Source organism: Zingiber officinale, chromosome 8B (genome assembly GCF_018446385.1).
Source record: "Zingiber officinale cultivar Zhangliang chromosome 8B, Zo_v1.1, whole genome shotgun sequence".
In the NCBI taxonomy this organism is placed as follows: domain Eukaryota; kingdom Viridiplantae; phylum Streptophyta; class Magnoliopsida; order Zingiberales; family Zingiberaceae; genus Zingiber; species Zingiber officinale.
In genome coordinates, this window is record NC_056001.1 from 92,374,899 (window position 1) to 92,446,987 (window position 72,089).

General features: G+C 38.3%; 2 protein-coding genes and 1 long non-coding RNA gene across 6 annotated transcripts; all 3 read left to right on the plus strand.

Annotated features, from left to right (window-relative positions):
* The first annotated feature begins 7,706 nt into the window (after positions 1–7,706).
* LOC122017749 lies at positions 7,707–28,207 on the plus strand. Of its 3 annotated transcripts, XR_006121445.1 has the most exons (5): positions 7,707–7,980; positions 8,867–9,000; positions 27,419–27,549; positions 27,693–27,801; positions 27,903–28,203. It is a non-coding gene; the product is annotated as an uncharacterized LOC122017749 (long non-coding RNA). The 3 variants fall into 3 exon arrangements; XR_006121446.1 differs by having other exon boundaries at positions 27,419–27,801; positions 27,887–28,207; XR_006121444.1 differs by having other exon boundaries at positions 27,419–27,801.
* Positions 28,208–28,958: 751 nt separating this feature from the next.
* Positions 28,959–33,898, plus strand: LOC122015401 (dihydrolipoyl dehydrogenase 1, mitochondrial-like). The gene is made up of 2 exons (XM_042572269.1): positions 28,959–29,288; positions 32,416–33,898. The coding sequence occupies exons 1-2, from the start codon at positions 29,034–29,036 to the stop codon at positions 33,664–33,666; spliced, it is 1,506 nt and encodes a 501-aa protein (XP_042428203.1). The 5' UTR covers positions 28,959–29,033; the 3' UTR covers positions 33,667–33,898.
* A 16,512-nt stretch (positions 33,899–50,410) lies between these two features.
* Positions 50,411–56,022, plus strand: LOC122016922. Of its 2 annotated transcripts, XM_042574357.1 has the most exons (8): positions 50,412–50,914; positions 53,613–53,646; positions 53,866–54,093; positions 54,329–54,418; positions 55,019–55,084; positions 55,172–55,263; positions 55,677–55,724; positions 55,796–56,022. In XM_042574357.1, the coding sequence occupies exons 1-8, from the start codon at positions 50,562–50,564 to the stop codon at positions 55,908–55,910; spliced, it is 1,026 nt and encodes a 341-aa protein (XP_042430291.1). In that variant the 5' UTR covers positions 50,412–50,561; the 3' UTR covers positions 55,911–56,022. The 2 variants fall into 2 exon arrangements, 1 of the variants encoding a protein (XP_042430291.1); XR_006121223.1 differs by lacking the exons at positions 55,677–55,724; positions 55,796–56,022 and adding an exon at positions 54,745–54,892 and having other exon boundaries at positions 50,411–50,914; positions 55,172–55,247.
* Positions 56,023–72,089: the final 16,067 nt, after the last annotated feature.

Genomic DNA, 72,089 nt, shown 5'->3' on the forward strand with positions numbered 1-72,089 from the left:
ATAGAACACTGATTTGGGATAAAAATTTATAATTTTAATGAGTTTTCTAAAATGAAAACATCTCTATCAAGACAATGATGTTTGTCTTTTTTTAATTTGACATTTTCTCTTTTTTCAATTCAATGTGTGTATTTATTCAAACAAAATATATTATTTAATGGGCTTAAAATTAGACTTATATTCTCCAAAACATACTTTGTGGTCAGACTTTCGAGAGTTGTGCCACTATGCTAATGCACGGTAAAGGATTCTAAAGGATCGAATGGGATGATATTTTTATTCATCAAGTTGCCCATCAAAATGAGGTTAAATGCTTATGCACTTCACCCACATTTAAGGTGATAGAATGATTTAGTTTACAATTTGGCATACAAGACAAAGGAAAGAAAGATTAGTGTTTACAAGACATTAGATCCCATTTTGGCCCTAATATACTACCCTACTTGGTTAAGTTGGCGTCCTTGCTATTTAATCGTCAAATGAGTTAGCAATGTCTAGAGTGTTCTCCTTCTATCACCTTGCCTCTGATGCCAAAAGCCCTGTTTATCGAACAAGGTACTCTCGTTTAGTAGCCTCCAGTTAGAAGAGAATTTTTGCTGAGAATTTTTGTTGACTTTCTAGTATATCTTTTACTCTTTAGTCTACAATTTGAGTAGTGGAGAATCACCTTCATTGTGCTTTTCTTCTTGTAAGTCAACTTAATATGGATGTTTTTTTAATCCAAGTATCTAAGTCTTTGGTCCAATTAATTTCGAAGGTGTATGACTTTTTTTCTCTGTTCGTCTACCAAATAAATCCGAAAGGGCAACGACTCTTAGTGTGACAGCCCAAAGTCCCAGTAGTTCGAGCGGAGTAAACATAATATTGCTCTACTTGGAAATCAAATCCTAGATGCATGGGCAATAATCTTGGAGGTGGGCGACTCTCTCCTGATTCGTCTACCGAGTAAATTCAAAGTATAGTGGTTTTTAACGTGGCAGCTTAACAATCCAATAGTTCAAAAACGATGGGTGTAATATTGCCCTGCTTAAAAATTGAACCCTTAATGTATAATACTTTGCCTCTTAGAATGCGTTTGGTTGGAGATTATCTTTGATAACCTTAATTATCCATTCAAGATTATCAACGAAAACCCTGTTTGATTTAGGTAATCGACGATTCCTGAGTAATGATTCATGCCCGACATGTCAGCAAAAGGGGCATACAACCCGGAATCGAAAAACCTCGGAAAAGTCAGGTTTTTCTTGATTCCGGGGTTAACGAAATTTTTTTACCAAAAATACCTCTAAAATTTTTTATAATGAAAAATTCATTTTAAAGTAAAAGAAAACCTAAAATAAAATAATAATAGTAAAAATAATAATAAAGAAAAACGTAAACTAAAAAAAAAAAATGTAAATTAAAAAATTAACAAAAAACGAACAAAAAATTAAAAAAAAAAACAAAAAACGTAAACTAAAAACAGAAAAATGAACTAAAAAGCAAAACACCGTAAACTAAAAAAAAGAAGAAAAACGTAAATTATAAAAAACAAAGAAAAACAAAAAAAAACGTATAATAAAAAAGTTCAAAAAATAATATATAGAGTTAATTTTATAACAGAGGGTAATACAGTAAAATACTAAACTAGTTATACATTAAAACCTTCAAACAAATAAGTTTTCGTTACATTACCGAAATTAAACCAAACAATTTTAGATTATGTTTTATTCCCTATAACCTTGGTTATGTGATTACCAAGTAATCACATAACCAAGGTTATACATGATGACTTGAACCAAACGCACCCTTAGTGTTGAACTGTGCGTCTGTGCCAAGGGAGAGGAAATATATAGGTTTTGAATAGCTTACATAAACGATAGGGTGGATTCGATATAAGGAACTAGAGCGCTAAACATGCTTATGCACCGCGGAAACTATCTAGTTCCTCCAGAAGATTCATACGAAGGGAAAGAAAAATATTCAAGTTATCATGTATAACATTGATTATGTGATTACCAGGTAATAACATAACCAAGGTTATGGGGAATAAAACATAACCAAATGTTGTTTGGTTCAACCTAGGTAATGCAACAAAAATTTGTTTGTTTGAAGGTTTTAATGAATACCTTAGTTTAATATTTTACCGTATTATCCTCAGTTACAAAATCAACTATACATATTATTATTATTATTATTTATTTTTTATGTTTTGTTTACTTTTCTTTTTCTTGTATATTTTTTTTACTATTTTATGTGCTTTTTTATTTTTTTTAATGTTTTTATATTATTTATATTATTTATTTATTTTTTACATTTTTTAAATTTTAAATTTTATTTATTTATTTTATTTTTAAATTTTTATAAATTTTTTAATTTTTATTTTAAAATTTTAAAAAAATTTTAAAAAAAAATTTAATTTTTAAAATTTAATTTATTTATTTTTAAAATTTATATATTTTTTAAATTTTTTATTTTTTAAAATTTTAAAATTTTTTATTTTTAAAAATTTTAAAATTTTAAAATTTTAAAATTTTTTAAACATTTTTTTATTTTTTTATTTTACATTTTTTAATATTTTTTTTACATTTTTTCTCTTTTTTCCATGCTTTTTCTTATCGGAGGGTATTTTTGGTAAAAAAAATTCGTTAACCCCTGAATCAAGAAAAACCTTAGGGTGCGTTTGGTTTGCCCCATTTTCATTTTCATTTTTTGAAAAATGCGCATTTTTTATTTTTTAGAAAATGACTTTTCCGCGTTTTTCGTTTTCTTATAAAACGCTCTCTCATTTTCTTAAAAATGAAAGTGAAAAACGCAAACCAAACGCGTTTTCCATTTTCTCAGAAAATGAAAACAGAAAACAACGTTGAAAACGCAAACCAAACGCTCCCTTAGTTTTCTGAGGTTTTCAGATTCCGGGCTACATGACCCTTTTGCTGACGTGTCGGGCATGGAACATTACTCGGGAATCATCGAATACCTAAACCAAACAAGGTTTTTGTTGATAACCTTGGATGGATAACCAAGGTTATCAAGAATAACCCCGAACCAAACACACCCTAAGTTTTCTAAAAAAACATAAAAAGTTATACCTTTGGTGCGTGTACACGGACTCCAGACAGTTTGGATCACAACACGATCACATATTCGTGCCTCTATGGCATCCACACGAACAAGCCTTGCCTTCGTTTGTCTCACAAACTCACAAGTAGGAGAAGGAAACCACTTAAGGTTGTGCTGGCAACCTAGAGAAGGGGTTTCGGCCAAAAGGAGAGGACGGGAAGGAGAGAATGAAGATCTACCCAAAATTGAAGAGAAAAATGCTTGAGTATTTTCATCCAATGAAAACACTTAATGAGTATTAATTCAATTAATGATCCTTAATGAGTATTTACACTCCATTAAGGATCACACTTGAAACTCCTCATTTTAAATTCAATTTCGAAAATTGAATGAAATGATTCATTGAATTTCGAAATTCAATGAATATCTCCATTAATCCTCACTTGAGTCTAACTCAAGTCTAATTCAATCGAGTCTTACTCAATTAATCTCATGCAATTTCAAATTCAATGAATCACATTTCATTAATTTGAATTGACTCCTTGAGTCTAGTTTGAATTGGACTTAATCCAATAATTAGATCCAATTGAGTCTAACTCAATAAGTTCAATTCGGATTAGACTTAATCCAATGATTCATAATATGAACTCATCTCCAAATCTACTTATTCTTTGTGTGTGACCTAATAAGTTCTCGTAACGTTGGCAATGTACCCAAATCAACATTTAGATACATAAGCAATGAGTGACATCTAGCAAGACATCATTGCTACCCAAGTGATAAGAAAGTCGAGATCCGACCTAACCTGTCCGTGGCTATTATCTTGTATGACTTAGTCTCTCTATCCTTGATATCTAGATTGATCAATGAGGCATAGACTGTGTCATCCTCTTATCAACCTTTGTGTTTCTTGATCTCTAAGTAGATACACTCAATTAAATAAGTTTAATATCTCATATTGACTTATTTAAGCATGACCATGCTTTCTTGTGTCTTATTAATCAAGGGGCCCACAGATATCGCTTCCATCATATGGAAGGGATAGATCTCATCTACATTACTCACATCCCTCCGCATAATTCATTGCATACTGATAACGATGTTTGTCATACTCGTAAATCAAATTAATAATGTATATTCCATGAACCCCTTAACCACACAATTATGTTGTAATAACGAGCCCAGGATCGAAGCTCGAGGAACCAACGGTAGGATGTAATTTTAAGATTGTTTCTTATTCCTATTTTTGGGGGTTTTAACATGAAAATGGGGTTTTAAACTTTGAATATAAATCTAACAAATGAAAAGCACAGAAAAATAAGAACTAACCTAATGCATAAAGAAACCTAACTATGTTCCAATAATCAAACCATAACGCATTGTCACCCTACGTTTTGATTAAATCATCACCACACTTAAACTAAATATGAAATAACGAGACACAATTGAATTCTAATCTAAAGCAGAATTTAAACCCTAATTTAAAACTTAACAACTAACTAAGCATCAAACAAGAATTAAAATAAATTGTACCAATGAAATTACAACTACCAAACATGAATTAAACTTCAACAAAACAAAGAAATGCTAAATTGCAATGATAAGAACTTAACAAACATAAAAGGAATATGTTCTAAGCTATAAAAAACAGTAACAAAGCTAAATAAACCCTAACCGATCCAACTCACAACCAATCCATACAAACAACACATTCTTGCCGTCACACAAGAGTGTCAAAGTCGAGAACACCCAACTCCGGACCTCAATGAAGAACCTCAGCTGTGTCTCAGTTCAAGGTATGCTCAACAACGCCGGCGGACCACCTCCGGCGAGCTAGAACAACCCTAAACCCACTCAAGTGCTGAAAATCTGGATTTCTTCTACCCGGAGCTCTCTAAATCTGGATGAAGGTTGTGGATTGCGGATGGTTGTCGGATGGAGCTCAGGAACACCGGAAGACCACCTCCGAATGTCGCTGATGGGAATCAGAGTCGCCGATTGGAAGACCACCTCCAAATCTAGCGAAAACAGAGGCTTGCCGAGAGAAGACTTCCGCCGGAGGAAACACCCAAAGACGGTTCCAAAGAATTGGGATGAAGCTGCCGAGAAGCCCTCCACCGAGGTTGAAGCTCGGGAGATTGATCGGAGAAGGAATCGGGGTCGGAATCCTGAAGAAAACACGCGCCTGGACGCGAAGCTGTGCGCGGAGGAATCGACGAAGCCACAAAGCTACTGTAGCTTCTGTTTTAAATCTGATCCAGATCTGAACGGATGACTGTGATTGATTTGGCTCTTGATCAACGGTGAAAAGTCGCTTAAACTCCGATCCGAAGGTGTTGATCTTGATCTAGGGTCTGGATCTACTCTCCCTTAGGTCGGATCAACCAGATCGTCATTGGATGGTTCAGATCTTCCCAATCTTTGATGAATGGTACAGATTAATTCGGGCTTGATCAATGGCTGTATGAACTCAGATCTGGATCAAAACCTCTGGATCTTCATCTATCGCTGAGATCTCCTCCTCATTAGGTTGGATGGACCAGATCTTCAATGGATGACTCAGATCTACTTGATTGTAGATGAACGGTCCAAATAACTCCAAGGTTTGATCGTCTCGTTTAAACTTCGATTCGAGCCCAATTTCGGTTTGAATAGATCCAAATCCAAGATCCTTTGATGCCTACAAAATAAGAATCAAATATTAGCATCAAATAACACCAAAAATAAGATAATTTATAATTAAGCCCAAAATAAAGACAATGCATGAAATGTGATGTAACCATGATTTAAACTTATGAAATCAACATCAAACCATGCATATATGAATCAAAATAATACAATAAAAATCATGGTTATCACATACCAGTGATCGACTTTATTGTACATCTTATTACATGTTACGTTTGCCGATACCAAAGTACACAACTCCTTATGTAGGGAACTATAGTGACTTCAGATCTAAGGACTATTCATACCAATAGTCACATGAGAATGTTTATGACACACGATCCATGAAACATTCTTATGGCGGGTCATTCAGTATATATTCTCTAATATATATTCATGTGTCAATCTGATATCTCATATCCATGACTTGTGAGATTAAGTCATCCATTGACCTACATGCTAGTCTCAACGCATTAATATTGTCCTTGTATATTAACGCTTGACTAGGAATAGTTAAGTGTAGTGTTTTATGTATATCTACAATATATCACTATCAATTCAACTAATCGATATGCTGTAGATGCAAACCTACTACCCAAGGACATTATTATACTTATTCAATCGACATTGATCTGAAATAAATATAATAACCAACTTTGTCTTTTTTATTAATAATGAAATATGATACAAAAATGATCCCTTTATAATAATCTCATAATTGGTACTAGGTAGATCCGCTACCTTAGCGGCCCCCCTAGTGCCGGCCCCACGGATATGGAGGGAGGTTCATGCAGGTACACAGGCCATAGACGCATGGCGGGGTAACTCATAATTGGTACTAGGGCTAATACTAACATTCGATGGGGTGGGTTTGAAGCCAACTTGTTAGTTGCAAGTTCACTATTTTTCTCAGATCGATAACTCTACCTCATCAACTTATTTGATAACCCCAAGCGGCTGTGAGTTTTTTCTATCAATTGCGGACCGTTCCATGTGGATGATCTATAAGGTTCATAATTACTCCTTTTGCTACACAACGTTTACTTAGCCAATATTTAGATTCGATTTTATCCAAACTTTTTTTATTCACTCTAACATTACCCACTTGTCTAGCGGTTGCTGAGAAATTTTTGAATATCAAACTGATCTTCTATGGTAATCCTAGTATGACTGATTTATCTATTAATTTTGCTACAACTGCTGCTTTAGACAAAGATGACAATTGAAGAGTTGGCGGGGAAGCTATAGACAATAAAGAAAATGGTAAAAACATGCTTAACCATAAGGATGACAATGAGACAGGGCGGGGACAGGTTTGTCATCCCCATCCCCGTCTCGTTTTTATTTTTTCGGGTTGGGGAATTCCCCGAATCCGAACCCACGGGGATCAAATCCCCATCCCCACCCCCATCCTTGCCACATCCCTACATTTAATTTATATTATTATTATTATTTTAACATTATTATTAATGATAATATTAATAATAATATTATTATTATCAATATTCTCAAAAAATTTAATATTAATACTAACACTGTTATTAATATTTTAGAAAAATCTTATTATTATTATTTATTAATATTAATAATAATAATATTCGGAGCGGGTTCAGGGATAGAGATAGTATTCTCACATCCGTCCCATCTCTGAAAAAATTGAAGATCCCTATTTCTATTTCAGATTTTTCCTGCAGGATTTCGAACCCGTGGAGAAAATTATCATTCTTACTTAAATCTTACGGGAAAAATTAACATCCCTACTTAAACAAGAATAGTGGATGCGAAGAGAATGACCAATATGAGAGAGCCATAGAGGATTTGTATGCCCAACATGTCCATTCTTCTCTTTATTAGTATGCTTATCCCAACTAATGTTAAATCGTTTAAGGATGTATATCCAAATCCGGGGCAGATGTAGGATCCGATCCGAAACAGTCGCTAAGCGAATATCCAAACTTCCCTTAAACGGGTCGGAATGATCGGCATCCATCGCCATCCCCTGGCGAATGGAAGGAGATGGACCATCGTTTTTATTTTTGGTTTCTCGAAGCGTCTTCGTATCTTGATCGCGTCGGTTCCAATCTCCGATCATCTCTCTATTGCTCATCAGGGGAAAGATGGTCCTGATCGAGCAAGAACCGGACGCCGAGGGAACCCGGGAAGAAGTCCCTGCAGACGCCTCAGATATCTGGCGACGCTCCGGTGGAAGTGGGAAATGGCGGCGACGAGGAGTCCTTTAAGGACGCCCTGACAAAAGAGAAGTTGAGAGAGGTACGGCCTTTTGATCTCTTCTTTAATGCGCTTTTGACCAGGGATTTAAGTTCTGCACTGTCGTCTTGTCTTGTGGGATTGGTCTGTTAACTCTGCAATTCTCATTTTTCTTTTTCTAATTGATATTATAACTTAATTTGCCACGATTAGAACCTTATCGTCTTATCCTCTTTCAATGTGGCTTCTATTTTTGTTCGATTTTGTGTTCTTGTTCCACATTCAGTATTTGTTCGGATTGCTAACTAAACAAAAGTGGGTTTTCGCTTTTGCAGTTGATAATATTGCTTTCTTGTTTGAGATAAAGCTTTGGATTTCTGTCAAAGGATTCGATTTTTAGTGTTAATCATTGAACTACATTCCATGTCGAACTAAGTTGATCAGGACCGTAAGGTGAATTAGGAACACGGCATGGTTAGTGTTCGATTTTTTGCTTGATTTTATTAATGGGTTTTATTCCTTTCTTTGGTTCTGTGAACTTGCGAATAAATTACCTGTGCCCTGTACAAATATCCTTAACATACTACTTTTACAAATATTTAGTGCATGAAAAGGTTAAACTATTATTCAGTATTCATCCAATCAAAACTATGCACATGAGTGCCTGGTAAAAAGAAGCTTGTTTTGAATTGGGTTCTGGAAATAAACATCATGCATAATTGCTCTATCAATTTTAAGTTTATGTCAGCTGTAACTAATGAGCTACTCTCAATTGAACATTGTGTATGGAGATGACTCATAAAAAAAGCTTGTTTCTAGTAGAGTTCCTGAATTGACTATTTGAATACATGTAATAGCATTGTTAACTTACTTTCACATAGACATGCAACAACTAAGAAGCTGCTTTTATGCTTCTATATTAAGCAATTTTCATTCGTTTATGTTGCAGAAAGCTCTTAAGCAAGCAAATGATGCAAAGGAAGAAGGGAACAAACTCTCTTTAGGATTGGTCGATATGAGGATGCACTCTTGCAGTATGAGATTCCTGAGCAAATTGCTTCTGAGCAACCTTCATTTATAGATGTATGTTCTGTCTCATGGAAACCGGGCAGCATGTTTCTTGAAATTAGTAGGCCATTCTTTATGTGAAATTTATATTGATATTATTGGTAACTTGCTCTTCTTATTTCTTAGCAACAGTGACTCTTTAAGGGTACTGTTAATCAGCAAATAGGGAATCAAATTTTGAATTGTGAGTTTATAATCAAATTTGCTAATTGTCCTATTTTATGTGTTGAATGTTTGGTAATCTTTTATTTCATAGTCTCTCCTAATAAGAAGAAAGGGTTTTAAAGTACTTAGATAATTTTTCTAATTCAATAGAATTTTATATTTCTAAATCATAGTTGATACTCCGTAATAATCTATGATTGTCAGGGATGGGTCGGCCGAGTTCGGCCGATAAAGAGGAGGTTGGGTTCGATATGTGGATTTAGAAGATGCTAAGCCCGAGAAACTTAACATGAGTGCTTTGAAATCAGATTCAGAATCCGAAGGTGCTCGAGAGTCGGAGACGGAACCATGAGGTGCTCGGGAGTCAGAGACAGGACCATGAGGTGCTTGGGATGTCTAGACCCAGAAGTGTTCAGGAGGTGAGCACAGAACCAAATAGGAAGAGGAGCGTAGGTTGGTTTGGTTTAGGGGCAATAAAAGCAATTGATAATAATCATTATGGGCGGAGGTTTCAAGTGGCCATTGAAAGGTAATAATGGTGGTTGACGACCGTCATCGAAGGAGAATATTAATGTCATAAAGGATGTAGTTACGTAATAACAACTATAAAAGAAAGGTCATAATTCAGGAGGAGGGAGGCTAATGCTCAATTCTCACACATTCATCTTTCTCATTTCTATTATAGTTTTACTATTTTATGCTCTCATCATCTGATTTAAGTATCGGCGGGCCCTTGCCGGACTAGACCTACACCCTCTGAATTCGTGTTGACTTGGAGAAGGCGAGAAGCGCTTGGTCATCGATGTTTATGAAGTACTTGGCTAGGAGCTTCCAAATTCTACCGTATCATAATTGGCGTCATTTGTCTGAACTAGAGCTAAGACGTTGAGATGGAGGGGGAAGAACTACCTCACACCTCACCAGATGAATGGGAAAATTGAAGTGGAACTTGGTCTCAAAGTTCTGCTTGAGGCCGCTCCTCTCTTTTTTCATGACAATAACCGCCACTACCTCTTCGAGATCCCCGTGATGAACTTTTACTTGGAGTCATTGATGTCAATGCACAGTGGGACGATTCTGACACTCCTGACATTGATAATCGGCATTTCACGGAACAAATATGAGAGATTGGAAGATCATTCCGAATGTTGTTGAAGATGAGAAGAAATACTGCTTTTCAAATGGTATGGTGGATGATAATGTCGGCACGCTCGAGCCCGAGTGGGTTGCGGGCATTGAACGATTGTCTGGATCAAAGGCCGAGTGGGTTGTAGACACCATATGACTGCCCAAGCCCAAGTGGGAGCAACTTAATCAAGAGGGTGTCATGGTGGCAAAGGCATGAGAAGCTCAATCAACAATCTTGTGTATTGTGGGCAGTGGTGCCCAAGATCTTGACGATGGACAAGACGTTGTTGATCGACCACATCACTGAGTTGCAGCATAGTGTTGGGGAAATAGAGGTTGCTTGTGTTTCCAAGTGCGCGAAGCACTAGGTCGACGGAGGCACGGCTGGTGAGGAGGTCATCACTCGCATAGGCTACACACTGAGAGCACACTCGACGAGGAACATCATTTATGCCTTGAAGCGGGGATGCCGAAGTGGCAGACTCTAAGGCCACCATGAGAGGCAATAAAGTGTGGTAGCTACAGAAAATGAGATGAATGCAGTAGCTACCGGGTCATATGGGATCCTGAATGTTTACGGCAATAAAATAGGTGGGACCCACTTGGAGAGCACGATGGCCCACTCCATGCATTCATTAAGTCGAGCACTCCATGCATTTAGTAAAGGTGGGATCAATTTTCTCTTTTTACATTCAATATTGCTGAGTGCCAAGTATCCTTACTACGGGACCCACTCCTTCGAGCATTACCAATGCAATGGTGTCGAGCACCATTTTACTTGGTGGGACCCACTCCCATATGCTACAATGGTGTCGAGCACCCACTTCTTCATGCGATGATGCCAAGTACCCTTACCAAAGATGGGACCCACTCCTTCATGGACCATTACCAGTGCAATGGTGTCGAGCACCATTTCACTTGGTGGGACCCACTCCCTCATGTAGTGGTGTCGAGCACCCACTTCTTTATGTGATGATGTCGAGAACCATTGCCAAAGGTGGACCCACTTTTTCTAAAAGAAATAAAAGGGGAAGCACTATCGTGCGAAGCTTAAGTTGCTGAGCACCACTACATTCATCAAGGCCGGCCATTGCCCGAACACTCATCGCCCAAGCACTCGAGCATTGATCGTTTGAGCATCCAAGTGCCTGAGTCCTTGAAAGCGGAGGTTCGAGAGTGCCCGAGTGTGCTTCTAAATACTATAGCATCTGGGGCACTATAGCTTCCCAAGTATTGTAGTTACATGCTATTCTGCCCACTTGAGTATGCCTGAGCCAGAGGCTTTAAAAGTCTGAATTTGAGCATGACGGTGACAGTTACAAGGGATGCACCCTCTGATACGGGTGCATCTTTTGGAAAAAGACAGGAGAGGAATGACAATACAATTGCATCATTTGAGAAAACACGAGATAGTTTTTCACCACTTTTCTCCCTTATATAAGGTAATAATCTCAGCATCGAGAGGTATGTGATGGTACTTCATTCGACATTATTTTATGCAATTTCACCTATTTGTTATTCTTCTCTCTTTTAAAGTCCGAGCTAAGCGTTCAAGGGCTCTCGATATCAACTTCTCGGAAGTCCTCAATTGCAAGCATCCAAATCTAGATTGATCTTTAGACACTCGATCTCTTTAGATTGATGACCAGCAAGTGTTTAAAAGGGTGGGGCAATTCAACTGAGTGGAAGGAGTTGGGTGCAACTGGTTCAGGATATGAAGGTATGATGTCTATTATGCCGAGGTGGATATGGATATATTATATTTGTGGTGTCTAGGAAAAGATGTAGAGGTATGACCTCTTTTATGCCGCGGTGGATGTAAATATATGATATCTATGGTTTTAAGGCAAAGATGTCTATTATGCAGAGGTGGATGTGGATATATAATATATGTTGTGGTGTCGGGGAAAAGACGAGGAGGTATGATATCCTTTCAGTCGAAGGGAGAAAGTGGAGGTATTTAAAAGCCTAATCTCGAGTTGGCAACCTTCCAAGTCCTTGACTCAATTGCGCATTTATAAACCCGAATTGAGATGGCAGCCTTTCGAGTCCTTGACTTGGTTGTGCATTTATAAGCACAAGCTGAGTCGGTAGCCTTCAGAGGGGTGACTAATAAATGAGTGGCCATTCGGATTCTAGACTCGGATTACAATGCATCGTCTGACTCATGCGAGGGGTGACTAATAATAAAGGGATGTCCGGTGTACGAAGCTCCAGCCAATGCGGGTCCCGGGGAAGAGTCTATTATATGTATCCTTACCCTAACTACTGATACTCCGTAATAATATGTGAATGTCAGGGTGGGCTCACCGAGTTGGGCCCATAAAGAAAGAGGAGGTTGGACTCGGTATGTGGATTTAAGAAGAAGCTAAGCCCGTGAAACTTAACATGATTAGTCCGGAGTTAGAGGGTGCTTTGAAATTAGATTCAGAATCCGAAGATGCTTGGGAGTTAGAACCATGAGGTGTTGGGGAAGTATGTCTAGACCAGAGAGTGTTCGGAAGGCAGGCACAGAGCCGAATAGTAAGAGAGGCGTAGGTTTGGTTTGGTTTAGGAGGCAATAAAAGCAATTGATAATGATCATTATGGGCAGAGGTTTATGGTGGTCATTGAAAGGTAATAATGGTGGTTGGCGGCCATTACAGAAGGGAGAATATTAATGTCATAAAGGGCGTTGTTACATAATAACAACTATAAAAGAAGGTCATAATTCAGGAGGAGAGAGTCTAATGCTCAATTATCACACATTCATCTTTCTCATTTCTACTACAGTTCTTTTTTTTTCTACACATCATCTTGTTCTCGTCATCTGACTTAAGTGTCGGAGGGCCCTTGCCGGGACTAGACCGACACCCTCTGACTCTGTGTTGACTTGGAGCAGGAATTCTTCTACTCGATACGGAGAAGGTGAGAAGCGCTTGGCCATCAACGTTCAAGAAGTACTTGGTTGGGAGCTTCCAAATTATCAATAGTATTAATTTCCTAAGTTGTCAAGTTTTTTTAGCAAGGCAATATTTCTTATCAATTTTAATTTGATTGGAGCTTTTAAAAAACCCCAACATCCCCTTCCCTTGGAATTTATCTTTTAAATCAATAATATTTTCTTTTGATAACTTTATCATTGTTAAACTTTGATGCTTTATCTTTGTCTTCCTATAGTCTAGTATTCTGCCAATTAGCACCAGAGTCGAAGCTTGATGGTTTTGTTCATTACCTCATTCTGCTTTGTTTTCCCATTTATCGTCTTCTCATCCACCCCATGTTGGTTAGTCCTAAGAAAATCGTACCGGTTCCACTGTATAAAAATTTTTTGTACAAGTGTCGAACCTTTCCTTAAATAACCTATTGTGTTCTTTAGAAGTTAAATTAGGAATCGCAGACGGAACTTAACATCATTGATTCCAAATTTAACTTATCTGTTCTTAATGGTTTAGATTTGAATCGCAAGCGGAACTTAACACTATTGATTCAAATCTACCTAAGTTATTAATTTCATAAATATTAATTTTCAAAATTGGCTTCCAGGACTGTATGGCGAGGCACATGACCTTCTTGGATATGGGAGCAACCACCATCGCCTAGGCAAAGCCTTTTAAGGAAAGCTAATATTTATTTCCTTAAATAACTCTAGGTTAACCAAAAAGAACAATCGAATCACAAATTCGAAAAAGAAGAAAACACAAACTCGAAAAAACTATTTCGAAAACTCTAGAATCATATGCCTCTTGTGTTTGGTATTTCCATAAATAACTATACAAAGAAAACTAGTATGATGCGGAAAACAATTACTAGTTATACCTTTCTTTGTAAGCAAAATAACCTCTTGATCTTCTACCGTATTCCTCTTCTTATCCCGGACGTTGTGTGGTTAACGATCTACCGAGATGAGAACCACCCAAACCCTTCTTCTCCAAGCAAGTTTCGGCCACCACATAAGCTCCAAGATATGTGAGGTTCGGCCACAACCACCAAGCTCCAAGGGATGCTAGAAACGAAACCTCCTTTCTCTCCTTCTTCTCCTAGCTTGAACCGGCCACCATCAAGAGCTCCAAGAGGGGATAAAACCGGCCACTAGAGAAGAAGAGAAGAGGAGAGGGAGAGCCTCTAAGGGCCGGCCACACCAAGGAGAAAAAGAGAGGAAGAAAAGAATAGAGTTATTCCAATGAAGGCACCTCTACCCTCTCTTTTATAATCCTTGGTCTTGGCAAATAAGGAAATTTTAATAAAAACTTGGGCTCCCTTTTTAATATGATGTGGCTGACCACCTAAGCTTGGGCTCCAAGCTATTGGCCGGCCACCTTAAGGCTCATCCTTTAGGCTTGGCCGGCCCTAAGCTTGAGCTTCAACTATTGGTTGGGTAAGAAGGTGGGTATATGGTGGGTATAAATCTCTATATACAAGAGGCTACGATAGGGACCGAGAGGAGGAATTGGTTTTGGTCTCCCGATGAAAATAAGCTTCCCGTGTTCGCCCCGAACACACAACTTAATTCCATCAATAATAATTCATTCCACTAAAGAACTATTATTGAACTACCGCACCAATCCCAAATTACATTTTTGGGCTCCTTATTATGAGTGTGTTAGTCTCCCTGTGTTTAAGATGTCGAATGTCCACTAATTAAGTGAGTTACTGACAACTCATTTAATTAATATCTTAGTCCAAGAGTAGTACCACTCAACCTTATCATAGGACACAGTTTCCTTCTATAATCAACAACACACACTATAAGTGATATCATTTCTCAACTTATCGGGCTTATTGATTTATCGAACTAAATCTCACCCATTGATAAATTAAAGAAATAAATATCAAATATATGTGCTTGTTATTATATTAGGATTAAGAGCACACACTTCCATAATAACTGAGGTCTTTGCTTCTTTATAAAGTCAGATAAAAGAAACGACCTCAAATGGTCGCTCAATACACTCTTAGTGTAATTATATAGTTAAGATAAACTAATACCTAATTACACCACGACCTTCCAATGATTTGTCCTTTCCGTCGTGAGCTACTGCTTTTAATTTATAAAGAACCGATAACACGATCTTCTGATGTCTGACACCACACACCATGTTATCTACAATATAAATTAATTGAACATCTACATTGGTATATATAAACGTAGACACTTGACCAATGCGATTCTTATAAATGTTTATACAAAAGCCAGCTTTTAGTAAACACTCCAACAATCTCCCACTTATACTAAAAGACTACGCCGTAAATGCCGCCATACATCCGATTCCCATCCATTCAACACGCCCATCAAAAGCTCTCCTTAAGGGCCTTAGTGAAAAGATCTATAGGTCATCATTTGATGCTACAGCGACAACAACTTCTCCTCGCTTATACGATTTCTCGTATTGGGTGGTACTGCGCTCTTTTGTGTTTACTTGCCTTATGACTCATGGTTTCTTCGAGTTGCTACTGCACCACCATTATTACAATAAATTGTAATAATCTTGGATAAACCATAAATCATATCTAAGTCCATCTCGAGGTTACTTGAGTCATTTAGCTTCTATGATCGCCTCGAGGTCGCCACTTACTCACCTTTCATGGTCGAGTCCAAAAAGCACTTTGCTTATCATTCTTCCATAGTTATGACTTTACCTCCTAAAGTAAACACAAAACCCCGAGGTCGACTTACTATTATCCCTATTTGATTGGAGGTCAAAATCCGTAATGGGACCAAATTATCTGCCTTGTAAGCTAGCAATCTCTAGTGGCTCTAAGGTACTTCAATATACGCTTCACATCAATGTCCTCGTCTGAGTTATTTTGATATTCTGCTAACCACGCCCAAAGAAACAGATATCCGCCTCGACACAACATCAGATACATTGACTTCCTACACCAAGCATAAGGAACGCCTTCACGTCCTTTATTTCCTTTTATGTCTTGAAGACATCTCTTTAAATAAAGCTACTCCACGCCTAAAAGGTAAGAAACCTTTCGAGTTTCGCATGCTAAACGAGATATGAAGCTTGGGATAAGCACAACATTCTTTTCTTGCGATCCTTGATCCCAAGAATATACGCGTATTCTCCTAAGTTCTTCATATCGAATTGTTTGGACAACCATACCCTTACTTCCGACAACACTTTGATATTGTTTCCAACTACAAAAATGTTATCTACGTATAGTACAAGAAATATCACCACGCTTCCATCACACTTCTTGTATACACAAGACTCATTCGATTATTAAATAAATCCATAGGTCCGGATTACTTTATTAAATCGAATGTTCCAAGACTTTAGCTTTATCAATGGACCGATTGAGCTTACATACTAGACGCCTTTGCCTTCATCGAACCTCTCGGTTGCTTTTTACGGACGATTCTTCAAGACTTCCATAAAGGAAAGTTGTCTTGTCATTTGCCAAATCTCATAATAGATAAAAGAATCTCGATAGACTTAAGCATGGAAAAGTTTCCTTTTCAACAAGCTTTGCTTTGAAAGTTTCTACCTTCCGCTCATCCCTCTTTCCTATCAGACTTATTTTCACTTAACGACTTTTACACCATTTAGTGATTCTACAAGCTCCCACTTTATTGTAATATATATATTCTAATTTCAGATTCATCGCAAAGACGCCGATCTTTATCTTGGAGTGCTTCATCATACGTCCGGGGATCGGTTCATTTACCGGATCAAGTCCAAGATTCTCCAAACTGAATCTCTCTAGTTGCCTCACAACCCTCCCACTACGATGAGACACTACCTATAATGTTGCAGTTTATTGTGATATTTCATCTTGTACAGTTGGTACTAGATTAGACATATCCTTTATTATTTTCTTAAGAACAAATTTACTTATGGGCTTATGGTTCATAGTATAGTCCTTTTCTAAAATCGGACATTGGTGCCAACAATGACCTTCCGATTTTAAGGACTACAAACCTCTTTTCGTTTTTCTAGGATAACTCACAAACAAGTGAACTCATGTCCAACTTTTCAGTGTCTCTCACGTGCTAGACCACCCAAATCCGAATATGCTTCAGACTAGGCTTACGCCCATTCTGCAATTCTGTGGGAGTAGAGAGTTCTGACTTAGAAGGTACTATGTTCACTTCCGTTTTCAGTGTATATCCTTAAAACGAATTTGGTAATTTTCTAAATAACTCATCATCATTCTAATTATTCCATAAGAGCCTTATACCTTCTTTCTACTACACCATTCTGTTGGGATGTACCAAGTGCAGTTAGTTGAGATTGAATCTCTACTTCTGATAAGTGACTCCTAAATTCTCCCCAGAGGTATTTGCTACTACGATCTCACCGTAGTGTCTCGATATTTTTACTTTGACATTTCTCCGCATCAGCCTCGTACTCTTTGAACCAATCAAAGCACTTAGACTTGCGGTGTATCAAGTAAATCTATCTGTGTCTCGAATAGTTGTCTATAAAATAGACGAAATATTCAAAACTACCTCTTGTCTGGATAGTCATTGGACCACACAAATCAGAATGAACCAATTTCAACATATCTTTGACTCTATACCCCTTAGACTCAAAAGCTTCTTGGTTATCTTTCCTTCCAAGTAAGACTCGCAGGTTGAAAAAATTTTCACCACCAATGAACCCAAAAGTTCATCGGCTACCAATGAATCCTACTCAAGTTAATATAACCTAGCCTTAGATGCCAAAGATATAATTGGTTTATTTCCGAAGGTTACTTTCTCTTTAGAAAATATGTTATTAATTTTCATTTATTGCATCGTGGGAGTTATTGGATTATAAATTGTCAACCAACATACTAGAACAGATAACTTCCCTATTTTTCTTGATAACAAGTTTGTTATCAAAATAGACAGAATATCTATTCTTTAATAGTTTAGAAACTGAAATTAGGTTCTTTCTAAACTTAGTACGTAAAGACAATTTCTAATAATCCATATTTTATTCCTGTCAAAGGATAAACATCTCCCACTGCAACAGCTGCTATTTTTACAGCAGTGCCCATGTGGACGGTGATTTATATAGTTGTCAGATTTCCTGAAACCCCTGCAATGAATTGCAGACATAATCAGTGGTTCCTGTATCTACACACCAGGTAATGGTAGATAACACCACTAAATATGTTTCAACAACTAATAAAATACACCGTTATTGTTCTCAGTTCTGAGAGGACAGTCTACCTTAATGTCCAAGTTTCCAATCATTACAATTGGGACTACTAAGTCTATTCTATAGTATAACAACTAGGGGATTGACCAACATTTGAAATCCTAAGAATCACAAAAATATTTGGTCAAGACCAATATCTCAAAATCCCCGTGAATTTTGTATGCCACGTTAGTGTGGACGTATACAAATTCTAAAAGGAGATTTCATCCATTAATTTTATTATCTCGTCAACCTATGACAAATAAAATTAATAGTTGGTCTGTCTTTGATCAAATATTTGGTCAAGACTCTAAATTTAAAATAATATTAATTCCTCTAGCAATACTATTTAAATTTACCAATACCTCAAAACACCGTGAATTTTGCATGTCACGTTAGTGTGGACGTGTACAAAATCATCATTTGTAAGAGGAGGGTTTACCCATTAACTATCTTGTCAACCTAACTGTATGACAAATAAAATTATCTCAAACACCGTTAATTTTGTATGCCACGTTAGTGTGGACGTATACAAAATCAATCATTCAGAAGAGGGTTTTAACCCATTAATTTTATTATCTCATCACCCTAGTTTTACGACAAATTAATAGTTGGTTTCCTTTCGTCACACAAGTGATAGCAGTGACTCCATCGGGGAGGATACTATTAAATGTCTAAGTGTATACCATTACTGATACTTCATTAATTATGATTGTGCCCCTTCAAATGGAGAAGATCACACACATCCTAAATAACTTCCTATAACCATCCATTACGGAAGTTTGATCTAGTGATCCGCAAACAAACTCATCCGTTGTGGAGGGAGGCACTCAGAGCCAACACGCACGCTTGTTGCATCACTTACAAACCAGTAATGGAGACCGTGAGATTAATATACTAATCCCTCTCCCACTTAGTTATTTAAAGTGAGGAATTTTGAACTATCCTAGCATACATCACATGCATACACACACATCACAGTAAATAAAAGCAATAAATATGGAAATTATTTTCCAACTATTATAGCATTTTCCATCACAACCCTAGCTGCTGCCTTCTTTAGCCACCGCCATCGGGTCAAGTCGTCGCATCCATCTTGCTTCTTATTCCGCTGCGCCTCTGGTGCTCCATAAGTACCACGCCTCGCAAGAATCCGATCCGCGACAAATATAGAATTTTACATATATCGATCCTATATTCCATAAATGGAATGTACATGTATTCTAGATCGAACAAAAAAATGTAAAATCCTAATAACTAATACAGCTCCTGCTATATTTAATTTTACAATCATGCACACACAATTAAATGCCCTTGACATGTCCAAGGGTCCAATCACACACAATAAAAATATGTCATAATAGTTGGAGCCTGCAACCACAAAGTTAGCACATCCTACTATTATTCTGCCTAAATAATGTATGACATGTGCATTACCTATTTGAAAACCAAACACACAGAGGCAAACCCTAGCTCTGATACCAATTGTTGGTTAGTCCTAAGAAAATCGTACTGATTCCACTGTACAAAATTTTTTTGTACAAGTGTCGAACCTTTCCTTAAATAACCTATTGTGTTCTTTAGAAGTTAAATTAGGAATCGCAGACGGAACTTAACATCATTGATTCCAAATTTAACTTATCTGTTCTTAATGGTTTAGATTTGAATCGCAAGCGGAACTTAACACTATTGATTCAAATCTACCTAAGTTATTAATTCCATAAATATTAATTTCCAAAATTGGCTTCCAGGACTGCATGGCGAGGCACATAGCCTTCTTGGATATGGGAGCAACCACCACCGCCTAGGCAAAGCCTTTTAAGGAAAGTTAATATTTATTTCCTTAAATAACTCTAGGTTAACCAAAAAGAACAATCGAATCACAAATTCGAAAAAGAAGAAAACACAAACTCGAAAAAACTATTTCGAAAACTCTAGAATCATATGCCTCTTGTGTTTGGTATTTCCATAAATAACTATACAAAGAAAACTAGTATGATGCGGAAAACAATTACTAGTTATACCTTTCTTTGTAAGCAAAATAACCTCTTGATCTTCTACCGTATTCCTCTTCTTATCCCGGACGTTATGTGGGCAACGATCTACCGAGATGAGAACCACCCAAACCCTTCTTCTCCAAGCAAGTTTCGGCCACCACATAAGCTCCAAGAGATGTGAGGTTCGGCTACCACCACCAAGCTCCAAGGGATGCTAGAAACGAAACCTCCTTTCTCTCCTTCTTCTCCTAGCTTGAACCGGCCACCATCAAGAGCTCCAAGAGGGGATAAAACCGGCCACTAGAGAAGAAGAGAAGAGGAGAGGGAGAGCCTCTAAGGGCCGGCCACACCAAGGAGAAAAAGAGAGGAAGAAAAGAATAGAGTTGTTCCAATGAAGGCACCTCTACCCCCTCTTTTATAATCCTTGGTCTTGGCAAATAAGGAAATTTTAATAAAAACTTCCTTAATTCTTTTGCCATGAAAAGGAAAATTTATTTTAATTAAAAAACAATTTTCTTCTCATTAAAATAATGGCCGGCCACTAATCTCCAAAACAAGGAAAGTTTTAATTAACACAAGAATTAAAATTTCCTAATTTGTCTCCGGAAATTTATAAAAATTTCTCCAATAATTTTTCCCTTCATGGTGGATTATAAAAAGGAAATTTTATAAATTAAAATCTTTCTTTTAAACATGTGGATGATTTCCAAAAAGGAAAGTTATCTTTAAAAATTAAAATCTCCTTTCAATCTACAAATAAGGAAAGATATCAAATCTTTTCTTAATCTTTTGTAGAAACTTATAAAAGAGAATATAATTTTTAAACTCTCTTTTAAATCATGAACATGGTTAAAAAAGGAAAGTTTTCTCAAAATTAAAATCTACCTTTTAATTTACAAATAAGGAAAGATTTCAAATCTTTTCTTAATCTTTTGTAGAAAGCTATAAAAGGAAAGATTTAAATTTCAAACTCTCTTTTAAAACCATGTTATCCACATAAGAAATAATTTTAATAAAAAATCCCTTTTTAATATGATGTGGCCGGCCACCTAAGCTTGGGCTCCAAGCTATTGGCCGGCCACCTTAAGGCTCATCCTTTAGGCTTGGCCGGCCCTAAGCTTGAGCTTCAAGCTTAGCTTGGCCGGCCCCTATTGGTTGGGTAAGAAGGTGGGTATATGGTGGGTATAAATCTCTATATACAAGAGGTTTTGGTCTCCCGATGAAAATAAGCTTCCCGTGTTCGCTCCGAACACACAACTTAATTCCATCAATAATAATTCATTCCACTAAAGAACTATTATTGAACTACCGCACCAATCCCAAATTACATTTTTGGGCTCCTTATTATGAGTGTGTTATTCTCCCTGTGTTTAAGATGTCGAATATCCACTAATTAAGTGAGTTACTGACAACTCATTTAATTAATATCTTAGTCCAAGAGTAGTACCACTCAACCTTATCATCATGTCGGACTAAGTCCACCTGCAGGGTTTAACATGACAATCCTTATGAGCTCCTCTTGGGGACATTATCAACCTAGATCACTAGGACACAGTTTCCTTCTATAATCAACAACACACACTATAAGTGATATCATTTCTCAACTTATCGGGCTTATTGATTTATCGAACTAAATCTCACCCGTTGATAAATTAAAGAAATAAATATCAAATATATGTGCTTGTTATTATATTAGGATTAAGAGCGCACACTTCCATAATAACTGAGGTCTTTGTTCCTTTATAAAGTCAGTATAAAAGAAACGACCTCTAAATGGTCCTGCTCAATACACTCTAAGTGTACTAGTGTAATTATATAGTTAAGATAAACTAATACCTAATTACACTGCGACCTTCCAATGGTTTGTTCCTTTCCATCTTGGTCGTGAGCTACTGTTTTTAATTTATAAAGAACCGATAACACGATCTTCTGTGTGTGACACCACACACTATGTTATCTACAATATAAATTAATTGAACATCTGCATTTGGTATATATAAATGTAGACACTTGACCAATGTGATTCTTATAAATATTTATACAAAAGCTAGACTTTTAGTATACACTCCAACACCCCAACTATTACTATGCCACCTTACTCTTCTGCACACCTTCCAATCACGGAACTACAATCCACCTCCAACCATTGTTGTGCCACCCTACTTCTCTGCCACCTTCCAACCACAAGACCACGATCAACCAACTCTTCTGTTTTTTGATGCCATCAACTCCATTTCCACCACTCTGTTCATCTTTCACCCCATCACCACTTCTTGATTTGCCTCGTCCCAGTGGCGTTTTTACCACCTTTGACTACATAACCACCTTCCACCAATGCCTCCGCTCTGCCATATACTATTAAAATTTTACCAGACGAGTCCCAATCCATATTGGTAAAATCTCCTAGGGACCACCTAAACCGTAACATACATCCCCTCTAGCCATAGTTAAAGATAATCATAAAAACAATGGTTGAGTGCTGGCCCAAAAACTTGTTAAACGATTTAGTCAAAGCACTTGTAAAATAAATATTATGAGTGACAATTAGAGCTGACGGGTCGCAGGTCGGCCATTTGGCGGGGCGGAGTGAGCCGACCCGTCATCTTGGCTAGTTGGAAAATCTCTAACTCAACTAAGGCGAGTTGCAGGTTAGGCAGGCCAACTAGTGGGTCCACCAAAAAATAAAATAAAAAAGTCCGCGGTGGCTTGGGTTGGTCTGCAAGTTGCTCATACAATTTAGAGAAAATGTTCGTGAAGCAAAATGAATTTAACACATATTACTCAGGAAAACATAAGTTAAGAAAGCTTACCATAAAGATGATTATAAATCAATCTAGTAACCCCAATTGCATCTTTGCACTACAAATAGAGCAGCAAGTGTGCTTTTAGCTTTGATGAACAAGAGAGAAGCGCCAAGGGATCATAATGACGGTTCAACGTGAATGAGCTACTGCTTTAGCATTTCCTCAACCCACGGGCCAACCCAAGCCAGCAGCGGGCCAACCCGTGCAAGTCGCGGGCTTAGGCAGGTTGGCCTGCCTCGACCCGCCTTTAAATGAGTTGATAAAATTTCAAACCAACTTGCTTATATTGTTTGGCGGGGTAGGCCAACCCGATGACTCAACCCAAATTGACGGTTCTAGTGACAATCCTACAAGTAGGATGGTTTTTGTTTGAGTGATACTCATCTTAAGTGTGCGCGACACAAATCACATGACAATGTTGACTTGGAGTTGGATTGACTCTCCTTTGAAAATTATTTTTTGTTTACTTAGTTGGTAATTTAAATTGCTTGCATTTAAATAAATTTTTTCATAAATTTTTGAATATTATTGAAAACCACAGCAAATACTATTATGTCACTTTTTATTTAGTTTGATTGTCATTCATAAAAATTTTTTTAGTAGGATCATAAACATAACTACTTTATTGCAGAATTTTGCAGAATGCAAAATAAACATAACTACTTTACTTGCATATTAAACATTATTATTCATTTGCATCATATTTTTATTGTTAATTTGTCGCATTGAGCATGATCACTTGACAATATCTTAGAATCAACATGATGAGAGGCGATACTCAAACTTCCACAAATTACATGAGAGAGATTTTAGGACTGAGAAATATAAACCAACTACCATCATATGGAAGATGAGCTTAGATTCATAAGGATCTAGGAATAATATGTACACAAATTCACAATCACATTATCTTATGTCTAGAAAAGTGTCAAATTATTTTCATGTTAGATTAATTAGATGACATTGAAAATTAATCTGACCATCATAACTTGACCTCAATTATTCAAACAAAATTTGCCAATAACAAACTCATATGAGTTGCAAAGGAATTTCGACAAAGTGTTTAGCACCACCATTACATGCTAAGAGTAGAACTCATCATGAAATGAAAATGGGTGTAAAATTATGTCTCGTCATATTTAAAAAGTGATTCCCTAATAAATATGCAAAACCAAAATCATCAGTGAACCAAATTTAAAGACATCATTCTAAGAGTATACTTCACTTGTAAGTTATAATCGATAAAATTTTAGTAAAAATAAAAGAATTGGGCTTAAAAAGGACCTAATAACATGATCCTTAGGAAAGTGCTTAGATGACATTTCAGAAGTACCCTAACACACACTAGAGGAATGTGCAACTTTAGAAGAATTTGTTGATAACATTTTAGAAGAATCCTCCAATATCATCTTAGATGAGTCCCTTAGTAAATATAATCTAGAAGAATCTCAATTTGACATTAATCAGGACTTAGAATCATAGATTATAACTTTCTCATAGTATATAGAGAAGCTGAAAGGGAAACCTAAACAACACAAGTATCATGAAGTAGGAATACAACACATCAAGTAAGCAAGCCAATTGATTTTTATTTGTGTGTGGTTTTCTTAGTTACTTAAACTTTAATGCTTGTTTTCCTACCGAATTAGTTTTATTATTTGCATACATCCATCTAATTGAGAGATCTGTTGTAATCATGAGAGATGAAGTTTCTCATGCCATCTACTTGAGAAGCATTTATATTTTCATATTTATTTTATTTGGCCATATTGTGAGGAAATTAATTATTATGCTTTTATTTACTTTAGCAATTTAATCAAATACTAGTTTAATTTTCAAATTGAAGGGAATGGTAATTTTCTAGAAGAACTTCGAGCATCTGTCTTTTTTCATGGAGTCTATTTCTGCAAACTCATCCTTGACATTACCACTTTCATGTCTTATAATGATTATGTCAATGTGGACATCATCTCCCCCGTGATAAGCTGAAACATTTTCTTATTTGTTGAAGGAGGTTATAAAAAATGAAGCGAAGTCATAGTTCAAAAACAAGGATAAAGTTCATAAAAGATAATGAAGAAACATTATTGAACAAAGTAAAGAAATTGTTCTCAATGTTTGGAAACAACAACCCAAGAAGAGGCATTGACAACTCACTAGGGCGGATGTCTCTTAAGTGGGGAAGCATGGTATAAACATGGAATTAATTTTAATTTTGAATTTGTAATTGAATTTTCTAATTTTTTATTTTAGGTGTCAAAGATTTGATAATTTTTTGTTTGGTAGTCTCTCTAAATTAAGAGAAAGATTTCAGGTATTTGAATAATTTTCTAGTTTAATAGGATTATATATTTTCAAATCATAGTCAATTTATTTTCTAAGTTGTGAATCCATTATACTTGGATATGTATTTGTTCACCCGTTTGTTTAATTTTATTTTTCAAATTTTAATTGGGTGGGAGCTTTTAGAATGACCCCAACTTCCCCTTATAATTTATCTTTCATATCAATTATATTTTCTTTTGATAAATTTATCATTGTGGGGGTGCTTTGAGATGGAGACAAATGGCAATCTTCTCTAAAAGTCTATAACCAAATAAACACATAAATAAAGATTCCAAAGTCTAATTTTAATTTGACATACTTTGGAAATGGGAATAATGTAAAGCCTAACAGTTCTAATGTTTGATTGCTAAAGTTTGGGAAATTTAAGCTTCAATTAAAATTGTCGTTAAGAGGGACTTTAATTTAGTCAAAGAGTCTTTGAGAGTTCAGACAAAGTATATTTATATGTCCTTTATGTTTTCTGTTTTGGAAGAGTATCTACTAGTATAAATGTGTATGTTTGTTGTATTGTTGGGATATGAAATAGAAAAGTAAGTTTTGATAAAATTTTCAGATTGTGTGATGAAATCTACCTACGGCGTGGTGCCTAGGATTCCTTAGGTGTGATACCTAAATTTCTACAACCATTCTACACTTCTTCATCACTCTTCAAACAATCAAACCCTCTTCTTGTGCTGCACCACTTTGTGTTCGTCTCCTTGCGGCCTGGTGCTGTCACAATTGTTGTTGGACAAGCATTGAGAGTAGAACATAGTTAATCTTTATTTTCTTAATTTCGTCTACATACAACTTCGTAAAGACTATCTTCATGTTACATATGTTGCTGTTTATTTTGAAATCACCACTTTGTTACTTTGTTTATAGGATTGTCATTTTTGTTATTTTGAAATCCTGAGACCATTTTGATGTCTTTTTCTTGGTTAAGAATAAGCTGGAATATATTGCAAATTTAGACTTCATGAGATTGGATCTTCTTTTCTTTGGTCATCAAAGAGTCTTGACAAACTCACACTCTTCTCTAATAACTAGATAGTAGTCATCCTTGAATTGTTGGAAAAGCTGAACGGAATCAGAAAGTGAATTAAAGTCAACATTTTTGGTTGTTTCAGAATTAATGGTTAATTATTGTAGAGCTAATATGATTTTTATTGAGAAGCATGTTCATGTTATGCTTACATATCAATATGGATCTTATAGGTTCTCTAAGGAACAGCTAAGAAAATTATATATGTGGCTTCTCTTTTTGGATCAGAATACCAGATAAAATACGAGTATTCATGTCAATCAGGATATTTTTTGTGTTATTGCTTATCAGAATTAATGGTTAATTATTGTAGAGCTAATATGATTTTTATTGAGAAGCATGTTCATGTTATGCTTACATATCAATATGGATCTTATAGGTTCTCTAAGGAACAGCTGAGAAAATTATATATGCGGCTTCTCTTTTTGGATCAGAATACCAGATAAAATACGAGTATTCATGCCAATCAGGATATTTTTGGCTGTTATTACTTACTGTGTCTTTTCTTCATTATAGTTAAGCTGCATTTTATTTATAACCATGCATGATTACCCTGCCAAAACATGCTAGCAGTAGTTTATTCACAATTGGTTTGACAAATATTGCTATTAATCTTAGCCAACCTTATCTAGAGCTTGTAAGCTAGTTAGGATTATATTGAAGCATATACTTTACCTAAGGTAGTTATTTTTACTTGCTAAAATCTTTAAAGATAGTTATTTTTACTTGCTAAAATCTTTAAAGATAACGTTTTCTCTCTCATACTCATCAAACCATTCGAATAACAGGTTTTTTTTTTTTTTTTTGCATTTTCTCTATTTTGATTTTTTGAGCACTGTCAACTTACTGCAGGAAAGTTGAAAGAGATGGGAAACTTTTTGTTGGTCGTTTTGGGATGAGCCTGGACAACTTCAAAACTGTAAAAGATCCCAAAACCGGTTCATATTCCATCTCTTCTCAGCAGTAGTCCACTTCAAACCAAGGTTCAGATTTAAAAGCTTAATATTTAACAGTTGGTACATGAAAACTCGAGCAGCCTGTTCATCTTGTTTAACGAGGATAAACTGATACTCCTTTATAAATAGCAATCTCAATCAGTTTGTTCACCCTGTTTATACTGGAGCAGCTTGTCCTAAAACTTCCATGGGCCGGACCGATTGTAAGAGCTAGATACCTGGATTACTTAAAAAAAAAACTAAGAAAAGAAGCAATGATATGACAGCATTGAAGATATGGTAATTTTTGTTCTTGTATATTGAGAAATGAAATGATTATGATTACTATTTGTGATTAAGTTGTGTTAATGTACTCTGAAATCAGTATGGATTCGGTGCAGAAAGCGCAAGTGATAAGTAGCTTATCTGTAAGCAGTGGAGCACATCAAATTACAAGAAAGAGAAACCAGACAAAATTTGGATATTGAACCATTGTAGCTGAAGCTTTGAGACATCTGTTACGATGAGCCACTTTTTGTGAGGACACCATTTTCTTGGCTTAGGCGGTTTCAAAACAGCTTGTATTGTTATCCTTTGAAATTTTCAAAATTTGTCGAAATTGCATTTAAATCCTCCAAAGTTGATGATTTTGCATTGCGATTATTTAAATTGTATAAGAAATTCTTGTATTTTTTTTTTTTTAAATTCAAGTACTAAGTCTTTATTTAGGAATTTGATCACGGCGAACATATTCTTTACCTTACTAAGAATTGAACCTACGCTACCAGATTGCCTATTGTGTCTTTGCATAAATTAAGAATATGCAAAGTTTTAATACATTCCAATTTGGAAATTTTGAAACTAAGAATTTGCAAAGTTTTAATTGTATTCCAAATAGTTTCGCTAAAACTATTATATGAAATATTTTTTAAAATGAATATTGAAACAGTCACATGGATTTTTTTAATCAAAATTTTGAATTATAGCGATTTAGGTTTAAATTGCTAGTAATCATAATAATTTAAATCTATCAAATAATTGTGATAAAAAATATCATTATTCTTTTAAAAAAATAGTTACTCTAAATTTACAGAATTTATAATATCTTTATGTCACTTTGATATTTATTATTATTATTTTAAAAAAAATCTATGATTCATACGATCATATCAATGTATTTAACAGTCGTAATTAAAAACTATTAAAATGTCCATTGGGTTTTTTTTTTTTGTTTTTTTTATGAATAATAGACTTTAGTAGATTTAAAAAGGATTTAGAGGTAAAATTTGATTGTAGGAGCTCTTCTTTTGATTATAAATAAAAAAAATAGGGCGATCTTTTGAAGAAAAAAATAATTTCTTTCCATAAGTTCTTAATCGGACGGTTGTCCTGTATTTCGATCCACTATTGACGTCTCTCCGCCGCCGTAACTCCTATTTATTTATGATATTCTTCTTCTTCCTATAGCAACCAAATTGCTCTCTCTTTTCGCTGCTGCGGAGTGCGAGAAAAGAGGAAGAGGAGAAGAAGCGATGGCGATGGTAAGCTTGGCGAGGCGAAGGGCCAGAGATCTCTTCCGAACCGAAGCGGTGCGGCGAGCCTCCGTGTTCTGCCGGGGGTTCGCGGGCGCAGCGGGGGACGAGAACGACGTGGTGGTGATAGGCGGCGGCCCTGGTGGGTACGTGGCGGCGATCAAGGCCGCGCAGTTGGGTCTCAAAACGACGTGCATCGAGAAGAGGGGAAGCCTCGGAGGCACCTGCCTCAACGTTGGCTGCATCCCTTCAAAGGTAAAATTTTCCCCCTTTTTTGTTTTCTTTTTATGTTTTCTGTTGGATTTATCGCATTTGATTGGATTCTGGGTTTAATCTTTGGGTTTTTACTTCGGGTCATAGAATTGATACTTGGATAGCGGTAACTTGGCCTTACTATGGATTAGGTGAGCGGATTAGATCTGGTGTAGTCAATAGTAGCAGCAGACGAATTGGATTTGTTTTCTTTGTCTTTTGAGTTCCATTGGTTCCGGCATTCCCTCTATGCCTTTGCTCGTGATTAACTTTATGAACCTGTAAAGTCAAGATCTAAGACTAGGGAGTTGGAAAAAAAAAAACAAGGTTAATTACTAAATCTATCATGAACTTGTTAAGATTTTAACAAATTTATGACAAAATTTCACTTTTAACAAACATATCATATAATTTCAAATCTGTAACAAATCAATCAAAAAACTGTGATCAAATTTTTAATTAGTTCTTCTTTGATTATTTTCATGTTATATTATTAGCTTTTTATGAATTTAAAACTATTCAAGATACATCAAAATTTGTTTCGTTTTGTTTTGAATTAATATCTGTTGTGATGTGAAATTCTTAAAAATGCTTTTGTTCATTTTGTTTAGTCAGAAATATGGTAGATTTGATTTAAAAAATTTGAGGTGTGTAATGTTTAGATTGAAAACAAAAGTTCCGAATAGATTTGTTGAAACTTCAAAAGCTCATGATAAATTTATCAATTAATCCAGAATAATATGTGATGAGAAATGCCTCATCTCATTTCCTCCATTTTTTACAGCCTATTTCTGAATATATATGGGTTTGTTAGAATTGTATTATTTTGGCATTTGATATTGTACTTTTCTTTTATGAAGACACAATATTTATGAATAAATGACTGGAAGTTGGCAACATTCTCGAATAATACACTGAAGTTTGGTTTTTTACCAAAGCACGTCCAAAGTTATATTTTGTCCGATTTATGCACTTGTCCGTGTGGATGCCCCAACCATCTGATTTATCCTGCTTACTACCTTGTCATGCAATTTTTTCCCAAATAGTGCTTTTCATAATCAAAGCTCATGTCCTCCCAAAATTTCTCATTTTTCCTTTCTTCTCTAATGAGGGTTCTCAATGTCACATCACTCCTGTTTACCTTTTTTTTCTGATTATTATAGGATGATGAAATGTTTGTGTTTGGTTTTTGTAACTTTTGTTTGTTCTTGATGCACCTCTTCTATACTTCATTTTTCCTTGTAGCCCCTATATTTAATCCAAACATATATCTTGTTAATGGTGCACAATAGGTCATTTAGGTCAAAAAAAAAACACACACACACACACACATTGATTTCCTGATATGCGATGAAGCTCTTAATCCTTTTTAGTTCAAAATTAGCATAAAGGAGTTCTCCACAAAAACTTCTTGATGGCCCAAAAACATCAGATGAGTTTGTAAAGCACTTAAATGGCTTTCCTGGATTCTTACCAGCAAGAAATTTGACCATTAGAATTCAAAACGACCACTAAGTAGTTTGTGAGCTGATATGAACTCAAAATGTCCAGCATATTATAGACAAAAATCAAGCCTACATTTGCCATTGGCCACTATAAGCCCTTTTTGCTACAAAAAATAGCCTTCGTCAGATTTTATAGGATTGCTTGGAACCTTCACTCAGTGACAATGAAGAATGTAGAGATACAGTGTGGAAGGTTTCTCAACATGAAGGGAGGGAGGATGACCAAGAGAGTGATTGGAAACAAAGAGCGCTGCCTAGGCCAAATAAGAGTTTTGGAATATGAATTTGGGATTGTCGTACCTTTTCATATAAATGTTTACTTGTGCTAATGCAAAGATTTGGGTTTAAGCGGATAACCAGATGATTAGGTTTTATTGAACCAGTTTTGGGTGCGCTTGGGACTACTTGGACTGATAGAGGGGTAAAATGGGCATCCATGTTGACAGGTGTGCAAAATGGGCAAATACAAAGTCTGGGCTAGCATAGTTTTGAAAAACTCTTAACTTGTGTGCGACTTGGAAAATTTGTGGTGAAACCTTACCATTTATCACTCCGTTCAAGTTTCAATCGCTTCAAACTCGTGATCCAATTACCATGTACATTCTACGTGACCTCCATTGTCATCATTCATACTTCACAGCATGCCTGCCATGGTAAAAATGGAACTGATTCCTACAAACTGGTAGAGAAGACGAACATAATTGGGGAGTTGTAACTTCCAAATATGTTTTACTCCCCTGAAAACCATAGGGCAGCAGAGGAATGCATGATTGCAACCTGACTAGGCCAACTTAGATTTGCCAATTACTGCAGGTCCATTACTGAATAACCCATTTCAGGCTGCTTTTACTGAATAAAAGAACTTTCATTGACCATATCGACACCTTTTCCATAGGAACTAGCTTTTTCATCCTGATGATTTAGAAGAATTGTCATTCTTTTGTAATCCTACTTAGCTATTATCTTTATTAATTCAGGAACCATATTTGCATGTTAGGATTGGTGTCTTTCAAAGCAAGTTTTTAATTGTAGGGATAATTTGCTCTTGTGGAAGTTATTCCATGTCTGGTACTTGCACAATTCCTGCAAATCAAACAATGAAATATTTATTCCCTTCCATGAACCAAATTTATGAATACATATTCATATTCTATTCCTACACTATTTCATTTCAAAATGGCAACTATTCTATTTCGATATGATGAACAAATCTACTAGTTGAAATAAGATTATGTGCTTTAGACATGTATTAATAGTTGGATAGCTCCTATATAGAATAGAGCTTATTTGACTTACCCGTTTGTATTTATGCTAAAGAAAAACATTGTCATGCAAATGTAATAGCATTCTAGACATAAGTAGATATATGTATGTGGATTATTTTCATACTTGTCCAACCCCACCTAGTGGGATAAGTCTTGGATTTCATACTTGTAAGATACTTCTCACACTGTTGCAAAGCTCTTGCAACAGCTGGACTAACAGAAGTGTGATGATTTTAATGTCTTTAGTTTTAAGAATCAAGGATCCAACTCGAAGGTTGCTCCTTTCTTATATTGTTAAAGACTATCTAGGATTTTTTTACCTTTTACATTGGACTTAATATATATATTTTTTGTTTGCAGGCTCTCCTTCATTCCTCTCATATGTATCATGAAGCTAAGCATGCATTCCCAAGTCATGGTGTTAAGTTCGCTCAACTTGAAATTGACCTACCTGCCATGTTGGCACAAAAAGATAAAGCCGTCTCTGGTCTCACTCGAGGTATTGAAGGCCTCTTCAAGAAGAACAAGGTAAACTATGTCAAAGGTTCGGGCAAGTTCATTTCACCTTCAGAAGTCTCTGTTGACACCCTTGATGGAGGAAACACAGTTGTCAAAGGCAAAAACATCATCATTGCCACTGGTTCTGATGTCAAATCTCTCCCTGGAATTACTATTGATGAGAAAAAAATTGTTTCTTCCACTGGGGCTCTATCTTTGTCTGCCATCCCAAAGAAATTGGTGGTGATCGGTGCAGGCTACATTGGTTTGGAGATGGGATCAGTTTGGGGACGGCTTGGTTCTGAAATCACTGTTGTTGAGTTTGCACCTGATATAGTACCTTCGATGGATGGTGAGGTAAGGAAGCAGTTCCAGCGCATGCTTGAGAAGCAGAAAATGAAGTTCATGCTGAAGACGAAGGTTGTTGGGGTTGATACGTCAGGGGATGGGGTGAAGTTGATAGTGGAACCTGCAGCTGGAGGTGAACAGAGCACGCTCGAGGCAGATGTTGTTCTTGTGTCTGCTGGTCGAATCCCTTACACAGCAGGTCTTGGACTTGAGACAATTGGTGTGCAAACCGATAAGGCAGGAAGGATCACAGTTGACAAGCATTTCAAGACCAATGCGCCCGGAGTATATGCCATTGGTGATGTTATACCAGGTCCTATGCTCGCCCACAAGGCAGAAGAAGATGGAGTTGCATGCGTAGAGTTCATCGCTGGTAAGGAAGGTCATGTCGACTATGACATGGTTCCAGGAGTGGTGTACACTCATCCTGAGGTGGCTTCAGTCGGCAAGACAGAGGAGCAAGTGAAGTCCCTCGGGGTGGCATACCGAGTTGGCAAGTTCCCATTCATGGCCAACAGCCGTGCAAAGGCTATCGACGATGCGGATGGGTTAGTTAAGATACTAGCCGAGAAAGAGACCGACAAGATTCTCGGCGTCCACATTATGTCACCTAATGCAGGGGAGCTCATCCATGAAGCTGTCCTGGCCCTCCAATATGGAGCCTCAAGCGAAGACATTGCTAGAACATGCCATGCGCACCCGACAATGAGCGAGGCTGTGAAGGAAGCTGCAATGGCAACCTATGACAAGCCCATTCACATATAACCAGCTGCTACTTGCCAGATTATGATCCTTGCAAGCCTTTGAAATAATTTATCGACTTTGGGCAGAAAAATACATTTGAATTTGTATTGCTTGAGGCTCTTAGATTATTTGTTCATGCTTCATAGTTTCTGTTGTTTACTGCAATTGGGACATGCCCTTGGAGAACTTATATTTAAAAGCCAGTGGACAATGCTGGTGCCTGCTTTGCAATGGGTGATATTTTCCCTCATCATACCATACTGCCTTCAATCTAGAGCCATAATTTTTGATCCCATATTCTTTCATACGGAAATCAAAACAAATATCCGAGGTGTAGATATAATTCTCCTTTCACTCCATTTGTTTTATTTTCCTTTTGCCTCAAAAATGGGTGTGACCACTGTCCGAACCTATCAATTTCGTAATTACTAAATTTTGTCTGTAGTTTCATGTCATTTTGGCTGTATTTTTTTGGCAGTATCTGTGATTTTTAGAATCCATAGATCTGGTCCATCAACACGCCGGGTCAATTTTGTATTCCCACATTTTTCCCTGATGTAACCCATCATTTAACTCGCTTTCCATTGAATTATAGACAATCATTTAGCTCCCTTAATTCAATTTTCTAGGGTTTTTCTTCGAATGCGATGAAGAATTTAATATATATGATCTGAATATTCGATTAAATATTTTTAAAATTCATTAATTATTTTTTATTGATACTAGCAGTTGATTATGTATATGCTTAATCTATTTTTTAATTATATATATTTTTAATATGATATCAATTAAATGATGATAGATGAAAAGAAAAAAAAACTTATTAGCATAGAAGATATTTGATCTCTTAATAGGTATACATAAATATGTGGATGGATATTTGATATATGATGAATATAAGGATGAAAGATATGAAATTTGATCCGAACTCGATCCTTTGTCATTCCTGTTGAAACCCCAAGATTATTTTTGGTGTGATCAACCAAGTTAGGTTAGATCTTGTTATGTTTTGATCCATGTGTCTAAGTGTGCAGGAGTTTAGTGTTGATACAGTCTGACCTGGCTGTTGTTTTGATGTTGACACTGATTTAAGTTTGTATCAGATGTTAATTGAACTGATCAAGGGTGATCAGGTGGAAGGAAAAAGTCCAAGTTGGAAACTTGGCACGCGAAGTCGGAGAGGGCTCGGTAGCTCGTTCTCCTGACTAGGTCAGAGGGGGCTAGGTAGCTCGCTCTCTGGACCTGACTAGGTCAGAGAGGGCTCGGTAGCTCGTTCTCTGGACCTGACTAGGACGGAGAGGGCTCGGTAGCTCGTTCTCCTGACTAGGTCAGAGAGGGCTAGGTAGCTCGCTCTCTGGACCTGACTAGGTCAGAGAGGGCTCGGTAGCTCGTTTTCTGGACCTGATGGAGTCGGAGAGGGCTCGGTAGTTCGTTCTCCTGACTAGGTCAGAGAGGGCTAGGTAGCTCGCTCTCTGGACCTGACTAGGTCAGAGAGGGCTCGGTAGCTCGTTCTCTGGACCTGATGGACTCGGAGAGGGCACGGTAGCTCGTTCTCCGGATTAGGTTAGAGAGGGACCTAAGTGGACATTCCATAGCACATTTGATCGGTCGGTAGACCGATCCAGTGACACATGAATCAGTGGATCGGTCGGCAGACCGATCCAGTGAAACTGAGTTCCATGGATCGGTCTGATGACCGATCAGATGACACTCAGTAGCACACTGAGTGAAATCTGATCGGTCTGCAGACCGATCAGAAAACACTCAGTAGCACACTGAGTGCAATCTGATCGGTCAGGGAGACCGATCAGGAGAAGAGCCTGCAGAAGAGAGAAAGGGGTGGATCGGTCTGTGGACCGATCCACACTCAATCTGATCGGTCCCTGCGACCGATCAGAATGGCCTCAGACCAATCAGGCTCGATCGGTCCAAGGCACTGTGATCGGTCTGGTGACCGATCCACACACTCTGATTTGTTCGCTGTATCAGCGATTCCTTCACTGCTTTTGATATACCTCATTCATTTATGTGATATAATCCTCTGTGCTGTTAGCTTTTGAGTTTGCAGGTTAACAGGTATCATTCCAAGCCTAATTTCAAATTAAGTTCATAAGAGGAATGCGACAAATGGTCTTTCTGCTGGTTTCGATGGTGCATTTCGGGCATCAGCGGATCTTTGTGATCCGTTGCGATCCGCTTGACTCACGGGATTGGTTCGAGCTCGAAGACGCGCGATGATGATATCATTAGTGTGAGTTCAGAGAACCAGGTAAGGAGGAAGAGGGATTGGCTGCAGCGCTGATTTGCGCAGTTTTTGACCAGATCGGTGACAGCAGAGATCAGGTTTGAGAAGCAGTAAAAACAGCGAGAGGAGAGAATAGAACGATAACAAGAAAGCTTGAAAGAAAAGTCTGTGCTGTTGTGCGAAGTTCTTGAGCTCTCGGGTGAACTGCGATCTCTGTTCTGCTACTGATCCTCGCGTGGTTGTAAGCATTTTTATTCTCCTTTGCCACCGAGCTTCTGTAAGTCTCGTGCTTTAACTTAGATATTTCTTGAGACGTTGTGGGGAGGTTACTCCACCGAGAATGAGGATTTGTAGCCGGAAGTTATCCGGGGTGCGATCTACCGAAGATCAAGGAGTCGTCCACCTTACGGACACGCCGAGGAGTAGGGGCAAGTTATCCCCGAACCTCGTAAATCCTAGTGTTAGTGTGTTTGTGTTTTTCTTTCCTTTAGTTGTCTAATTCCGCTGTGCTAACAATTATCTGTGTAGAAGTTTTGTTTAAGTTTTTCAAGGGGCTATTCACCCCCCCCCTCTAGCCATCTAAGATCCCAACAAGTGGTATCAGAGCAAGGGGCTCTTTGATTTGGATTAACACCCAAAAGAGCAAACAAGGATGGCTATGAAGGAAGGCTTTAGCACAAATCGACCACCCTACTTTGAAGGAGCAGATTTTCAATATTGGAAGGGCCGCATGGAGTATTACCTCAAGACCGACATTGCCATGTGGTTCTCAGTCAAGGAAGGTTTCACACCACCAAAGGATGAAGAAGGTAAGGAACTCAATTCGTCAAGGTGGTCTACCGAACAACTCCGCAAAGCACAAGCCGATGCCAAGGCTATGGTCACCTTGCAATGTGGAATCGCCAAGGACCAACTCGTCAAGGTAGGTCCGTTCTCGAGTGCAAGAGACCTATGGAACAAACTCATCGAGCTCCAAGAGGGAACTCGAGATTCTCGGATTGCCAAGAGGGACCTATTCTTGAATCAACTCCAAAATCTAAATATGAAGGACAATGAAACGGTAAGTGAGCTTCATGGGAGATTCAAGGAGATCATCAACGGTCTACACTCAGTGGACGAACGAGTGGAGAATCGCGATCTCGTAAGGTATGCTCTAAAAGCTTTTCCTAGGAATGCCTTGTGGTCATCTATGGTAGATGCCTACAAGGTATCCAAGGATCTTTCCATTGTTAAATTAGATGAATTTTTCTGTGAGATGGAACTTCATGAGCTTGCTAACAAAGGTCAAAAAGAGAAGGGTATTGCTTTATTTGCAGGACCAAAGAGCAAGGAGGGAAGAAGGAAGAAGGAAAAGAAGAAGGAAAAGGAGATTTCCTCATCCACCTCTTCCTCCGAATCCGATGATGAAAGTGGATCATCATCAAGTGAGATGGCGAACTTCGTAAGAAGGATTATGAGAAGAAGCCGAAGATACAAAGGAAAAGGTAAAACTAATGATCAAAATTTTGATAAATCTAATGTTATATGTTATGAGTGTAGCAAGAAAGGACACATTCGGAGCGAGTGTCCGAAGTTAAAGAGGAAGGAGGAACGAACCAAAAAGAAGGAGGAAAGAGGCAAGAAGAAGAAGACTCTCAAGGCCACTTGGGATGAGTCCTCATCAAGCTCATCGGAGGAAGAAGAGAAGATGGAAAAGAGCACACGACAATTAGCACTCATGGCAAGGGAGGTTTCGGACTCCGAAAGTGAGGGAGATTCGAGCGACGCTTCAACCGCGGCTTCATCATCGTCGGATGATGAAGAGGTAACCTCTTCTCATATAGAAAAGTGTTATAAGACTATCACTCACTTATCTACATTGCTTAAAAAGTCAAAAACAGAAAATAAAGTGTTAAAAGAAGAAGTAAAAACCTTAAGGACCCTTAGGGAAGATGAGGTCGATGACCTACATCTAGAAGTCCTTGAGGATGAGAACAAGGCGTTAAAGGGTGAGGTTGAGAAACTCAAGAAAATGCTTGAGAAATTCTCAACTAGCTCTAAGACTCTAGACATGATTCTAAATGCCCAAAGGGCAGTCTACAACAAGGCCGGGCTAGGGTATCAACCCAAGGAGTCGAGTTTCATTTCTCTAATGTCTAGAACTCAAAATAGTAGATCACATGTTTCTAGGGCTCATGGAACTAGGAAAGGTATGACCAAGACATGGGTTCCTAGGTCTTTTGTTGTAGAAGCATTAGGTCCCAAGATTTGGGTACCTAAAACCTCTATCTTCCGTGTCTTGTAGGCATTGGTCGAGGGGGAGCATCTATCAACTTGGTTTGTTGATAGTGGATGCTCCAAGCACATGACCGGGGACAAATCACTGTTTACAACCATTCAAAACAAAAGTAGAGGTAATGTGTCTTTTGGTAATAATGGTAGCCTTAAGGTTGTAGGAGTTGGAGACATTCATATATCCGAATGTCTCCATATCAAGAATGTCCTTCTAGTCAAGGGGATGACTTTTAATCTCCTAAGTGTCAGTCAATTGTGTGATACGGGTTACACAATTGAATTTCATTCAAGTCAATGTTTGGTTAAACACATTGACACACTTGACACGGTACTAGTAGGCACAAGGGTTGATAATATTTATCAAGTATCGTTTAAAAGTGCTACTAATGCTTTGATTAAGTGTTTCATGTCGAAAGAAGAAGAGTCTTGGCTATGGCATAGAAGGTTGGCACATGTAAACATGAAGAACATCCGGAAGTTGGCCAACCAAGGATTAGTGCGAGACTTACCCAGCATCAAGTACCAAAAGAACAAACTATGTGATGCATGTCAAATGGGTAAGCAAACAAAAGCATCTCATAAAGGTAAAAGCACTGTGAGTACATCTACTGCCTTAGACTTATTACATATGGATTTATTTGATTGTAACAATGTTATTTCATTGAATGGTAGTAGATATTGTTTAGTAATTATTGATGATTTTACTAGATATACATGGACTTTCTTTTTGAAAACTAAGGATCAAACCATAGATATTTTTATTTCCTTTTGTAGAAGAACTGAAAATGAAAAATCGACAACAATTAAAACCATTAGAAGTGATCATGGTGGTGAATTTCAAAATCATAGGTTTTTAGAATTTTGTCAAGCAAAAGGGTATAGACATGAGTTCTCAACTCCAAGGACCCCACAGCAAAATGGGGTTGTGGAGAGAAAGAACCGAGTCTTACAAGAGGCTGCACGAAGCATGCTCAATGAGTACTCACTACCGAGTTACTTGTGGGCTGAAGCTGTGAATACAGCTTGCTATGTGCAAAACCGAATCCTGATACATAGGTTTTTAGGAAAGACTCCCCATGAACTTTGGTTTGGGAAACCACCTACAATTAAACATCTTAGGGTGTTTGGTTGTAAGGTGTTTATTTTGAACACCAAGGACCATCTTGGAAAATTTTCGCCCAAGGCTGATGAAGGGATACTGGTCGGGTACTCGCTCACCAGCAAAGCCTATCGGGTCTACAACAATAGGACTAAATTGATTGAGGAGTCCTCTGATGTAGCTTTTGAAGAAATCCCTAACTCAAATGATCAATCAAGGGATGTCGGAGAAATTCAATTTGAACTTAGAAGGCTAAGTTTGAATGATCAAAACATAGAAAGAGTCGAAATTGACTCTGATGGTGATGAGCAAAGGCAACAAAGAATTCAATCTGACTCTTTGCCTGATATTGAGTCCTTGCCTGTGCCTAGTGAGACCATTCATGAGGCACCACCAACACCAAGACAATCTAGGATAGCCACTAGTCATCCCCAAGACCAAATTGTGGGAGACATCCACCAAGGGGTTAGGACTAGGTCATTCTTTAGAAATGAGTCTAATGAAGTCGCATTGATTTCAGAGATTGAACCAAAATTAGTTGATGAGGCATTGCGCGATCCTGATTGGATCATAGCTATGCAAGATGAGTTAGGTCAATTTGAAAGGAGCCAAGTATGAGACTTAGTTCCTAGACCTAAGAAGACCACCATTATTGGAACTAAATGGATCTTCAAAAATAAGTTAAATCAAAATGGAGAAGTTGTAAGAAACAAGGTAAGACTTGTAGCCAAGGGCTATAGTCAAGTCGAAGGTCTCGATTATGATGAGACTTATGCTCCCGTGGCCCGATTAGAGTCCATTCGTTTAATGCTAGCTTTTGCTGCACATAGAGGTTTCAAGCTCTATCAAATGGACGTTAAATCAGCCTTCTTAAATGGTTTCATTAAAGAAGAAGTCTATGTTGAACAACCACCGGGATTTGTGAATACCGAAGCTCCAAACCACGTGTACAAGCTCAAGAAAGCACTTTATGGGCTTAAGCAAGCACCACGAGCTTGGTACGAAAGGTTGTCAACATATTTACTAGAAAAGGGATTTGTGAGAGGCCAAATAGACCCAACACTATTTCTGCGTAGAGATGGTGAAAACATTTTTGTAGCCCAAGTGTATGTCGATGACATAATTTGTGGATCAAATAACAAGGGCTATTTGAATGAATTTATTTCTCACATGGAAAGTGAGTTTGAGATGAGTCTAGTAGGAGAATTGACATTCTTCCTTGGACTTGAAATCAAACAAACTCGAGATGGAATTTATGTCCATCAGACGAAATACACTCAAGAGATGCTCAAAAAATTCAAAATGAGTGACTCTAAGGAAATAACCACTCCAATGGCGACAAGCACTCGCCTTGACAATGATGAGAGTGGGAAACCAGTTGATCTAACGCAATATAGAAGCATGATCGGTAGTCTTCTATATCTCACAGCTAGTCGACCGGACATACTTTTTGTTGTGGGTATGTGCGCTAGATATCAAGTTTGTGCCAAGGAATCTCATTTAACTGCAGTTAAGAGAATTCTGAGATATCTCAAAGGCACAATGAGAGTAGGACTGTGGTACCCTTGTACGGAGTCTTTTGATTTGATAGGCTATACCGATTCCGATTATGCTGGATGAAAATTGGATCGGAAAAGTACTAGTGGGGGTTGCCAATTTTTAGGTTCATCATTGGTCAGTTGGTCAAGTCGGAAGCAACATTGTGTTGCTCTCTCCACGACCGAGGCTGAATACATTGCCATGGGAGAGAGTGTATCACAATTGTTGTGGATGATTCACACTCTAGAAGATTATGGACTCTCGTATAAAGGAGTGCAAGTGTTGTGTGACAACATTAGCACAATAAACCTAACGAAAAATCCAGTCCATCACTCAAGGACCAAATACATTGAAGTGCGTCATCACTTCATTAGAGATCACGTAGCTAGGGGAGACATTGCACTCACATATGTTGAGTCAAAGTCAAACCTAGCCGACATTTTCACCAAACCCCTCCCGGAAAATGAATTTAGTCACTTAAGGAGGGAGTTGGGGATGTGTTTGGCTCAATAAGTCCTTTTGACCACATCATGATCACTAAGGACCATTGAAATGACAAGAGAAATTGGGAAAATAATTTAGATTACTTGGGAACATCTCACACAAACTATAAGGTTTAACAAAATATTTTTGTTTGCTAGAAATGGGGTGAGATGCTAGGATCAACCAAATTATTCAAAATGTATCATGCATCCCTTGAATAATTAGGTTGAAGAGATATAGATTGAGTATGGGGAAGACCTTTACACAATTCATGTGTGATTGGTTCCTAGATCTTACTCATATATTCCAACCAAGGAATCTTAGTTGGATCTATGTCTAGAAATTCTCTAACCTTGTTGTGTTGATTGATACCATTGCTTGATACCTTCCTGTTTGAATTTAGGACAAGTTGGTGAAAAAAAATTATTTTGACAAACTTGGAACTACTCATAACAAGGAGATATTTTGAACCGATAGCCTGAGTACTTGTTTCACTATAAATCATAGTTTCAACAAACAAGCAAACAAAGTAAACTTATTCAGCACATCTGTTATGATGTGTCTGAAAAAGTTTCAAGCCCCAAATAATTCCAAACCATTAGAGCTCATCATTAGAAAATATTCATTGGTATCACTGAATATATTCTGTGGGCTCTCCGGATCCTAGGTTCTGAACTTGGAAGCTGTTAAACCAAAATTTCAGAGCTTTTGATAAGAATTTCAGAGGCTGAAATCGCTGACTATCAGACACTGATCGGTCCAGGGACCGATCAGGATGATATCTGATCGGTCTCTACGACCGATCAGGGGCGTATGCTCAGTTACTGATCGACCTCTGATCGGTCCAGGGACCGATCAGGAGGCTCCCTGATCGGTCTCCACGACCGATCAGGAGGATATGGCACGCGAGGCTCCCTGATCGGTCTCAACGACCGATCCGGGAATTCCCTGACCGATCAGGAAACGTCCTGATCGGTCAGGATTTCTCCTGATCGGACAGCCGTCCGATCTTCTGACCCTCTTTTAACTTCTCCCCATCCCTCGCTCTCTCATTTCACGCCGAAACCCTAGCCGAACCCCTCCTCAGTCCCGACTCTTCTCTTCATCCTCTCCGAAAACCTCAAATGGCGCCCAGGTAACTCTCCTTCTTCCCGAGATTTGTTCATTCTTAGCATTTTAGCTTCTTTTCACAGTTTCTCTATGTGTGTTGTCTCGGTTCTCTCTGTGTGGCTCCCGTGGACTCCCATTTGCCCCGACCGTGTCCAAATCTTTATCTATTTAGGAAGAAAGCAGCCGGTGAGGGTTCTTCTAAGTCCCCAGCTGAGAAATCCAAGTCCCATGCACCCTCCCGACCTCAACCATCCTCTTCTTCAAGGTTCCCGAACCAACAATTTGAACAGGCCTTTCAACAGAGGACTTTCAAGCTGTTTCCATGTCGATCTGTAGATCGAAAATTCATGGATGAGTTTTGTCCCACTATAACCGAGACCCTAGCCTACTATAAACTTGATTCTTTAGTCTACTTAGAGAGGGATATCAACTATGACTTAGTTTCAGAATTTTACAACAATCTTCAGCAGATCGGTATTGGTGCTTATAGGACCAGAGTTACCAAGAGAACTGTTGATTTCTCCATTGTAGAATTCTTTGAGTATCTGGGTTGTCGGAAGTCTTCAGGGGATCCTTTTTCTCTGTATCCTGATTTACCGGACCCACTACCTCCTCCTTTTGATGTGTCACCTGATACCATTTATGAGTATTTCTTTGGACATCCTAGACCAGATGGACTGGATGAGTTGGATGTCGAGTTTCCCACTTTTGCGGCCCTGAGGCTATCTCCTCCTGACTATATCCTGTTTAAGATAGTCACCAATTGTCTTCTTCCGATCACATCCAAACCTCTGGCAGAGATCCGATCATACCACTGCCTGATGCTCTATGGCTTGCGTCGCCGTCTTGATTTTGATATCATGGCGAGCATCTATTGTTCGATCATCTCTTATTCTCAGCCTAGCAGCTCCACCATTTATATGCCTTATGGGCATATAATTACAGATTGGTTCGAGACCCTTCAGATAGATGTGTCTAAGGGTAGGATAGTGAAGATGGTTAGACAGGACTGCAGACTTGGGAAACGAGCATTTTCCAAGTCCGGTATCTTGGGGGAGAATGGGACGGTTCGGTGGAAGGATGGGAGAGTTCTGGGAGAGCTACCACGGGCACTTCCTCGACAGGCTGCTGCTCCTCCTCCTCCTGTTGCTGGTGAGGCCGACCCTGACCTGCGGTGGCAGATTGCGGAGCTGGAGAGCCGTTTCGATCGGCACGATGAGCTATAGGCAGCTGAGCTCCATGGACTGCGCGTACGCATCGACCAACGCTATGATCATCTCCGCAGTCAGCAGCTGGTGACGCAGCAGCTGCTTCTGGGCTGGATGGCCAACTACCCACCTCCGCAGCGTTACTATGGTCATCCACCTTTGGGCTCCAGCATACCTCCTCAGGGTTACGAGCCTCCTGCAGATGATGATGATGCTCCTCATGTTGAGGACGTTGATTGATACAGTCTGTGTGTCACCTTGTCTGTCTGTATTTTTGTATGCTATTTGATGGATATCTTTATCTGACCTGATACTTATGCTACTCATATATTATGCTACTCTTATATTTTTGCTATTCATTTGTTCATTTCTTGCTTTTACTTATGCTTCAGTTCATATTAATATGCTGTTCCTATGCCATGATTTGATTGTATCTTATGTCTTTCTTATTGTCATATTGTGACCTTAGAGGGAACTCTAGGTCAGTTAAGAGAAGGCAGTATGGGTTAAGGGGGAGCCTTTTGAGTTTTTGTCACCTCATTTGCACCTTTTCGGTGTTTGACAAAGGGGGAGAGGATACCTAAGTTTAGAAATGTATGAAAGCTTGATTTTAGGGGAGAGGATAACGGGAAGGATCTTGATTCCCGTCATTGACTTGGTGGTGTATCCACCTTGGGGGAGGATCTTGATTCCCCTAAAATTATGAAAATAAGAATATCTCTGATCTAAACTTAAATCGTGTTGTCAAACAACAAAAAGGAGGAGATTGTTGATACAGTCTGACCTGGCTGTTGTTTTGATGTTGACACTAATTTAAGTTTGTATCAGATGTTAATTGAACTGATCAAGGGTGATCAGGTGGAAGGAAAAAGTCCAAGTTGGAAACTTGGCACGCGAAGTCGGAGAGGGCTCGGTAGCTCGTTCTCCTGACTAGGTCAGAGAGGGCTAGGTAGCTCGCTCTCTGGACCTGACTAGGTCAGAGAGGGCTCGGTAGCTCGTTCTCTGGACCTGACTAGGTCGGAGAGGGCTCGGTAGCTCGTTCTCCTGACTAGGTCAGAGAGGGCTAGGTAGCTCGCTCTCTAGACCTGACTAGGTCAGAGAGGGCTCGGTAGCTCGTTCTCTGGACCTGATGGAGTCGGAGAGGGCTCGGTAGTTCGTTCTCCTGACTAGGTCAGAGAGGGCTAGGTAGCTCACTCTCTGGACCTGACTAGGTCAGAGAGGGCTCGGTAGCTCGTTCTCTGGACCTGATGGACTCGGAGAGGGCACGGTAGCTCGTTCTCCGGATTAGGTCAGAGAGGGACCTAAGTGGACATTCCATGGCACATTGGATCGGTCGGTAGACCGATCCAGTGACACATGATTTAGTGGATCGGTCGGCAGACCGATCCAGTGAAACTGAGTTCCATGGATCGATCTGATGACCGATCAGATGACACTCAGTAGCACACTGAGTGAAATCTGATCGGTCTGCAGACCGATCAGAAAACACTCAGTAGCACACTGAGTGCAATCTGATCGGTCAGGGAGACCGATCAGGAGAAGAGTCTGCAGAAGAGAAAAAGGGGTGGATCGGTCTGTGGACCGATCCACACTCAATCTGATCGGTCCCTGCGACCGATCAGGCTGTTGCCTGATCGGTCCAAGGCACTGTGATCGGTCTGGTGACCGATCCACACACTCTGATTTGTTCGCTGTATCAGCGATTCCTTCACTGCTTTTGATATACCTCATTCATTTATGTGATATAATCCTCTGTGCTGTTAGCTTTTGAGTTTGCAGGTTAACAGGTATCATTCCAAGCCTAATTTCAAATTAAGTTCATAAGAGGAATGCGACAAATGGTCTTTCTGCTGGTTTCAGCGGCGCATGGTGCATTTCAGGCATCAACGGATACTGCTGTGATCTGGCTGCGATCTGCTTGACTCCTGGGGATTGGTTCGAGCTCAGAAGACGCCAGTGATGACTGTGATATCATTGGTGTGAGTTCAGAGAACCAGGTAAGGAGGAAGAGGGATTGGTTGCAGTGCTGATTTGCGCAGTTTTGGACCAGATCGGTGACTGCAGAGATCAGGTTTGAGAAGCAGTAAAAACAGCGAGAGGAGAGAATAGAACGATAACAAGAAAGCTTGAAAGAAAAGTGTGTGCTGTTGTGCGAAGTTCTTGAGCTCTCGGGTGAACTACGATCTCTGTTCTACTACTGATCCTCGCGTGGTTGTAAGCATTTTTATTCTCCTTTGCCACCGAGCTTCTGTAAGTCTCGTGCTTTAACTTAGATATTTCTTGAGACGTTGTGGGGAGGTTACTCCACCGAGAAGGAGGATTTGTAGCCGGAAGTTATCCGGGGTGCGATCTACCGAAGATCAAGGAGTCGTCCACCTTACGGACACGCCGAGGAGTAGGGGCAAGTTATCCCCGAACCTCGTAAATCCTAGTGTTAGTGTGCTTGTGTTTTTCTTTCCTTTAGTTGTCTAATTCCGCTGTGCTAACAATTATCTGTGTAGAAGTTTTGTTTAAGTTTTTCAAGGGGCTATTCACCCCCCCTCTAGGCATCTAAGATCCCAACATTTAGGAGCATAGGAAGTCGAGCGGAAGACACGGCTAGCAAGAAGGACGACACGGGAGAGAGCTGACGAGCTCGGTGTGTCTGAGGGACGAGGTGCCGCGGAAGAGTACACCAGTGGACGAGAAGAACGTACGCAACATTCGAGGAACGAGAAACCGGGGAGGAAGGCTGCTCGAGGAGGAGGTCGGAAATTGGGTTTGGGTGAGCCCTATTTCAGTTAACCGCAATCACTCAGGCGATCGGAGCAACGAAAAAGTGAAAGAAGCTGATGAAGACTGCCAGAGGCACCCTCAACAAGGGTTGAAGGCGCCTCCGAGGCGCGCCCGCATCTCCGCCACCTTCAAGCTGATGACGCCCTCCATAAGCATGGAGGGTGCCCTGCATAAGCATAGAAGGCGCCCTCCATGAGTATGAAAGACACTTTCGACCAGTCAAAATAGTTGTTCACAGTGGATAAAGTCTTATCCACTTCACCTTGCTGGAGACGCCCTCCAAGCCCTTTGGAAGCGCCCTCAAGCTACGGATAAGATTTTTCAACGGCTATAAAAAAGACCCCTGGACCTAGGAAATAAGTAACAACTTGAGTATTCACTTTCCTAGTCTTTTATGAACTTTTATTGTGTGTAAAAGGCTTCTCCGCCTTTAGTGAAGGAGATTATTAGTGAGCTTTCTACTGCTTTAGATTAATAACCATTTAGGTTGTAACCAAGTAATTCTTGGCGTTTTACTTATTTTATTTAAGTTGTTATTTCTGTTTAATTTTATTTGCTATTGTTGCTAACCTGAGTTGAAAAATTGAAAAGGTATTTGTTTTAGTGTTTCAGGCAACTCAACCCTCTCCAACCGGCATACCCGGTCCAACAAGTGGTATTATAACCTAACAGCTTCAAGAGGACTAACCACCGAACGAAGCAAACGAGATGGTCGGACCAAACATCTGCCCACCAAAATTCGAGGGAGAATTCGCGAGCTGAAAAAAGAAAATGGAGGTATTCTTTAAAACCGACTTTGAATTATTTTTAATAATGAAATTTGGTTTTGAAGCACCTGAGGGTAAGGAAAAGTATCAATGGACGAAGAAGGAACAAACCGACTTCGTGACAAACGACAAAGCAGAGTTTCATCTGCTAAGCGTTCTACCGTGACAAGAAGTCAACCAGATCGGTGCTTACGAGTCTGCAAAGGAGCTCTGGGAAAAATTCTTAGAACTACACGAAGGAACCTCGGAGGCGAAACTTGTAAGACGAGACTTACTTCGCAACCAAATCACCAACCTTCGATTAAAAGAAGACGAAACTGTTGCACACCTTCACTTGCGGATTAAGGAGCTCATCACCGGATTTTCAAATCTCGAAGAAAAGGTAACTTACCGAGATTCGCTAAGGTATGCACTTAACGCATTCCCTAGAAATAAGGAATGAGCATCATTAGTAGATGTCTATTATATCTCTAAGGATCTAGAGTCTGTTACCTTAGAAGAGTTATTTTCAACATTTGAAATCCATGAAACGAGATGTGCAGATTCAAAGAAGGAGCCAAAGCACAACATTGCTCTTAAGGCAAAGATGGACGAACAAGATTCAGAATCCTCTCTCGACGACAATGAAACGATAATGATGGTAAGACGGTTTAAGAAATTATTTAAAACTAGAAAATCTAACCATCTGTAGGGTAGAAAGAAAAGGATAATCAGATGCTACCGCTGCAATGAAGAAGGACATGTAAAAGACAACTACCCTAAATTGAAGAAAAAAGACAAAGGCAAAGATAAGAAGCTCGTCCAAACAAACAAACACAAGACTCTTAAAGCGACGCGGGAGGAAACGTCGTCCGAATTAGAAGTCGAAGCCTTTGTCGGACTTGTGTTGATAGTAAGTCATCAAGAAGACGAACACGAAGCAAGCTCGTCCGAAATGAGCATCGAGAGCATCGATGAAGGGGGAGCCTCAACAGAAGAAAGCAGCAGTTCAGAGAGAGCTACAGACAACGAGATCGATAAGATAAGTCAGGTACGATCTCTTCCACCTATTAAGTTGTTTAAATTTGTTAAATTATTAACTAAAGATTGTTGCAAACTAGATAAAGAAAATAAAGAATTAAAATTAATTCTAGCTAAATCTTGCTTATTAGAATATTTTGAAAAATTAAAATTAATTCTAGCTAAATCTTGCTTATTAGAATATTTTGAAAAATTAAAATTAGAAAACGATAAATTAAAGACACAAGTAGAAAACTTGAAAAAACCATACATGTTCAATTATTCAAACTCAGAATTTTAAAAGACTAAGCTAGTATCTTAGATTTCACAGAGGTCAAATTAGAAAAGTTTCAAAAAGTTATGTACCCCCAAATTTCTAACTAATCCAGTAAGAAGGAACCTATATTGGGTTCCTAAAGAATATTTGAATTAAAATTTTCCGTTAGGCTTTTAGAAAGTAAAATTAAATGTTTTAAATTCTTTAAAAGGATTTGTCTAGAAGTAGTTGATGATTCAATAACCAAGAAGAGCTAGTGTCTCGCCACAGTCTGGAAGCAAATTACTGAATTAAATATTTAATTGACAAACTGATAAGCATGCAATAATTAATTAAAATAATGCTTTCAATATGTGGCAATTGTTTGAAAACTTCATAACTTAAATTTTTTTTTTCAAAACTTAAAATATTGACATTGTTTTTTTTTAATAATAAAATTATTTTTAAAGTTTACCAAAATTATTTTGAAAACTTGATAAGTTTTTCCTTTTTAAAAAACCTACATTTTTTTTCTTTACCCTTAGATTTTTTTATCCCAATTTTTTATATGATCAAAGGGAGAGAAGAAAATGTTAAGTCTAGGGGAGGTAGTGGTTAAATTTAAATTTAAAAATCTTTTTGCACTTTATTACATATTTATAATTTTATTATCTTTACTTGGTATTGTAATTTTATTATCTTTACTTGATGGTTGATTTACCCTAATTTAACTTCGGTTGCTCATATCAAAAAAGAGGGAGATTATTGGAATCCCAAGGTTATTTTTTGTGTGATTAATCAAGTTAGGTTAGGTTCCGTTATGTTATGATCCCTGTATCTAAGTGTGCAGAAGCTTAGGAGCACAGGAAGTCGATCGGAAAATGCGACTAGCGAGAAGGACGGCACGGGAGAGAGCCGACGGGCTCGGTGCGTCTGAAGAACGAGGTGCCGCAGGAAAGTACACCGGTGGACGAGAAGAATGTACGCGACGTTCGAGGGACGAAAAGCCGGGGAGGAAGGGTGCTTGAGGAGAAGACCAGAAATTGGGTTCGAGCGAGCTCTATTTCAGTTGGTCGCAATTACCCAAGCGATCGGAGTAGCGGAAGAGCGAAAGAAGCTGATGAAGTCTGCCAGAGGCGCCCTTGAAGGTGCATCCGAGGCACACCCACATCTCCGCCACCTTCAGGCGGAAGGCGCCCTCCATAAGCATGGAAGACACCTTCGTCCAGTCAAAATAGTTGTTCACAGTGGATAAAGTCTTATCCACTGCGCTTCGCTGGAGACACCCTCCAAGCCCTTTGGAGGAGCCCTCAAGTTATGGATAAGATTTTTCAGGGGCTATAAAATGACGCCTGGACCTAGGAAATAAGTAACAACTTGGGTATTCACTTTTCTAGTCTTTTCTGAACTTTCATTGTGTGTAAAAGGTTTCTCCACCTTCAGTGAAGAAGATTTTTAGTGAGCTTTCTACTATATTAGATTAGCAACCATTTAGATTGTAATCAAATAATTCTTGACCTTTTATTGATTTTATTTAAGTTATTATTTCTGTTTAATTTTATTTACTATTATTGTTAACCTAAGTTGAAGGATTAAGAAGATGTTTATTTTAATGTTTCAAATAACTCAATCATCTTCAGTCGGCCAATCCGGTCCAATAATTCCTACGTCCATGGTGTTCATACTATTGTGATACTGGATCATTACATTAGAAATTGTTTGTGTTTCCGGATTTATTCAATGGACGAATCAATTGGAAAGCTTACTCTGAAGCACGAGGATTCAATTCTCTATCTTCAAAATTAATTGGATAGAAAATATGAATAATTAGATTTTTTTTTTTTTTAAAAAACGATCATTTAAGTAAGGACTTCCTTTAATATTATGAAGAAAAGAATAAGGGGAAATGCCAACCCTACCACGTGCTGACGTCATCCGGCTTAGTGAACCAATCGATCGTCCATCTCGGAACCAAATTATCTATGTGTTTTATTCATATAATTCGGTGCCATGACATGAATAATCATGCCGAGTTCAAACCACACAGTCCGAACTACCAGTTTTCCATTCCTCCTCATTCCGCACGCCAATATAAATCAGGGCCGAAGGATTTCCGATCGCAAGCTCGAATCGGAGGCCACGGGTTCAGATTCACCGATCCATGGCCTTCTCCTCCGTCCACTGGTACGCTCTGCTCTGCTTCGGCTTCCTCGGCGCCGCGCTAGTGGCCTCCCTCGCCGCCATCCTCGCCGGCGAGCGGAGCCGCAAGGGGCGGGCGGGCTCCGTGTACCGCAGCTTGCTGCCCTCCGCGGGCGGAGACGGCGGCGGCGGCCGCACCGGAGAAGAAGAAGGAGCGGATGGAGTATCGGGGTGCGAGCTGTGGCTGAGCCGGTGGCGGGGGGTGCACCCCGCCGCCCTCCTCGCGGTGAGGCTGGCCGCGGCCGCCGCCATGATCGGCGTCCTGATTTGGGATCTGCTCACTTACGACTGGAGCATCATGCTGTATTACACCGAGTAGGTAACCCTACCCAATTTTGGCATATCTGGTTCTAAAATTCCAGTTCTTTCGGTGATTCAGTTCCTTCTTTCGTCGATTTTATACAAGCATTTCGTTCTTATTTGGGGAAGTTTTTTTTTCTTTTTTCATTTTTCTTTTAAAAAAAAACTGCCTGTTCATGAAGTCTTGATGCCTCCTAATTTAATTACTTCATGAACTGGGTAACCTGGGAGAAGCAAAGCATCATATCATACTTTATTTCAAATTTTGATTTTCTTTTATAATCAGTTGCTTCTTCTATGGATTTTTTTTTTCCTGAGAAATGAAAATGTATAAGTTTTTGATCTTTGAGTTGTGATAATGCTTGCAAGAACTATAAAATTAAATCTATGGAAAGTTCCTCTTTTTCTTTTTTTTTTTCAGTTCTTTCTTTAGCTTGATCTTTTTGGGAAAGGGAGTAAATGCCAAAAAAAATATAATGGTTGGTGTCCCTTCGCTATGTTTCTACTGCTTGATTGCGAGTTGGTAGTCGATCTAATTACAAATCTTGTGCTCAGTTTTATATTCTTGTTGATGAATAGATTTTCTAAATTTATGTTGAAATAAAATTTGAATTATGAGAATATTAAATTGTAGCGAAAGGTGTGCTTGTTCGTCTCCCGATTATATGAAGAGAGGTAAATTACAAAATTAATTTATAGTCGATCATCAAATAACTAAATGATGGAAAAACTTTTTTCCCTAAAAAATATATAGGGTCCTTATCCCTTATCTTATTATAACAAATCTATCACTTTCTAATTAGGAGAATATTAAAGATTAGTGTTAGATAAGGTAAATATTATAATATTTGTTGAAAAATTAAAAATAAATAAAAATTTAAGAATGGTAATATCTCATTGCATGGAGTCATTTTAGGTCTATTTTTATTTTTGAAGGTAAAAGTAATAGAGGAAGAAAATAATAAAAAAATATCATAATGTCACAAATATTTATTATTATTATTTTATTTTTTTAAAAAAATTATCTTTATTTTTAACGTTACTATTATTGTAGTTATGAATCCATAACTATTATACTAAGAACCTCTGATTAATATTAATAAATTAATTATATTGTATAATTGTAGTTCATAGTTCTTGTAATATATATTATACAACACTTCAACTTTGATCAATATTAATAACACTATATTATAATCAAGGGCGGATCCGGTGGGGGGTGGCAACGACGGTCGCCCTCCCTTACCGACGGTGAAACCCTTAGTATTATGGGGTTCGACCGGTAGAGATGAAGGATATCGTCCCTTATTTATCATGTTCTATCCCTTCATACTTGAATTCCTGAATCCGTCACTAATTATAATTCATAATTCTTGTAATATAGATATCACTAGTTAACATTATGTTAAAATAACATTTCAACTCTAATCAACATTAATAACAATTAATATAGTAGTAATTAATTATAATTCTTAGTTCTTGTAATATAGACACTTGATCTCTAATCAAAACTAATAATATTAATTAGGTCTATATTATGTTATAATAGTTATGAATTGTAACATAGATAATTTATTTTTAATTAATATTAATCAACATTATATTATATGACTACTAGATTATAACTGATAATTATGTTATTATAGTAACTATTAAATCCTAGTTGTTATAATATGTTATGAGATGGTAGCTAATATAATTGTACAGTAATTATGATATTGTAGTTATTATAATAATGTTAAAAATACACTCACGGGTTGGCGGGCGAAAAGGATGGGAAAATGAAGAGGGATACATTTAAAATTTTTTAATAATAATAATAATAATATTATTATTATTATGAAAATAATAAAGAAGTGAATTCCACCTAAAAAGTTACTCGAGGATTGGCATCCACGTCATCGAGTACATCAACGGTCTGCCGTGAGGGAACACTCGGGGGCCGCGTCGGTGAAGGAAACAACAGTAAACAGCTGGGTCGTGCAATTGGAGAAAAAGGAATGGGACCCATTTAATGAAGATGCGTCAGTCGTTTCGGCGGGTTGTCTCCCCGTCGCGTCGCGCCTTTGTCCATGGGGGCCGGCGGCGCGGTGGACGGGTAGAGCAAGGCCTAGGCTGCGGGGGCAAGTGCCCATCAGTGCCGCGGTAATGGCCGTCCCTGCCGCCGCGTCGGTGGCCGTGATCTCGTCAACCTGCGCAGAACCCCTCAGATCCTCCGATCTCTTGTTCTCGTGATGGAAGAAGGCCAGTGCCTTCTGGCTCCTAGGGCTTTGAGTTATTGCCCTATCGATCTTGTGTTTGTTGTCGTACCTTTGCCTTCTATTTCTACTCGCAGTAAGTCTCTTTTCATTTGGATTGTCATTGGCATGACATGATCAGATTTTTGCTAAAACAAACAGTTTTTCTCTTGATTCTTTTTTATTCGATCGAACAAAAATGGATTTATTAGATTTCGGGGAAAATTTCTGCAAAAATAAAATTAGATTCCATGGTTGTTGCACATTAAGTCCATAGGTTTGCTATTCCTGATATTAGGTTCGGGTCGCTGGTCATGAGCTGATTAAATTTATCGAAGTATTGCATTAAATTGCTCCTAGAGTTTATATTTTCACTTGGTAAATGTATTGTTATTGTGAAAGAAATTTATGACAAGTCTACATTTTGTTGTTATATTCTAAACCAGCTACTGACCATTTAAAATTTGTGTCTGCAGGTGGACATTTTTGTTAGTGATCATCTATTTCCTGGTATCTTCCATCTCCTTTTTTTGGACTTTTATTTTATTCCACTAAAGTATTTTATCAAATCTTTGCGATTGTATTCTATGTGCACTGTTTGCTAACCTAGTCATTTGCTCATATCATTTTATTTATTTATGTCTTTTTTTTTGAACTTGCATCTGATTTGGCATATCCTCTGTTTGTCATATGGCCTGCTCATTTATGTGCAATTTTTCATGCTTACAGATTGCTAGTGTGATATCTGCTCATGGCTGTTGGATGTATGGAAAGTGTGCCACTGAAAATGACGAGGTGAATGCATTCCTTAAAGGAGATGTTGCAGTAGATATACCAGTAACGTTGTATGGAACAGATAGAAACAAAAATGTCAGTAAATCACATAGCTACTATGAGCAAGGCTATTATCAACAAAAAACTGGATTCATGGGTTACCTTATGCTAATTGCTTATCAGGTAAACTTCTAAATCGCTTGAAGCTACAACAAAGAACTAAAAAACTTCTCTATACTATTTAATATTCTTTCTATCTCCATTTTGGTTTTTCAAACTATTTCATTATGTTCATTTTAGGAACTTGTTTCATTCTTCAAAAAAGTCTAATGATATATAAGAACTGATAACTAGTTTAATTTTCTGTTAGTTATCTTCTTGAATTTTATAAATGAGGTTGTTCCATTCACTTGAGCAGACTAGTGCAGGTGCTGTTGTATTGACAGACTTCGTGTTCTGGGCCCTTCTAGTACCACTTCTTTCTGTTGAACATTTCAAACTAGACTTGGTGAGTGCTCTCTACATGAACTAAATTGTGATCATTGATGTTTTATCTTGTTTCATTTGCAAGATATGTGGGCATTATAATAGGTTCTGATTCCTGAATACATACTTTAATCATTTCAAACCTTGTGTCATGTTGGTTTAACTTTTAACTTAACAGTACATGTTATATATATATATATATATATATATATATATTTATTTATTTTTTTTTTTTGCAAGAGAAAATATTTTATCTGTATGCTACATTTTTGAAAAGCATGAACTAAAGAATATTGATGTTAATTGCTCCATGTCCATATATTTAATCTCTTGAATCTTTCTTTACAGAGACACCAGATTTAAGGTCAAATCTGTAATTTAAATGAGTTTCTAAGTGTTACACTGTGATGAAGATAAAACTTGTAGCATTGTGAACTTAGTCACAAATCAATCCTACCCCAAAAGAAATAAGCACAAGAGAAGAAACAAGTTAAGAGTGAGAACCATACACTTTTATGCTTTTCTTGAGCATTAAATGGATTTGTATTCCAGTGTCTCATATTTTTTTAAGGTTATTTGTTGTTAGGTTACTATGATTTGTTATGCATGTTTTTCTTGCCAGCTCATGGGGTGTATGCATACACTAAACTTGGTGTTTCTTCTCCTTGATACTGCTCTAAACAGTCTTGTAAGTTTCCCGCACACCAGATACAAATCCCTTAAAAGCGTAATGCTATGTATTCAATAATTAACAAGTAATGTGTTTTATCTGCAGCCTTTTCCATGGTTTCGAATGGCATATTTTACCCTTTGGAGTTGTATCTATGTAATCTTCCAGTGGGTCCTGCACGCTTGTGGATTTTCATGGTGGGTGTGTTATTTTTCTGTTACATTGCACCAACATTTACCTATTAAAACTACAAGTACGATGGTAATATCCTTACAGTACTAGTTGTAGATATATAATACATAAAAATCTCCACTGCTTTACGGTATGATTTCTGGTAAGCATTGTATGCATCAAGAATTCGTCACTCGTATTTCTACTTAGTACTTGCATTTGGTCACAAACATAATAAATGTCAGTTGCCAAGCAAAATGAATGGTTGGGCTTAGTAGCTATAGTCAAACTATGTGAAGAAACTAGTGGAAGTTTCATAGTTAGTTCGTGTAACTTATTCTAGATATAACTTATTATTGTCATCATTGAGCTAATCTTTAGAAAGATGTAAATAATCTGCTTTCTGATTTAAGTCGATGCTAACACACAAGTTTCTCAGGTGGCCTTACCCTTTTCTTAAGCTCTCAACTCCTTGGGCTCCCCTATGGTTAGTATCAGAATCTTGTTTTCTCTACCATTTGTCAGGACAAGATTCTTACAACCACACTAATATCGCAGGTATTTTTGCTTGGCTCTTGTCCACATCCCCTGTTATGGTATGTACTCATTATTAGTGAGTTCGAAAAACTCAATTCTTTCCCAGATTTTTTCACATGCTTATAGAAGACCTTGAGGTTTAGAATTATACATACACATATATGTATATCTGATTTTTGTGGGTGTAAACTGCTGAACAAAGGATACAACACCTTGGAATTATTATGTTAGTGATTATTTGACATGAATTTGTGTTAATCTATCTTTGAAGGTTAAACTTTATCTTATTCTCAAGTTGTCTCTGTGTTGGTGTGAATGAATTAAAAAATGGTGAAATTTTTGGTGAAGTGAAGGTACACAAACCTATTCTCAAGTTTTTTTTTTACATATTTAGCATCAAAATTTATATATTCAACCAAGCCTTGGATCTAAGTGTCGCATGCAAATATTTCAAATTCAATAAGGTTAATGCTGCAAGTAAATGTAGTCACCCAATGGCATATGTACTAATAGATTATGATGAATCAAACTCTAAAAGACAATCCAGTACACGAAGCTCACGTCAATATGCAATCTCAAAAAAAGATCGGATCATATTAGGTCTATTGTATATAGTCTTACCTTGTATTGTAAAAAGTTGTATTTGTGACTCAAACCTCTGACCATAAGATCATACGACAATAACTTTATTGTTGCACCTAGACTCTCTTTTAAAATGGAACAATACATGAGAGTTTTACATCCTTCTAAAATTGAATAATATAAGAGGGTAATGTTGAGTCTCAAATCATCTCGATATGTTTGCATGAATCGTGAATATAAAAAGAGTAAAATTAGTGATGGTAGAGCAAGAACCATCCAAGTAATAGGTCGTGATCCATATCAAGCAAAGATCATGGATATTGTTTGTGAATTTTCATCGCAAGTTTGATCTTGATCCTTGCAAAATATTTTGGTAATTGTGATGCACATAATCCAAGCCTCATAAGAGTGATTAATAAAATAATCAAATTGTAAATTATTAGAATTTTGTTTTTCACTATCCATTTGATATGTGGTAGAATGATTAGAATTGCGACTAGAATAGGTTGATACATTTGCTACAATCTATTTGTAAAATTTAGTACTATCAAAATATCCTTTTCATTGGAGTAGCATGAGTAAAATGTAGTATTATGATTTGTTTGCATATGAATAGCTGAATCTTATCTTGTAAAACCATAAGTAACAAAATTCTTCCTGTTCCATCTTCAACGCACTATAATTCATAACTGAAATTTCCTAGTCGAATTGAAAAAAGAAATCAATTTCTAATTTATAGAATTAGACCGAAGAGTCAGAAGATGAAATTTGAATGATGAATCGAAAAGGACATGAGGAGCATGGGATTCTAGTGAACCAAGATCCCCACCATCTTTTTGGAAAAAAAAAATATTTTAATAATCTGAAATTACTATAAAAATAAAAATACATGTGCAATTTAAGATGTGAAGAACATATTTATGATGCCATTTTTCTTTTTCTTAACAAATGAAAGATCGTCTAAGTGTTTTACATCATATGAAGACATAAGTTTCCAGAGTCCTTTTGGATTGCTCGGACTCCTCTCCCCTAACCCCTAGTGACACTGAAATTGTCTCTCAATAGACCAAGATCTGATAGCCTGCGAAGTAAGGAACGTTAGGGTTAGTCGGCTGCTCTGCCGGTGCGATCATTTCGACACTCAAATTAGTTTCAAATTCAAGAATAAAACTCTAGGAGACACAAGAAAAAGAAGGAAAACATGCTAGATAATTAGGGTTTTAGTAGAGAAGAGTCGCCTTCACTCACGAGAAGAAACAATTATCCTCTTCACTTACCTCTGTCAATCCTTGTATAATTGATGGAAGGGAATCTTCACGTAATATCTGACATTGTCGGATTGTTGGGTGGGGTTAAGGGTGATAGTCATTAGATCATACGCTGACATTGTTTTATTGTTGACAACAAATTGTTGAGTTGTTGGGAGTTGTGGGAGGTTAAGACTGAGTTTCTGGATTTACTGGGTACTGTAGTAATCATAGGTTCTATGGCAATCAATGATTACTATAGCATCGTGGTTTCTGTAGCATCGCAAAGCCTGGTGCTAGGGAAGCAAGGACTAGTGCTCAGAAAAGGATTCTAGTAACTCGGCATGCTCAGGAATAACTGGATACTATTACATGTCTCTTCTTCAAATCAGACTGAGGAGCAAAATCGAATGAAATCCGATTAAAAGTATTAAGTCGTATCAGCTCGTGATAACTGAAACCATCAAATATGTTTATTACTTTTTACCAGGGCAAAAACACTTTGTCAGTGCTAAAATAATAAAAAAATTAAATCAGATCATTGCTTTCCATAGAATCTCAATTAGAATGCTTTAATTTTTATCAAAAAGAATTATTTTTTAAACTAAATACGACCATCAAAGTGTTTTGTAATTGAGTGTCCTTTTTAAATTTATTTTAACGCTCTTATTTGTTTAAATGACTAAAATTTTGATACTAAAAAACTAATTCCGTGAGACAGGAATATTTTGAGCGTAAAAATAGGGTACTTAATTGGAAAAACAAAAAGCCTTATCCATGAATGATTGTGAAAGTCCGACCCAAGTGTAGGATTTAAAGGTAATTAACACAAAGTGAAGGTTATATATACAAACGATATTTGAAAATGGAGCCAGATGCAAATAATTTTTTGTTTTCCAAGTTTTAGTTTTAGTAGTTTTATAATAATTGCTACTAGTTCTCTATCCTCTTTCTTGATTAATACAACTTAGATTAGATTTAAAGCTACATTTTTTTTCTCATTCTACAAACTCACACATACCAATTTTGGTAACAATGTTCTGATCAAATCTATTGGTTCACTAGACCTCACTGGCGATCCTGGGTGCTCCAAAGGATAGGATAATGCAGAAGATGAAAAGAATTAGAGTTATGATTTTCATATTATAACAACTTTTTATAAGGAAGCCAACTCTAAAACCCTAATGGATTATTGGACTTGTAGGTTACGGTTGTGAGTCGCATGCTAGAGATATTATTATCAAGTGGTATCAAAAATGTTCCTTTCATTGGTTGGAAAAGAGGTATTTAGGGTGTGTTTGGTTCGGGGTTATTCCTGATAATCTTGGTTATTCATCCAAGGTTATCAATAAAAACCTTGTTTGGTTTAGGTATTTGATGATTCCCGAGTAATGTTCCATGTCCGACACGTCAGCAAAAGGGTCATGCAGCCCGGAATCGGAAAACCTCATAAAACTAAGGGTGCGTTTGGTTTGCACCGTTTTCATTTTCATTTTCTGGAAAACGCGCATTTTCTAGAAAACAGAGAACGACTTTTGGTCATTCTCTGTTTTTCTAGAAAACGATAGCCAATTTTTTAGAAAACACGCGCGGAAAACGCAAACCAAACACCGTTTTTCAGAAAACACGCGTTTTCCAGAAAATGAAAATGGAAAACGCGCGTACCAAACGCCCCCTAAGGTTTTTCTTGATTCCGGGGTTAACGAATTTTTTGTACCAAAAATACCCTCCGATAAAAAAAAACATGAAAAAAAGAGAAAAAATTGTAAAAATATATTAAAAAATGTAAAAAAAATTTAAAAACTTTTTAAAATAAATAATTTTAAAAAATATATATTTTTTAAAAAATATAAATTTTAAAAATAAAAAAATTAAATTTTAAAAAAAATTAAAAATTTTAAAAATTTTAAAAAAATTTAAAAATAAAAAATTTATAAAAATTTAAAAATTTTAAAAATAAAAAAAATAAAAAATAAAATAAATAAATTAAAATTAAAATTAAAAAAATGTAAAAATATAAAAAATATAAATATAAAAAATATAAAAACATTAAAAAATAAAAATATATAAAAAAGTAAAAAAATATACAAGAAAAAGAAAAGTAAAAAAATATTTTAAAAAAATAATAATAATAATAATAATAATATTATTATTATTATTATTATTATTTATTTATTTTTTTTTATGTTTTTTTACTTTTCTTTTTTCTGTATATTTTTTTATTTTTTGTGTTTTTTTATTTTTTTAATGTTTTTATATTTTTATATTTTTTTTACATTTTTTTAATTTTAATTTTAATTTATTTATTTTATTTTTAATTTTTTTTATTTTAAAATTTTTTTGTTTTTTATTTTTTTTTAAAAAAATAAATTTTTTAGAAATTTTCAGTTTTTTAAATTTTTTAAATTTTTTATTTTTAAAATTTATATTTTTAAAAAAAAATTTTATTTTTTTTACATTTTTTAATATATTTTTTACATTTTTTCTCTTTTTTTCATGTTTTTTATTATCGGAGGGTATTTTTGGTAAAAAAAAATTCGTTAACCCCGGAATCAAGAAAAACCTTAGCTTTATGAGGTTTTCTGATTCCGGGCTGCATGACCCTTTTGCTGATGTGTCGGGCATGAAACATTACTCGGGAATCATCGAATACCTAAACCAAACAAGATTTTTGTTGATAACCTTGAATGGATAACTAAGGTTATCAAGAATAACCCCGAACCAAACGCATTTTTAGAATCATCTTGTCTAACAACATTGTTGTTTGTTTTTGTACTTGGGGCATTGAGCAAGAAGACTTGAAATATATGATCCACATATAAATTATCTATTTATCTAAGAGAAAAAAAACAATCTTTATGAAAAATTGTTTCACAAACTCCAAAGCGTGCAGTTGTTTCAAATTATAAATTTCTTAATCATTTCAACTATCTATTTGCCAAAACAAGAAAAGAGTTAGAAGATTCAATGGAAGATGCTATAAATAGTTAAGGCCTTGCATGGAAAATTAATGTTGGAAACATTACGTAGAAAATTATAAATCATAATTGTAGCAAAAGAATTAAAGATATTTTGTTCTTGTATCAAAAGAAAACGTACTTTAGCTCCAAACTTACTAAGCTAATAGTAGAAGTATTACCTAATTTCTTATTTCTTGATATAAGTGACTTTATGGATCTAATCTTTTATTGAGATTCCCTATTTCTTGGATCATATACATATGTTGCTTAAATAAATAAATAAACAAACTTCTTCATTAATAAAATGTAAAAAAAAATTCACAACTATATATAAAAGGATTAAGTGTCATAAAATTATCAAAAGGCACAAATGTTGGGATCTTAGATGGCTAGAGGGGGGGTGAATAGCCCCTTTAAAAACTTAAACAAAACTTCTACACAGATAATTATTAGCACAGCGGAATTAGACAACTAAAGGAAAGAAAAACACAAGCACACTAACACTAGGATTTACGAGGTTCGGGGATAACTTGCCCCTACTCCTCGGCGTGTCCGTAAGGTGGACGACTCCTTGATCTTCGGTAGATCGCACCCCGGATAACTTCCGGCTACAAATCCTCCTTTTCGGTGGAGTAACCTCCCCACAACGTCTCAAGAAATATCTAAGTTAAAGCACGAGACTTACAGAAGCTCGGTGGCAAAGGAGAATAAAAATGCTTACAACCACGCGAGGATCAGTAGCAGAACAGAGATCGCAGTTCACCCGAGAGCTCAAGAACTTCGCACACCAGCACAGACTTTTCTTTCAAGCTTTCTTGTTGTTGTTCTATTCTCTCCTCTCGCTGTTTTTACTGCTTCTCAAACCTGATCTCTGCTGTCACCGATCTGGTCCAAAACTGCGCAAATCAGTGCTGCAGCCAATCCCTCTTCCTCCTTACCTGGTTCTCTGAACTCACACCAATGATATCACAGTCATCACTGGCGTCTTCTGAGCTCGAACCAATCCCCAGGAGTCAAGCAGATCGCAGCCAGATCCGTTGATGCATGAAATGCACCATGCGCCGCTGAAACCAGCAGAAAGACCATTTGTCGCATTCCTCTTATGAACTTAATTTGAAATTAGGCTTGGAATGATACCTGTTAACCTGCAAACTCAAAAGCTAACAGCACAGAGGATTATATCACATAAATGAATGAGGTATATCAAAAGCAGTGAAGGAATCGCTGATACAGCGAACAAATCAGAGTGTGTGGATCGGTCACGGACCGATCGATCTTGGACCGATCAACAACCTGATCGGTCTGAGGCTATTCGATCGATCGTAGGGACCGATCGAGTTGAGTGGATCGGTCCACGCACCGATCCACCCCTTTCTCTTCCGCAGGGCTCTTTCTGATCGGTCTCCCCGACCGATCAGATTGCACTCAGTGTGCTAGTATCTGATCGCAGAGAAATTTCAGATGACAAACGACATCGTTGTCGATCGGTCATCAGACCGATCCATGGAACTCAGTTTCACTGGATCGGTCTGCCGACCGATCCACTGATTCATGTGTCACTGGATCGGTCTACCGACCGATCCAATGTGCCATGGAATGTCCACTTAGGTCCCTCTCTGACCTAATCCGGAGAACGAGCTACCGTGCCCTCTCCGAGTCCATCAGGTCCAGAGAACGAGCTACCGAGCCCTCTCTGACCTAGTCAGGTCCAGAGAGCGAGCTACCTAGCTCTCTCTGACCTAGTCAGGAGAACGAGCTACCGAGCCCTCTCCGACTCCATCAGGTCCAGAGAACGGGCTACCGAGCCCTCTCTGACCTAGTCAGGTCCAGAGAGCGAGCTACCTAGCCCTCTCTGACCTAGTCAGGAGAACGAGCTACCGAGCCCTCTCCGACCTAATCAGGTCCAGAGAACGAGCTACCGAGCCCTCTCTGACCTAGTCAGGTCCAGAGAGCGAGCTACCTAGCCCTCTCTGACCTAGTCAGGAGAACGAGCTACCGAGCCCTCTCCGACCTAGTCAGGAGAACGAGCTACCGAGCCCTCTCCGACTTCGCGTGCCAAGTTTCCAACTTGGAATTTTTCCTTCCACCTGATCACCCTTGATCAGTTCAATTAACATCTGATACAAACTTAAATTAGTGTCAACATCAAAACAACAGCCAGGTCAGACTGTATCAACAATCTCCCCCTTTTTGTTGTTTGACAACACGATTTAAGTTTAGATCAGAGATATTCTTATTTTCATAATTTTAGGGGAATCAAGATCCTCCCCCTAAGGTGGATACACCACAAAGTCAATGACGGAAATCAAGATCATTCCCGTTATCCTCTCCCCTAATTTCTAAACTTAGGTATCCTCTCCCCCTTTGTCAAACACCGAAAAGGTGCAAATGAGGTGACAAAAACTCAAAAAGGCTCCCCCTTAACCCATACTGCCTTCTCTTAACTGACCTAGAGTTCCCTCTAAGGTCACAATATGACAATAAGAAAGACATAAGATACAATCAAATCATGGCATAGGAACAACATATTAATATGAACTGAAGCATAAGTAAAAGCAAGAAATGAACAAATGAATAGCAAAAATATAAGAGTAGCATAATATATGAGTAGCATAAGTATCAGGTCAGACAAAGATATCCATCAAATAGCATACAAAAATACAGACAGACAAGGTGACACACAGACTGTATCAATCAACGTCCTCAACATGAGGAGCATCATCATCATCTGTAGAAGGCTCGTAACCCTGAGGAGGTATGCTGGAGCCCGAAGGTGGATGACCATAGTAACGCTGCGAAGGTGGGTAGTTGGCCATCCAGCCCAGAAGCAGCTGCTGCGTCACCAGCTGCTGACTGCGGAGATCATCATAGCGCTGGTCGATGCGTACACGCAGTCCATGGAGCTCAGCTGCCAGTAGCTCATCGTGCCGATCGAAACGGCTCTCCAGCTCCGCAATCTGCCACCGTAGGTCAGGGTCGGCCTCACCAGCAACAGGAGGAGGAGCAGCAGCCTGTCGAGGAAGTGCCCGTGGTAGCTCTCCCAGAACTCTCCCATCCTTCCACCGAACCGTCCCATTCTCCCCCAAGATACCGGACTTGGAAAATGCTCGTTTCCCAAGTCTGCAGTCCTGTCTAACCATCTTCACTATCCTACCCTTAGACACATCTATCTGAAGGGTCTCGAGCCAATCTGTAATTATATGCCCATAAGGCATATAAATGGTGGAGCTGCTAGGCTGAGAATAAGAGATGATCGAACAATAGATGCTCGCCATGATATCAAAATCAAGACGGCGACGCAAGCCATAGAGCATCAGGCAGTGGTATGATCGGATCTCTGCCAGAGGTTTGGATGTGATCGGAAGAAGACAATTGGTGACTATCTTAAACAGGATATAGTCAGGAGGAGATAGTCTCAGGGCCGCAAAAGTGGGAAACTCGACATCCAATTCATCCAGTGCATCTGGTCTAGGATGTCCAAAGAAATACTCATAAATGGTATCAGGTGACACATCAAAAGGAGGAGGTAGTGGGTCCGGTAAATCAGGATACAGAGAAAAAGGATCCCCTGAAGACTTCCGACAACCCAGATACTCAAAGAATTCTACAATGGAGAACTCAACAGTCCTCTTGGCAACTCTGGTTCTATAAGCACCAATACCGATCTGCTGAAGATTGTTGTAAAATTCTAAAACTAAGTCATAGTTGATATCCCTCTCTAAGTAGACTAAAGAATCAAGTTTATAGTAGGCTAGGGTCTCGGTTATAGTGGGACAAAACTCATCCATGAATTTTCGATCTACAGATCGACATGGAAGCAGCTTGAAAGTCCTCTGTTGAAAGGCCTGTTCAAATTGTTGGTTCGGGAACCTTGAAGAAGAGGATGGTTGAGGTCGGGAGGGTGCATGGGACTTGGATTTCTCAGTTGGGGACTTAGAAGAACCCTCACCGGCTGCTTTCTTCCTAAATAGATAAAGATTTGAACACGGTCGGGGCAAATGGGAGTCCACGGGAGCCACACAGAGAGAACCGAGACAACACACATAGAGAAACTGTGAAAAGAAGCTAAAATGCTAAGAATGAACAAATCTCGGGAAGAAGGAGAGTTACCTGGGCGCCATTTGAGGTTTTCGGAGAGGATGAAGAGAAGAGTCGGGACTGAGGAGGGGTTCGGCTAGGGTTTCGGCGTGAAATGAGAGAGCGAGGGATGGGGAGAAGTTAAAAGAGGGTCAGAAGATCAGAAGATCGGACGGCTGTCCGATCAGGAGAAATCCTGACCGATCGTGACCGATCGGAGGACGAGTTGCCGGACCGGATCGTGGCTTGGCCGGGCCTCGATCCCGGCGCGGTGTGAAGCGACCGCACCGGACGTTCCCTCGAGCGATCAGACGTCGATCAGTAACTGAGCATACGCCCCTGATTGGTTGTAGAGACCGATCAGAGATCATCCTGATCGGTCCCTGGACCGATCAGTGTCTGATAGTCAACGATTTCAGCCTCTGAAATTCTTATCAAAAGCTCTGAAATTTTGGTTTAACAGCTTCCAAGTTCAGAACCTAGGATCCGGAGAGCCCACAGAATATATTCAGTGATACCAATGAATATTTTCTAATGATGAGCTCTAATGGTTTGGAATTATTTAGGGCTCGAAACTTTTTCAGACACATCATAACAGATGTGCTGAATAAGTTTACTTTGTTTGCTTGTTTGTTGAAACTATGATTTATAGTGAAACAAGTACTCAGGCTATCGGTTCAAAATATCTCCTTGTTATGAGTAGTTCCAAGTTTGTCAAAATAATTTTTTTTTCACCAACTTGTCCTAAATTCAAACAGGAAGGTATCAAGCAATGGTATCAATCAACACAACAAGGTTAGAGAATTTCTAGACATAGGTCCAACCAAGATTCCTTGGTTGGAATATATGAGTAAGATCTAGGAACCAATCACACATGAATTGTGTAAAGGTCTTCCCCATACTCAATCTATATCTCTTCAACCTAATTATTCAAGGAATGCATGATACATTTTGAATAATTTGGTTGATCCTAGCATCTCACCCCATTTCTAGCAAACAAAAATATTTTGTTAAACCTTATAGTTTGTGTGAGATGTTCCCAAGTAATCCAAATTATTTTCCCAATTTCTCTTGTCATTTCAATGGTCCTTAGTGATCATGATGTGGTCAAAAGGACTTATTGAGCCAAACACATCCCCAACTCCCTCCTTAAGTGACTAAATTCATTTTCCGGGAGGGGTTTGGTGAAAATGTCGGCTAGGTTTGACTTTGACTCAACATATGTGAGTGCAATGTCTCCCCTAGCTACGTGATCTCTAATGAAGTGATGACGCACTTCAATGTGTTTGGTCCTTGAGTGATGGACTGGATTTTTCGTTAGGTTTATTGTGCTAATGTTGTCACACAACACTTGCACTCCTTTATACGAGAGTCCATAATCTTCTAGAGTGTGAATCATCCACAACAATTGTGATACACTCTCTCCCATGGCAATGTATTCAGCCTCGGTCGTGGAGAGAGCAACACAATGTTGCTTCCGACTTGACCAACTGACCAATGATGAACCTAAAAATTGGCAACCCCCACTAGTACTTTTCCGATCCAATTTGCATCCAGCATAATCGGAATCGGTATAGCCTATCAAATCAAAAGACTCCGTACGAGGGTACCACAGTCCTACTCTCATTGTGCCTTTGAGATATCTCAGAATTCTCTTAACTGCAGTTAAATGAGATTCCTTGGCACAGACTTGATATCTAGCGCACATGCCCACAGCAAAAAGTATGTCTGGTCGACTAGCTGTGAGATATAGAAGACTACCAATCATGCTTCTATATTGCGTTAGATCAATTGGTTTTCCACTCTCATCATTGTCAAGGCGAGTGTTTGTCGCCATTGGAGTGGACACTTCCTTAGAGTCACTCATATTGAATTTTCTAAGCATCTCTTGAGTGTATTTTGTCTGATGGACATAAATTCCATCTCGAGTTTGTTTGATTTCAAGTCCGAGGAAGAATGTCAACTCTCCTACTAGACTCATCTCAAACTCACTTTCCATGTGAGAAATGAATTCATTCAAATAGCCCTTGTTATTTGAGCCACAAATTATGTCATCGACATACACTTGGGCTACAAAAATGTTTTCATCATCTCTACGTAGAAATAGTGTTGGGTCTATTTGACCTCTTACAAAGCCCTTTTCTAATAGGTAAGTTGACAACCTTTCGTACCATGCTCGAGGTGCTTGTTTAAGCCCATAAAGAGCTTTCTTGAGCTTGTACACGTGGTTTGGAACTTCGGTATTCACAAACCCCGGTGGTTGTTCAACATAGACCTCTTCTTTGATGAATCTGTTTAAGAAGGCTGATTTAACGTCCATTTGATAGAGCTTGAAACCTCTATGTGCAGCAAAAGCTAGCATCAAACGAATGGACTCTAATCGGGCCACGGGAGCATAAGTCTCATCATAATCGAGACCTTCGACTTGACTATAGCCCTTGGCTACAAGTCTTGCCTTGTTTTTTACAACTTCTCCCTTTTAATTTAACTTATTTTTGAAGACCCATTTAGTTCCAATAATGGTGGTCTTCTTAGGTCTAGGAACTAAGTCCCACACTTGACTCCTTTCAAATTGACCTAACTCATCTTGCATAGCTAAGATCCAATCAGGATCGTGCAATGCCTCATCAACTATTTTTGGTTCAATCTCTGAAATCAATGCGACTTCATTAGACTCATTTCTAAAGAATGACCTAGTCCTAACCCCTTGTTGGATATCTCCCACAATTTGGTCTTGGGGATGACTAGTGGCTATCCTAGATTGTCTTGGTGTTGGTGGTGCCTCATGAATGGTCTCACTAGGCACAGGCAAGGACTCGATATCAGGCAAAGAGTCAGATTGAATTCTTTGTTGCCTTTGCTCATCACCATCAGAGTCAATTTCGACTCTTTCTATGTTTTGATCATTCAAACTTAGCCTTCTAAGTTCAAATTGAATTTCTCCTACATCCCTTGATTGATCATTTGAGTTAGGGATTTCTTCAAAAGTTACATCAGAGGACTCCTCAATCAATTTAGTCCTATTGTTGTAGACCCGATAGGCTTTGCTGGTGAGCGAGTACCCGACCAGTATCCCTTCATCAGCCTTGGCCGAAAATTTTCCAAGATGGTCCTTGGTGTTCAAAATAAACATCTTACAACCAAACACCCTAAGATGTTTAATTGTAGGTGGTTTCCCAAACCAAAGTTCATGGGGAGTCTTTCCTAAAAACCTATGTATCAGGATTCGGTTTTGCACATAGCAAGCTGTATTCACAGCTTCAGCCCACAAGTAACTCGGTAGTGAGTACTCATTGAGCATGCTTCGTGCAGCCTCTTGTAAGACTCGGTTCTTTCTCTCCACAACCCCATTTTGCTGTGGGGTCCTTGGAGTTGAGAACTCATGTCTATACCCTTTTGCTTGACAAAATTCTAATAACCTATGATTTTGAAATTCACCACCATGATCACTTCTAATGACTTTAATTGTTGTCGATTTTTCATTTTCAGTTCTTCTATAAAAGGAAATAAAAATATCTATGGTTTGATCCTTAGTTTTCAAAAAGAAAGTCCATGTATATCTAGTAAAATCATCAATAATTACTAAACAATATCTACTACCATTCAATGAAATAACATTGTTACAATCAAACAAATCCATATGTAATAAGTCTAAGGCAGTAGATGTACTCACAGTGCTTTTACCTTTATGAGATGCTTTTGTTTGCTTACCCATTTGACATGCATCACATAGTTTATTCTTTTGGTACTTGATGCTGGGTAAGTCTCGCACTAATCCTTGGTTGGCCAACTTCCGGATGTTCTTCATGTTTACATGTGCCAACCTTCTATGCCATAGCCAAGACTCTTCTTCTTTCGACATGAAACACTTAATCAAAGCATTAGTAGCACTTTTAAATGATACTTGATAAATATTATCAACCTTTGTGGCTACTAGTACCGTGTCAAGTGTGTCAATGTGTTTAACCAAACATTGACTTGAATGAAATTCAATTGTGTAACCCGTATCAAACAATTGACTGACACTTAGGAGATTAAAAGTCATCCCCTTGACTAGAAGGACATTCTTGATATGGAGACATTCAGATATATGAATGTCTCCAACTCCTACAACCTTAAGGCTACCATTATTACCAAAAGACACATTACCTCTACTTTTGTTTTGAATGGTTGTAAACAGTGATCTGTCCCCGGTCATGTGCTTGGAGCATCCACTATCAACAAACTAAGTTGATAGATGCTCCCCCTCGACCAATGCCTACAAGACACGGAAGATAGAGGTTTTAGGTACCCAAATCTTGGGACCTAATGCTTCTACAACAAAAGACCTAGGAACCCATGCCTTGGTCATACCTTTCCTAGTTCCATGAGCCCTATAAACATGTGATCTACTATTTTGAGTTCTAGACATTAGAGAAATGAAACTCGACTCCTTGGGTTGATACCCTAGCCCGGCCTTGTTGTAGACTACCCTTTGGGCATTTAGAATCATGTCTAGAGTCTTAGAGCTAGTTGAGAATTTCTCAAGCATTTTCTTGAGTTTCTCAACCTCACCCTTTAACGCCTTGTTCTCATCCTCAAGGACTTCTAGATGTAGGTCATCGACCTCATCTTCCCTAAGGGTCCTTAAGGTTTTTACTTCTTCTTTTAACACTTTATTTTCTGTTTTTGACTTTTTAAGCAATGTAGATAAGTGAGTGATAATCTTATAACACTTTTCTATATGAGAAGAGGTTACCTCTTCATCATCCAACGATGATGAAGTCGCGGTTGAAGCGTCGCTCGAATCTCCCTCACTTTCGGAGTCCGAAACCTCCCTTGCCATGAGTGCTAATTGTCGTGTGCTCTTTTCCATCTTCTCTTCTTCCTCCGATGAGCTTGATGAGGACTCATCCCAAGTGGCCTTGAGAGCCTTCTTCTTCTTGCCTCTTTCCTCCTTCTTTTTGGCTCGTTCCTCCTTCCTCTTTAACTTCGGACACTCGCTCCGAATGTGTCCTTTCTTGCTACACTCATAACATATAACATTAGATTTATCAAAATTTTGATCATTAGTTTTACCTTTTCCTTTGTATCTTCGGCTTCTTCTCATAATCCTTCTTACGAAGTTCGCCATCTCACTTGATGATGATCCACTTTCATCATCGGATTCGGAGGAAGAGGTGGATGAGGAAATCTCCTTTTCCTTCTTCTTTCCTTCTTCCTTCTTCCCTCCTTGCTCTTTGGTCCTGCAAATAAAGCAATACCCTTCTCTTTTTGACCTTTGTTAGCAAGCTCATGAAGTTCCATCTCACAGAAAAATTCATCTAGTTTAACAATGGAAACATCCTTGGATACCTTGTAGGCATCTACCATAGATGACCACAAGGCATTCCTAGGAAAAGATTTAAGAGCGTACCTTACTAGATCGCGATTCTCCACTCGTTCGTCCACAGAGTGTAGACCGTTGATGATCTCCTTGAATCTCCCATGAAGCTCACTTACCGTTTCATTGTCCTTCATGGTTAGGTTTTGGAGTTGATTCAAGAATAGGTCCCTCTTGCCAATCCGAGAATCTCGAGTTCCCTCTTGGAGCTCGATGAGTTTGTTCCATAGGTCTCTTGCACTCGAGAACGGACCTACCTTGACGAGTTGGTCCTTGGCGATTCCACATTGCAAGGTGACATAGCCTTGGCATCGGCTTGTGCTTTGCGGAGTTGTTCGGTAGACCACCTTGACGAATCGAGTTCCTTACCTTCTTCATCCTTTGGTGGTGTGAAACCTTCCTTGACTGAGAACCACATGGCAATGTCGGTCTTGAGGTAATACTCCATGCGGCCCTTCCAATATTGAAAATCTGCTCCTTCGAAGTAGGGTGGTCGATTTGTGCTAAAGCCTTCCTTCATAGCCATCCTTGTTTGCTCTTTTGGGTGTTAATCCGAATCAAAGAGCCCCTTGCTCTGATACCACTTGTTGGGATCTTAGATAGCTAGAGGGGGGGTGAATAGCCCCTTTAAAAACTTAAACAAAACTTCTACACAGATAATTGTTAGCACAGCGGAATTAGACAACTAAAGGAAAGAAAAACACAAGCACACTAACACTAGGATTTACGAGGTTCGGGGATAACTTGCCCCTACTCCTCGGCGTGTCCGTAAGGTGGACGACTCCTTGATCTTCGGTAGATCGCACCCCGGATAACTTCCGGCTACAAATCCTCCTTTTCGGTGGAGTAACCTCCCCACAACGTCTCAAGAAATATCTAAGTTAAAGCACGAGACTTACAGAAGCTCGGTGGCAAAGGAGAATAAAAATGCTTACAACCACGCGAGGATCAGTAGCAGAACAGAGATCGCAGTTCACCCGAGAGCTCAAGAACTTCGCACACCAGCACAGACTTTTCTTTCAAGCTTTCTTGTTGTTGTTCTATTCTCTCCTCTCGCTGTTTTTATTGCTTCTCAAACCTGATCTCTGCTGTCACCGATCTGGTCCAAAACTGCGCAAATCAGCGCTGCAGCCAATCCCTCTTCCTCCTTACCTGGTTCTCCGAACTCACACCAATGATATCACAGTCATCACTGGCGTCTTCTGAGCTCGAACCAATCCCGTGAGTCAAGCGATCGCGACGGATCACGAATATCCGTTGATGCCGAAATGCACCATGAAACCACAGAAAGACCATTTGTCGCATTCCTCTTATGAACTTAATTTGAAATTAGGCTTGGAATGATACCGTTAATCTGCAAACTCAAAAGCTAACAACACAGAGGATTATATCACATAAATGAATGAGGTATATCAAAAGCGGTGAAGGAATCGGCGATACAACGAACAAATCGAGTGTGGATCGGTCACGGACGATCGATGCTGGACCGATCGTGCAACCGCGGCTTCGAGGCCATTCGATCGGTCGTGAGGACCGATCAGATTGAGTGTGGATCGTCCACAGACCGATCCACCCTCTTCCGCGAGCTCTTCTCCGATCGGTCTCACGGCCGATCGATGTGCTGCGGTATTTTCGATCGATGCGGACCGATCAGATTTCACTCGATGTGCTCGGTGTCATCGATCGGTCATCGACCGATCCATGGAACTCAGATTTCTGGATCGGTCCGACCGATCCATCGATTCATACATCCGGATCGGTCCGACCGATCCAATGTGCCATGGAATGTCCACTTAGGTCCCTCTCGACCTAATCCGGAGAACGAGCTACCGTGCCTCTCCGAGTCCATCGGTCGAGAACGAGCTACCGAGCCCTCTCTGACCTAGCCAGGTCCAGAGAGCGAGCTACCTAGCCCTCTCTGACCTAGTCAGGAGAACGAGCTACCGAGCCCTCTCCGACTCCATCAGGTCCAGAGAACGAGCTACTGAGCCCTCTCTGACCTAGTCAGGTCCAGAGAGCGAGCTACCTAGCCCTCTCTGACCTAGTCAGGAGAACGAGCTACCGAGCCCTCTCCGACCTAGTCAGGT

What these genes read in the sequence shown, in the direction of transcription:
- LOC122015401 (XM_042572269.1), top strand. Translation starts at nt 29,034, where the DNA reads ATGGCGATGGTAAGCTTGGCGAGGCGAAGGGCCAGAGATCTCTTCCGA. An exon ending in TTGGCTGCATCCCTTCAAAG is followed by an intron (nt 29,289 to 32,415) that starts GTAAAATTTTCC and finishes TTTTGTTTGCAG; the next exon opens with GCTCTCCTTCATTCCTCTCA.
- LOC122016922 (XM_042574357.1), top strand. Translation starts at nt 50,562, where the DNA reads ATGGCCTTCTCCTCCGTCCACTGGTACGCTCTGCTCTGCTTCGGCTTC. An exon ending in ATCATGCTGTATTACACCGA is followed by an intron (nt 50,915 to 53,612) that starts GTAGGTAACCCT and finishes TTGTGTCTGCAG; the next exon opens with GTGGACATTTTTGTTAGTGA. An exon ending in AACATTTCAAACTAGACTTG is followed by an intron (nt 54,419 to 55,018) that starts GTGAGTGCTCTC and finishes TTTTCTTGCCAG; the next exon opens with CTCATGGGGTGTATGCATAC.